The 72,089-nt window shown below is 39.9% G+C and overlaps 4 protein-coding genes and 1 long non-coding RNA gene across 5 annotated transcripts; 2 read left to right on the plus strand and 3 right to left on the minus strand.

The window, feature by feature from the left end:
* Nucleotides 1-10,770: 10,770 nt before the first annotated feature.
* On the minus strand, nucleotides 10,771-15,780 carry LOC138877173 (uncharacterized). Its single transcript, XR_011402509.1, has 2 exons — nucleotides 14,878-15,780; nucleotides 10,771-11,171 (listed from the first exon to the last, which is right to left on the minus strand). It is a non-coding gene; the product is annotated as an uncharacterized lncRNA (long non-coding RNA).
* Nucleotides 15,781-17,458: 1,678 nt separating this feature from the next.
* On the minus strand, nucleotides 17,459-18,319 carry LOC104229280 (cell wall protein TIR4-like). The gene has a single exon (XM_009781900.1). It carries the CDS (start codon nucleotides 18,317-18,319, stop codon nucleotides 17,459-17,461), a length of 861 nt encoding a protein of 286 aa, XP_009780202.1.
* A 1,012-nt stretch (nucleotides 18,320-19,331) lies between these two features.
* Nucleotides 19,332-22,235, minus strand: LOC104229279 (universal stress protein PHOS32). The gene is made up of 4 exons (XM_009781898.2): nucleotides 21,875-22,235; nucleotides 20,132-20,241; nucleotides 19,923-20,041; nucleotides 19,332-19,617 (listed from the first exon to the last, which is right to left on the minus strand). Exons 1-4 carry the CDS (start codon nucleotides 22,050-22,052, stop codon nucleotides 19,536-19,538), a joined length of 489 nt encoding a protein of 162 aa, XP_009780200.1. The 5' UTR covers nucleotides 22,053-22,235; the 3' UTR covers nucleotides 19,332-19,535.
* A 7,133-nt stretch (nucleotides 22,236-29,368) lies between these two features.
* Nucleotides 29,369-30,594, plus strand: LOC138878171 (uncharacterized). The gene is made up of 2 exons (XM_070157837.1): nucleotides 29,369-29,682; nucleotides 29,778-30,594. Exons 1-2 carry the CDS (start codon nucleotides 29,369-29,371, stop codon nucleotides 30,592-30,594), a joined length of 1,131 nt encoding a protein of 376 aa, XP_070013938.1.
* Nucleotides 30,595-33,889: 3,295 nt separating this feature from the next.
* On the plus strand, nucleotides 33,890-34,279 carry LOC138878172 (secreted RxLR effector protein 161-like). Its single transcript, XM_070157838.1, has 2 exons — nucleotides 33,890-34,056; nucleotides 34,132-34,279. Exons 1-2 carry the CDS (start codon nucleotides 33,890-33,892, stop codon nucleotides 34,277-34,279), a joined length of 315 nt encoding a protein of 104 aa, XP_070013939.1.
* Nucleotides 34,280-72,089: the final 37,810 nt, after the last annotated feature.

Below are 72,089 nucleotides of genomic sequence, written 5' to 3' on the forward strand. Positions count from 1 at the left end.
TCGCGTAAAGTTAAGTGGACCAGGGGTCTTGGCTTGAGGTTGTTCATTGCGAACGCGGTAGACAGTCTGCGATCGCGTAGTGTTAGATGCCTGAGCATCGTGTTCGCATGGGATGTTACGCGATCGCATAGGGTTAATTTTGGGAGCTGAGAATTTGTGCTTCGCGATCGCGATGAAGGAATTTAGGCCTGGGCAGAAGGTTTAAAAGGTCGTCTTGTCCGCGAATGTGGGGTTTATTTCTTCCATTGTTGGTCGTTTTTGGAGTTATATGAAGGAGATCGAAGAGGGATTCAAGGGGAATCGCTTGGAGGTAAGGATTTTGGACTTAAAACTCGATTCTATTGTGAAATCTACCTAATAAATCATAGAATCTAAGCCTAAAATTGAAGAATTAGGGCTTGAGATTAAGAGACTTTAAAATGACAATTTGAGGGGTCATTTGGACTCCGATTTCAGTGTTCTTGGTATGTATGGACTCGTGGGAGGATAAGGATTCCGTTGACGTAATTTTTATCGAGTTTCGAGACGTGGGACCGGGGGTCGGGTTTGGCCAATTTCGGGATTTTTGGTATTATTTGATTGTTTTCACTTGGGCTTCGTTCCCTTAGCATATTTTGATGTCGTGATTCTGATTTTGGATAGATTTGACATAAGTGGAGGCTGATTTGAGGGGAAAAGGCATCACGGAGTAGTATTTTCACTGGTTTGAGGTAAGTAACCATTGTAAATCAGGAATCGAGTGTACAAAACCCCGATATTTGACTTGTTTTGATAAATGCGGTGACGCACATGCTAGGTGACGAGCGTGTGGGCGTGCACCGATAGGGATTGTTACTTGGTCCTTCTCGTAGTGACTATTGAGCCGCGTACTTGATTTGAAACCTTATGATATTCTGTATTTTAGTCATTTATACTGTATTATGGGTTGTATGTCATGTTTGGGGCCTTGTGCCGACCTGTTGAGACCCTTAGGGGCATTTTTACTATTTTTCCTCACTTTATTATTTGAAAGCATATCCTCAGTCATGTTTTACCTGTTTAAATGTTTAAAACTAGTTTTATCACTCCACTTCTAATTATGAGGATTTTTTGGGCTGAGTTCCCTAATTTCTATTATTGTGCCCGAGAGGCTATGAGGTTAATGACTGATAGAGGTTGAGAACCTAATAGTGAGGATATTATATGTATATATTATGGATCGGGTTGCACGTCGCAGCGATACTTATATGGGTCGGGCTGCATGCCGCAGCGATAATTATATGGATCGGGCTGCACGCCGCAGCGATATATATATTGGATTGGGTTGCACACTGCAGCGATATATATTAGATCGGGATGTGCGCTGCAGCGATATGACGATTGGGCTGTAGGAACCCCTCCGGAGTCTGTACACCCCCCAGTGAGCGTAGTCGACTATAAATTACGGATCGGGTCGCACGCCGCAGCGGTTACTATGATTTCTATTATTTTGAGATATAAATGAGCCTGAGTGTTGGGAGTGAGTACTGAGTGACAAGAATGAGTCACGAGCGACTGAGAGGCAGCCCGAGAGTCCATATTCTGAGTGATACCTTGCCCGAGGGGCCCAATTATGATATTTTCACTAATTTTGCTCTTCTTTTAAAAACAGCCTTTGTTGGAAACATTGCTAAGTATATGATTTCAAGTGTTTAAACTGAAATATATGATTTTACAAAGAAACTGGTTTTAAACTGTGAAGTTGACCTGTTATCCTGTTGTTTATTCAGTTATATGATTTTTAACTTCTCCTCACTACTTTCAGACCTTATTTACTTTAGTTACTTACTGAGTTGGCGTACTCACGTTACTCCCTGCACCTTGCACGCAGATCCAGGTGTCTGAGTGGTAGAGTGAGGGTCCTCAGCTGATCCAGAGGTTGCCGAAGATTTCAAGGTAGCTGTATGGCATCCGCAGCCCTGTTTTCTCCTTCTTATCTTGTTCTTTTCCACATTTTCTAGACTTATGTTGTATCAGACAGTCAGTTATGTAGTAGAGGATCTAGACTCGTGACACCAGATAGTTGGGGCTGTGTAGTTCATGTTTATTTGACTTCCGCTTATATTTTGTTATTTTAAACACTTATTTTGGAAATTTGGTATCTAAACCTGTGTTAGAAAATGGTTTTATAAAAGGAACTTGTTGTGGTTAATGGTTTGGGTTGGCTTGCCTAGTAATGTGATAGGCGCCATCACGACCGGGTATTTGGGGTCATGACAAGTTGGTATCAGAGCCTAGGTTACATAGGTCTCGCGAGTCATGATCCGGTTTAGTAGAGTCTCGCGGATTGGTACGGAGACGTTTGTATTTATCCTTGAGAGGTTGTAGAACCTTTAGGAAAAACTTCATATTCTTGAAATTCTTGTCGTGTGAATCTGTTGATCCGAGTACTAAACTTCTATTATTCCATTCTCTCATAGATGGTGAGGATATGTGCTACTGGGTAGGTGGACGACCGCCAGTACCACCAGCTGGGGCTACCAGAGGTCGAGGACACGGTCAAGGCCATGGTAGGGGCAAAGCAGTTAGGGCAGCACCTGCAGATCCACCAGCTGTCCCAGCTCAGGATCAGGTCCCAGTTGTGGACGCTACAGCAGCACCAGCTCAGGCACCAACAGTGCCCATTATGATTCCAGGCCTTCAGGAGGCTTTAGCTCAAATCTTATTAGTGTGTACCGGTTTGGCTCAGGCGATTTCAGTTATTACGGCCGCAGCTACTTCTCAGGCCGGGGGAGGCACCCAGACTCCCGTTGCTCGCGCACCTGAGAAGGTTGTGCAGGGACTCCAGACACCGAGGGCACCTCCAGCCCAGCCAGTTGCACCAGTTCAGGAGTTTGTGGTACCAGTTATGCCAGACGACGAGCAGCGTAGACTAGAGAGGTTTGGTAGACTCAAGCCTCCAACTTTTAGCGGTGCAGAGGGCGACGATGCCAGGGGTTCTTGGATAAGTGCCAGAGGATGCTTCGTACAACGGGTATTCTAGAGACTAGTGGTGTGGCTTTTACCACCTTTCAGTTTTCTAGGGTTGCCTTCACTTGGTGGGAGGAATATGAGAGGCGTAGGCCTATTGGTGCAGCGCCCCTTACTTGGAAACAATTCTCTTTTCTCTTTATGGAGAAGTATGTGCCACAGTCTCGCCGAGAGGAGTTGCATAGGCAGTTTGAGCAATTGTGTCAGGGAGAGATGACTATGACGCAGTATGAGATGCAGGTCTTCGAGTTAGCTTGTTATGCAGTTTAATTGGTTCCCACAAATCAAGAGAGGATTATGAGGTTTGTTGATGGTCTCACATATCAGCTTCGATGGTCATGACTAGGGAGAGGGTTACAGGTTCTACTTTCGAGGAGGTTGTTGACATTGCCCGTGAGATTGAGTCGGTTCGCCGCCAAGAGTGAGAGGAGAGGGAGGCCAAGAGGCCTCGGGGATCTTGTAGCTTTAGTAGTGCTCCTTCGAGCGATCAGTTCTAGCAGGGCAGAGGCCGCCCATTTAGACAGGCTCATTCAGCTCGCCCAGGTTATCACGGGGCATCATCGGGTCATGGTTCTCACAGTTCTCATCAAGGCCACTCATCACGTAGTGCCCTTCTAGCCCAGATTTCATCCCGTGCTCCATCAGTTCAGGGTTCTTCCATGCCAGGTCCTTCTACTAGTCATTCCGGTGCCAAGGGTTCCCTTCAGTCCCCATCTCTAACACCGGGGAGTTGTTATGAGTGTGGAGAGTTTGGGAACATGACGAGGCAGTGTCCTCATCTTCATGATGGTCAGTCTCAATAGAGGGGTCAGCCCTTGACTTCTGCTCCAGTTACTTCACCATCCGCCCAGCCAGCTAGGGGTGGAGGTCAGTCAGCCAGGGCTCGCCCTAGAGGGGGAGGTCGATCAGGTGGTGGTTAGGCCCGTTTCTATGCTCTTCCGGGTAGACCAGATGGTGTTGCTTCGATGCCGTGATTTCAGGTATTGTTTTGGTCTGCCACAAAGATGCATCTGTATTATTTGATCCTGGTTCCACCTTTTCTTATGTGTCATCATACTTTGCCCGTTATCTGGATATGCCCCGTGAGTCTCTTGTTTCACCTGTTCATGTATCTACTCTAGTGGGCGATACCGTTGTTGTAGACCATGTGTATCGGTCGTGTGTGGTGACTATTAGGGGTCTGGAGACTCGAGTGGACCTTTTATTGCTGTGTATGGTGGATTTCGATATCATTTTGGGCATGGACTGGTTATCTCCGTGTCGTAATATTCTGGACTATCATGCCAAAAAACAGTCACATTGGCTATACCGGGTGTTCCACGGATTGAGTGATGAGGTTTGACTAATTATGTTCCTGTTAGAGTGATCTCATTCTTGAAGGCCCAACGTATGGTTGGGAAGGGATATCTTTCATATCTAGCCTTCGTGAAGGATGTCGGTGTTGAGACTCCCAGTATTGATTATGTTCCAGTTGTGAGGGATTTTCCCGATGTGTTTCCTGTAGACCTGCCAGGCATGCCATCGGACAGGGACATTAATTTTGGTATTGACCTGGTGTCGGGCACTCAGCCCATTTCTATTCCGCCGTATCGTATGGAACAAGCGGAGTTGAAGGAATTAAAAGAACAGCTTCAGGAACTCCTTAATAAGGGGTTCATTCGGCCTAGTATGTCACCTTGGGGTGTGCCGGTTCTTTTTGTGAAGAAGAAGGATGGCACTATGAGGATGTGCATTGATTATAGGCAATTAAACAAAGTAACAATTAAAAACAAGTATCATTTGCCTCACATTGATGATTTATTCGACCAGCTTCAGGAAGCGAGAGTGTTCTCCAAGATTGATCTCTGTTCGGATTATCACCAGTTGAAGATCAGGGACTCGAATATTCTTAAGACAGCTTTCACGACCCGATATGGTCATTATGAGTTCTTGGTGATGTCTTTTCGGCTGACCAATGCCCCAGCAGCGTTCATGCATTTGATGAATAGCGTGTTCCGACCTTATCTTAATTTGTTTGTCATAGTCTTCATTGATGATATTCTGGTGTATTCGCGTAGTCAAGAGGAGCACGCAAAGCATTTGAGAGTTGTGTTGCAGATATTCAGGGAGGAGAAGCTTTATGCAAAATTCTAGAAGTGTCAGTTTTGGTTTAGTTCAGTAGCTTTCTTGGGGCACGTGGTGTCCAGCGAGGGTATTCAGGTTGATTCAAAGAAGATAGAGGCGGTTCAGGGTTGGCCCAGACCGTCTTCAGCCATAGAGATTTGTAGTTTTCTTAGTTTGGCAGGCTATTATCGCGGGTTTGTTCAGGGGTTCTCATCTATCGCATCGCCCTTGACCAAGTTGACTCAGAAGGGTGCTTCATTTGTATGGTCGGACGAGTGTGAGGAGAGCTTTCAGAAGCTCAAGACAGCTTTGGCCACAGCTCTAGTGTTAGTTTTGCCATCAGCTTAAGGTTCATATACTGTGTATTGTGATGATTCTAGAGTTGGTATTGGTTGTGTGTTGATGCAGGAGGGTAGAGTTATTGCTTATGCTTCTCTTCAGTTGAAGCCTTATGAGAAGAACTACCTCGTTCATGATTTGGAGTTGGCTGCCATAGTTCACGCGTTGAAGATTTGGAGGCATTACTTGTATGGTGTGTCTTGTGAGATGTTTACTGATCATCATAGCCTCCAGCACTTGTTCAAATAGAAGGATCTCAATTTGAGGCAACGGAGGTGATTGAAGTTGCTTAAGGATTATAATATCACTATATTGTACCATCCGGGGAAGACCAATGTGGTGGCCGATGCTTTGAGCCAAAAGGCAGTGAGTATGGGGAGTTTGGCATGTATTCCAGTTGGGGAGAGACCTCTTGCAGTTGATGTCCAGGCCTTGGCCAATCGGTTCGTGAGGTTAGATGTTTCGGAGCCCAGTTGGATTTTGGCTTGTGTGGTTTCTCGGTCTTCCTTATATGATCATATCAGAGAGCACCAATATGATGATCCGCATTTGCTTGTCCTTAAGGACAGAGTTCAGCATGATGATGCCAGGTATGTGACTATAGGTGATGATGGGGTGTTGAGGATGCAGGGCCGGATTTAAGTGCCCAATGTAGATAGGCTTCTGGAGTTGATTTTGGAGGAGGCCCATAGCTCGCAGTATTCCATTCATCCGGGTGCCACGAAGATGTATCAAGATTTGAGGCAGCATTATTGGTGGAGAAGAATGAAGAAAGACGTTGTGGGATTTGTAGCTCGGTGTCTCAATTATCAGCAGGTGAAATATGAGCTTTAGAGACCGGGTGGCTTGATTCAGCAGATGGATATTCCCGAGTGGGAGTGGGAGAGGATCACTATGGACTTTGTTGTTAGACTTCCACAGACTCTGAGAAAGTTTGATGCTATTTGGGTGATTATGGATCAGCTGACCAAGTCCGCGCACTTCATTCCTGTGTGTGCTACTTATTCTTCAGAGCGGTTAGAAGAGATCTATATCCGGAAGATTATTCGGTTGCATGGTGTCCTAGTTTCCATCATTTCAGATAGGGGCACTCAGTTTACTTCGCAGTTTTGGAGGTCTGTGCAGCAAGAGCTAGGTACTCAGGTTGAGTTGAGCATAGCTTTTCACCCTCAGATGGACAGGCATTCCGAGCACACTATCAAGATATTGGAGGACATGTTGTGTGCTTATGTCAATGATTTTGGAGGGTCATGGGATCAGTTCCAACCGCTTGCAGAGTTTGCTTATAACAACAGCTACCAGTCGAGTATTCAAATGGCTCCATATGAGGCTTTGTATGAGAGGCGGTGTAGATCTCTAGTTGGTTGGTTCGAGCCCGATGAGGCTAGGCTATTGGGGACAAACTTGGTGTAGGATGCTTTAGAAAAGGTGAAGGTGATTCAGGAGAGGCTTCGTACAGCGCAGTCAAGACAGAAGAGCTATGCTGATAGGAAGGTTCGGGATGTGTCCTACATGGTTGGCGAGAAGGTTCTGTTGAAGGTTTCACCCATGAAGGGTGTTATGAGATTTGGGAAGAAAGGCAAATTTAGTCCTCGGTTCATTGGACCTTTTGAGGTGCTTCGAAGGATTGGGGAGGTGGCTTATGAGCTTGCTTTGCCACCCAGCTTGTCGAATGTGCATCCAGTATTTCATGTTTCTATGCTCCAGAAGTATATTGGGGATCTGTCTCATGTTCTGGATTCCAGCATGTTCCAGTTGGATGATGATTTGACTTATGATGTGGAGCCAATAGCTATTTTGGGTCGTCAGGTTCGAAAGTTGAGGTCAAAGGATATAGCTTCAGTGAAAGTGCAGTGGAGAGTTGGCCCGTGGAGGAGGCTACCTAAGAGACCGAACGGGATATGCGGAGCAGATATCCTCATTTATTTGAGCCTTCAGGTATGTTTCTTGACTCGTTCGAGGACGAATGTTTGTTTATGTTGGGGAGGATGTGACGACCCGGCTAGTCGTCTCATGAATTACCGCTCTGATTTCCCCATTTCTGCTTCTTTATGCTTTGTTTATCCGTGTTATGTGGTATCGGGTGGGTCGGATCGAGTTCGGAAAGGATTTGGTAAGGATTGAGACACTTAGTCTCTTTAGAGTGAGTTTAAGTTTGAAAAAGTCAATCGGATGTCGACTTGTGTGTTAGAGGCCTTGTAGATGAGTTCTGATGATTCGGTTAGTTTCGGGAAGTGATTTGGGACTTAGGAGCATGATTGGAATGAGTTTTGGAGGTTCGGAGTATATTTAGGCTTGAATTGGCGAAATCGGATTTTTGACGATTTCTGGTTGATAGGTGAGATTTTGATATAGGGGTCGGAATAGAATTCTGAGAGTTGTAGTAGTTTCGTTGTGTTATTTGGGATGTGTGTGCAAAATTTCAGGTCATTCAGACGTGGTTTGGTCGGGTTTTTGATCAAAAGCGGAATTTAAAAGATTTTGGAAACTTAGGCTTGGATCCGATGTGTTTTTGGTCGATTTGATGTTGTTTGAGGCATTTTTAAGATTGGTACAAATTTGAACAAGGTTTTGGGATATGTTGGTGCATTGGGTGAGGTCCCGGGGGCCTCGGGTGAGTTTCAGATGGTTAATCAGACCATTTCATGCCTTGGAGAGTTGTAGATTTTGGAGTTCAGCTGTTGCAGAGTTTTTACTCTTCACGATCGCGTAGAGCTGTTGTAGGGGCAGTCCAGTTTGCCAGTGCGTTCGCGAAGATAGGGATGCGATCGCATAAGGTGAAGGCATTGTTGATCGCGAACGGGTGGAGTGGGTCGCGTTCGCGTAGAGTTAAGTGGACTAGGGGTCTTAGCTTGAGGTTGTTCATTGCGAACGCGGTAGACAGCCCGCAATCGCATAGTGTTAGATGCCTGAGCATCGCGTTCGCATGGGATGTTACGCGTTCGCATAGGGTTAATATTGGGAGCTGAGAATTTGTGCTTCGCGATCGCGAAGGATGTCCCGCGATCGCGATGAAGGAATTTAGGCCTGGGCAAAAGGTTTAAAAGGTCGTCTTGTCCGCGAATGTGGGGTTTATTTCTTCCATTGTTGGTCGTTTTTGGAGCTATTTGAAGGAGATTAAAGAGGTATTCAAGCGGAATCACTTGGAGGTAAGGATTTTGAACTTAAAACTCGATTCTATTGTGAAATCTACTTAATAAATAATAGAATCAAGCCTAAAATTGAGGAATTAGGGCTTGAGATTAAGAGACTTTAAAATGAGAATTTGAGGGGTCATTTGGACTCCGATTTCAGTGTTCTTGGTATATATGGACTCGTGGGAGGATACGGATTACGTTGATGTGATTTTTATCGAGTTTTGAGATGTGAGTCCGGAAGTCGGGTTTGGCCAATTTCGGGATTTTTGGTATTATTTGATTGTTTTCGCTTGGGCTTTGTTCCCTTAGCGTATTTTGATGCCGTAATTCTGATTTTGGATAGTTCGACGTGAGTGGAGGCCGATTCGAGAGGCAAAGGTATCGCGGAGTAGTATTTTCACCGGTTTGAGGTAAGTAACCATTGTAAATCTGGAACTGAGGGTACAAAACCTCAGTATTTGACTTGTTTTGATAAATGCGGTGACGCACATGCTAGGTGACGAGCGTGTGGGCATGCATTGATAGGGATTGTGACTTGATCCTTCTCGTAGCGACTATTGAGCCGCGTACTTGATTTAAAACCTTATGATATTCCGTACTTTAGTCATTTGTACTGTATTATGGGTTGTATGTCATGTTTGGGGCCTTGTGCCGATCTGTTGAGACCCTTAGGGGCATTTTTACTGTTTTTCCTCACTTTATTTGTTGAAAGCATATCCTCAGTCATGTTTTACCTGTTTATGTTTAAAACTGGTTTTGTCACTCTACTTCTAAATGTGAGGACTGTTTGGGCTGAGTTCCCTAGTTTCTATTATTGTGCCCGAGAGGCTGTGAGGTTAATGACTGAGAGAGATTGAGAACCTAATAGTGAGGATATTATATGTATATATCATGGATCGGGCTGCACACCGCAGCGATACTTATATGGATCGGGTTGCACGCTGCAACGATATATATTGGATCGGGCTGCACGATGCAGCGATATATATATATATATATTGGATGAGGCTGCACGCCGCAGCGATATGACGCTTGGGTTGTAAGAGCCCCTCCGGAGTCTGTACACCCCCAAAGTGAGCGTAGTCGACTATAAATTACGGATCGGGCAGCACGCCGCAGCGGTTACTATGATTTCTATTATTTTGAGATATTAATGAGCCTGAGTGCTGGGAGTGAGTACTGAGTCACGAGAGTGAGTCACGAGAGACTAAGAGGCTGCCCGAGAGTCCATATTCTGAGTGATACCTTGCTCGAGGGGCCCAGTTATGATATTTTCACTGATTTCGCTCTTCTTTTAAAAACAGCCTCTGTTGGAAACATTGCTAAGTATATGATTTCAAGTGTTTAAACTGAAATTGATGATTTTACAAAGAAACTGGTTTTAAACTGTGAAGTTGACCTGTTATCCTGTTGTTTATTCAGTTATATGATTTTTAACTGCTCCTCACTACTTTCAGACCTTATTTACTTTAGTTACTTACTGAGTTGGCGTACTCACGTTACTCCCTACACCTTGCGTGCAGATCCAGGTGTCTGAGTGGTAGAGTGAGGGTCCTCAGCTGATCCAGAGGTTGCTGGAGATTTCAAGGTATGGCGTCCGCAGCCCTATTTTCTCCTTCTTATCTTGTCCTTTTCCACATTTTCTAGACTTATGTTGTATCAGACAGTCAGTTATGTAGTAGAGGATCTAGACTCGTGACACCATCTAGTTGGGGCTGTGTAGTTCATGTTTATTTGACTTCCGCTTATATTTTGTTGTTTTAAACACTTTTTTGGAAATTTGGTATCTAAACCTGTGTTAGAAAATGATTTTATAAAAGGAACTTGTTGTGGTTAATGGTTTGGGTTGGCTTGCCTAGTAATGTGATAGGCGCCATCACGATCGGGTATTTAGGGTCGTGACATTCGCCTATTTAGCCACTATTCACATTCACATATTATACATTGTTTACCTCGAAAAATGTGAGTAACAATTAAATATGATTTGTGGTTTTAAAGATATGTGATTTATTCTAATACTAATGAATATACAAGTAATATTAAGTTTAAGTAATAAGAATTGATGAACCAAACCAGTATTATTAGAGCAATAGGGGCTTCGAGCTCGATTGTCTCATGGGCCTCGAGGTGAGCTAAGAACAATAAAGTATGAACACTAAAGCAAAAATGATAAAGATGAAGAACAATTGTGGAGCATGGTAAATGAGAAAGCAGAGTAGAATATTCTATTACAGTAAATAATAATGTGTTTTTTACAAATGATTGGGGTCCCCTTTATATAGGAGGAGAAAATCCCAATATAATACATTCCTAATTGCGATAAAGAATTCTATTGGTACAGGTGTATAACAACCTAGTACGGACCTGTACCATTTCATACAAATCTTATCCTTTAATTTATGCCCTGATCCGCGTGTCCTTGAGAAATTCCTGCTCTTTGTTGAGTGTCTTCAAGATTGTACTGCCCTCGATGTAGGTAGTGTTAGGCCTTCGATCTGCTTCCTCGAGGTGTGTGTCCTTCAGTCGGGTCCGACCCTCACTTCAAGTCGCCCGGACGCGAACTTATAGCCCCAATTTAAGACTTCGAAATCGGGCTACTCGATTCTGGCCGTATACATACATATTGTTGGGCTAAGTTAATCATTGGTTTTCACATTATTTTTTTATTTTTTTTTTTGGAAACAAACTTTTATTTGATAAATGCTATATTTTCCTTAGAGATTTAACATTGTATGAATACATTTATTTTATACTCTTTAATAGGTTGTTTGGATTACTTGGTCACACAATTAGTAATATTTATACAACAACAACAACAACCCAGTATAATCCCACAAGTGGGGTCTGGGGAGGGTAATATGTACGCAGACCTTACCCCTACCCCGAAGGGTAGAGAGGCTGTTTCCAGGAGACCCTCGGCTCAAAAAGCAACAGAAGCCGATATATTAGTACCATAAAAATGCATAATAAAATAACAGCAATACAATACAATAGATATGAAGTACCGAATATGAAATACGAAAAAGATGGCTGGTATAGTAAAAACTAGCAGGTAAAGCCCTGCATCACTAGACGACCAATGACATTCTTATTCTAACTCCTAACTGGCTAGTCTCACTCTATTGTGCTGTAGAAATATTCACAACTCTCCCCTAACCTACAACCTTAATACTCGACCTCCATAATTCCCTGTCAAGGGTCATGTCCTCAGTAATCCTAAGTCTCGCCATGTCCTGTCTGATCACCTCACCCCAATACTTCTTAGGTCGTCCTCTACCTCTCCGCGTGCCCACTACCGCCAGTCGCTCACACCTCCTCACCGGTGCATCAGTGCTCCTCCTCTGAATGTGCCCGAACCATCTGAGTCTTACTTCCCGCATCTTGTCCTCCATGGGGGCCACGCCCACCTTCTCTCGAATATCTTCATTCCTAATCTTATCCATCCTTGTATGCCCGCACATCCACCTCAACATCCTCATCTCTGCTACTTTCATCTTCTGGATGTGTGAGTTCTTTACCGGCCAACATTCAGTTCCATATAACATGGCAGGCCTAACCACTGCTCTATAAAACTTACCTTTTAGTAACGGTGGCACTTTCTTGTCACACAAAACTCCCGACGCTAACCTCCACTTCATCCACCCCACCCCTATACGGTGTGTGACATCCTCGTCAATCTCCCCGATCCCCTGAATAACCGATCCAAGGTACTTGAAACTACCCCTCTTGGGAATGACTTGAGAGTCAAGCCTCACTTCAACTCCCGCTTCCGTCGGCTCAACTCCAAATTTGCACTCGAGGTATTCCGTCTTCGTCCTGCTCAACTTGAAACCTTTAGACTCAAGAGCATGTCTCCAAATCTCTAGCCTCTCGTTGACGCCGCCTCGTGTCTCGTCAATTAGAATAATGTCATCAGCAAATAGCATGCACCATGGCACCTCCCCTTGAATATGATGAGTCAGTGCATCCATCACCAGGGCAAATAGGAATGGGCTGAGCGCAGACCCTTGGTGCAACCCCGTAATAACTGGAAAATGTTCAGAGTCGCCTCCTACTGTCCTAACCCGAGTCCTAGCTTCATCATACATGTCTTTAATCACCCTAATATAGTCAATCGGGACCCCTTTATCCTCTAAGCAGCTCCATAAGACCTCCCTAGGAACCTTATCGTACGCTTTCTCCAAATCAATAAACACCATGTGAAGATCCTTCTTCCTATCCCTGTACTGTTCCACCATCCTCCTAATAAGGTGGATAGCTTCTGTGGTAGATCGCCCCGGCATGAACCCGAACTGGTTGTCTGAAATAGACACCGTCCTTCGCACTCTCATTTCTACCACTCTCTCCCAAACTTTCATGGTATGACTTAGTAATTTGATGCCCCTATAGTTGTTACAGCTCTGGACATCACCTTTGTTCTTATACAACGGGACCATTGTACTCCACCTCCACTCTTCAGGCATCCTATTAGTCTTGAATATAACACTAAACAATGCAGTAAGCCATTCCAAGCCTGCTCTACCCACACACCTCCACAGTTCAACCGGAATTTCGTCTGGCCCGGTAGCTCTGCCCCTTCTCATCTTACGCATTGCCTCCATGACTTCATCGATCTCAATGTCCCTACAATTACTTAATTCATGGTGACTGTCGGCATTCCTCGATTCCCCAGGTCTAATATCTTGATCTCCTTCTTCACTTAGCAGTTTAGGAAAGTAGGTCTGCCACCTCCTCTTAATCTGGTCATCTCCCATCAAAACTTTGTCGTCGTCATCTTTTATGCACCTCACCTGATCTAGATCTCGAGTTATCCTCTCTCTCACCTTAGCGAGTCGGAATAACTTCTTCTCCCCGCCTTTGTTTCTTAGTTCTTCATACAGACGAGCAAAAGCTGTCGTCTTAGCCTCTGTCACTGCCCTCTTTGCCTCCTTCCTAGATACCTTATACCTTTGACTGTTCTCTCTCTTCTCCTCCTCGTTAGTGCTCCCTACTAATCGCAGGTAAGCCGCCTTCTTCGCTTCCACTTTACCTTGGACAACTGCATTCCACCACCAATCTCCTTTGTGACCACCATTGTGGCCCGTAGATATCCCTAACACCTCTCTCGCCGCCTCTCTTATACAGTTCGCCGTCGTCGACCACATTGTGTTTGCGTCCCCACCACTTCTCCAAGCTCTTATTGCCGATAACCTTCCTTCCAACTCCTTAGCTTTATCCTTAGTTAAAGCGCCCCACCTAATCCTGGGGCGTCCTTGTACTGACCTCTTCTTCCTCCTTATCCTAATAAAATGTCCATCACCAAAAGCCTATGCTGCGTTGAGAGGGTCTCACCTGGGATAACCTTGCAGTCCTCGCACAGCCTTCTGTCGCATCTCCTGAGGAGGAGATAGTCAATCTGAGTCTTCGCCACTAAACTTTGGTAAGTAACCAAATGTTCATCCTACTTCGTAAAACTCGAGTTCGCAATGACTAGATCGAAAGCCTTGGCAAAGTCCAACAACGCAATGCCCCCTCCGTTCCGCTCTCCGAAACTAAAGTCGCCATGCACCTCAGTGTACCCACCTACAGATGACCCAATATGACCATTGAAATCTCCTCCTATGAATAACCTCTCAGAAGGCGGTATACTACGAACAATCTCATCCAACCCCTCCCAAAAGCGTCTCTTAATATCCTCATCCAAGCCTGCTTGCGGTGCGTACGCGCTAACAACATTTAAAGTACCCTCACCTACCACCAACTTAATAGTCATTAGTCTATCATTCACCCGCCTGACATCTACCACGGACTCTCTAAGATGGCTATCTACCAGGATACCCACTCCATTCTTACCCCTCAGGATACCAGAGTACCACAACTTATACTCATCCACGTTTTTCGCCCTCGATCCGACCCACCTAGTCTCCTGGACACACGCTATATTAATCTTCCTCTTCTGCAGGATTTTCGCCAACTCTATGGATTTACTCGTTAGTGAACCTATGTTCCATGACCCGATTCTCAACCTATAGGCTCCCTTGCCCCCTCTACCTCCCCTGCTACCCGACCCACCCCCTAACCCCAGCCCCCCACTCTGCCCCACCCGAGGACATGCCCTTATTCTATCATCCCAGACTGCAGTCACTACACCTACAACAATCTAGAGAAGACTCGCTATTGCACAACGTACGCAAATCAAACAAGAAGGAAACAAGTGGTAACTAGTATCCTAGTTGAAAGGTTTAACTAATGCGAAGTAAAGTAACAGTAATTCAGCTAACACCAAAAGGGAAACAGTAAAACATGAGGTACCAACTCCCGATAACAAAACCTGTGGCTGATTTGTTGTACTCGATGTCGTTGTACGCTCACGCACCACTTCCTACCACCCTTGCTGACACTCGCCCAGGTTGCTCTCCTTTGCCAGTGCTCGTGCGCCCAACTTGTCTCCAATACTCCGAGAATTCCTGAAAACACAGAAAATACCACGACCCAAAAACCAGAAGGAGCTATCACCGCTACCACTGGTATAGCCCCAACAATATAAAATGTACCAAGAAAGGAGAAGAAGAAAATTGAAGAAAATGATGACGCGAAGCAAGATAGAACAAGTGCCCTTCTCAGCTGAAAATCCAGCTGATAATCCCAAAATCTCAGTAGTGAAGAAAAATCAGTGGGTCAGTTTGATAATTTCTAAAAAATCAATAGTGAACAAACATAACCAAGAATAAGTTTTTAGTGAAATGAGTGTCTAAAACGTGAGTTGGATCTGATTTTTGTTAGGGTTTTTCAAGTGGGTCAGTTTGATAATTTTTGAGAGACTGAGAGAGGAGAAAACTGGAAATGGGTGTGAAATAAAGAAAGCCCCAAAAGCAAAGTACTACACAACAAAGAAAAAATGAATAAAATCTGCAGCTATAATCAGAACAATGGGAACATGAAAAGGCAAATAGATAAAACTATCAAATGGAAAAGGGAAACGGGAAAAGGGGAAGAAGAAGCAGTAGCAAGGATAACTTAAAATACATCGATGAACAAAATGCTATGCCCGATCAGACTTACAAGCTGGGTATAACCCGGTTCGCTGATCTGACAAACGAGGAGTACCGGTCCATGTACCAAGGTACTAAGATCGATGGTCCACGTAAGTTGTCTAAGAACCAAAAGTGACCGTTATGCTCCTAAGGCCGGAGATAGCTTGCCGGAGTCAGTTGATTGGAGAGAGAAATCTAAGACTACTTTAAACCTGGAAGTTCTCTAAGACTACTTTCAACAATTAGTAATATTTATACTCTTTACTAATTAAAATTATTTCAATATACTCACTGATATAATAATAATAATAATAATAATAATAATAATAATAATAATAATAATAGCAGTAGTAGTAATAATAATAATAGCTACTGGTCGTGCAAGATATTAAAGTTTTTACAATTGCCTTAAATTGTTGTCTAAAAAACAATAATCGTCATAAAAAGTACATAACCTGATCTTATGTTATTACTATTATACTATTTTTGTTCAGTCCATCTAACCATCTTTGGTTTAGTCAAAATGATAAACCAAAATTAGAATCAATCCCCGATGTTGGATTGCCGCAACATAGTTTCTCATGTGCTAACTTTACATAGCACTTTTCATGAAAGAGTAACCGAAACAAATGAAAGGAGTATACATCAAAAATATCATCTATAGTGAAGTATTAGGCGATATAGGCTTCATTACATGTTTGTACCTCATAAAATCAAAATAAGCAAAGCACATGTATCTAATTAAACTTTGATTGTTCATCTTTGTAGGTTCAAATGGTATTCAATCATCTTGACATCAACTAACAAGTCACCATACAATGATCTATATTAAATATTCACAAAAACTTGTACTTTATTCTTTCATGTATAATTATTTATTCAAAATTTTCTACTAGTATTAATGTTAAAAGTGGGCAGTTTAAAACTTAAAAGTTGAATTATTAAAATGCCCTTCTAAATAACTTTAATATCCTATCTAAAAATAAAATAAAAAGAGAAATAAATTATTATTTCTAAAGTGTCTTTTTAGAAAAAGTTGTCCCCTTTAATTCGCTCTCTCCAATTTGCTTCTAGTGGCATCAGTATAGTATAAATTAAATTTATTTCTTAAATGAAGAATTAATGTTCCACGTCAGCAAATTAAAAATTTCCTATAAAAATATTTTAAATAATAAAAAACAACTAGAGTAGTGGTCTTTAATTCACTCTTGCGAGGCACTGACGAGGGGAACAAAAAGCTAGAGCTAAGTGTGATGAGAAGTTCTATTATTTTCGGGTACTGGGTATTTGTCTGAAATAACTTTATCACGCATGTGTTTTTTTCCTTATGTGATCGTTATATATTGCTTTACATTTAAAATTAAGTAATTTGAGATGCAATATTCCCACAATAATGGGACTCGTTGACTCTTTACATTGCTTCCTCAAATATAATATCTTCTTATTCTGTTAGACTTTATGTAATATCTCTAATGTTGTGTAACTTGTGTTGCTTAATTTGTATATCACTAACTAAATTAGAGCATAAAAAGTGCAATCGAACTCATGTACAAAATGTTTAGATACACAAATGAATTAAAACGATTGAATTCCTATACGGAAGTATGATATGATCATATGGAATGTTATTATGGAGCTAAAGTTACATAAAGCACTAACTTGTGTTGTTATGGCGCACAAACTAATGCAACAATAGGGGAAGTGTTGCCTGTATTCAGCCTATTTCCCTTATATTTTAGCAAAGCGGCTGTTCCTATGTATGTATATCCTACTACTCATACATAATAAAATTAAGACCAACAAAATACAAAAATATTAGGTGATCGAGGTGATCAAGGATCAATTTTGTGTTGTGAAAAAATAAGAAAATTTTGTGATCTAACTCACGATTTGTGAAACAATGGCTAGGCAAATACTAGTCATTTTGATCATCTTTTCACCATACTCAATCAAAGGAGAAATCACACCTTCAAAGGCATCTTCACAATCTGAAATATCAGTAATAGCAGCACTGAGCATAGTGCTCGTACGTCCACTGTCATGAATACGCAGAGCCTCAATAGCTTGCTCGTAATTGTACAAAACAGTATCCCAACTATCCAAGCAAGTTTTAAGCATTTTCTTAGTGTTAGGGGGAGTAGCAGGGGATTCGGAAGCTCTTTTCACAGCTGCAAATCCCAATTTCGCAAACTGATCGCTTGCCTTCATAGCTACTTCAAGTGCTTTTTGTACATTGACAGCACCTCCACGCATAAATGGACCAACAGTTGCGGTGCAAAGATCAGGGTAGTCTGTATTGTCGCATATTTTCTTTATAGTAGTATCATGATGAGCACTTGCACCATCGTCGTTTTGAGTATTGGACATAAGAGAAGAAGATAGACCGGAGGCGGCTGCTTGATCACTAGAGGAAATAGAATCAGTGGAAATAAAAGAAAATTCTGATGGTTCAAAGGAAGACGATTCTGATTCTGATTCTGATTCCGATTCTGATTTAGATGGTGAGGGTGAAGGAGCATCTGAAGGAGGAAAAGAGATGCCAGAATTAACTGATTCTGTTTCTGATGACGGAGATATTGCTGAGTGTTCATATCCAGGAGGGTATGAAGAATGAGTAATTATTGAGTTTACTTTTGGTTTTGGAGAAGAAGCTGCAGGCTGCATGTTTAGTGATGAATCAATGGATTGTGATGAAGTGAGGGTGAAGAGAAAGAAGAAACAAAGGAACATAGGCTCCATTTTTTTGATGTTTTGAGATCAGATAATGGTAAAGGGGAGGAATGAATGAAGCTTTACATACAAAAATAGAAAGGAACAAGAAGAATAGGATGAGGAAGTAATTAAGGGAGGGAGGAGAGTTGAGTTACCGTAGAAAATAGGTTGTTGTCAAAGAAAATAGGAGGACCTTTAAAATGTTAACCAATTAAGCAACCAGTGGCAGATCTACAATGGCGGCACTGTGTGCATTATTAGCACACTTTTGGCTCATATTACATAGTACTTCTCGGTTTCAAATTAGACGAGATACTTTTCTTTTTAATCTGTTCCAAAATAAATGACATATTTCTAAATTTGAAAATAATTCAACTTTAAACTCTTTATTTTACCCATTTTACACTTAATGAGAAACTTTTATGACCATACAAATATCATGGCCCCACAAAGCTTTTACCCCTTAAGCTTTTAAGAATACAAGTTTCAAAAGTCCTCTTTTTTTTCTTAAACTTCGTGCCGAGTCAAACTACCTCATCTAAATTGAAACAGAGGAAGTATATGAAAACTTTTTTGTATAACTTATTAAATCCATACTAATCTTTATATAGGATTAATGGATTAATTACACATGCATTGACTTGGAAAACTACTTATATAGCCTATATTAAATAAGTAGCAAGAGGCTGTAAAAATGCAGGGTAATGCTGCGTACAATAAATTTTGGTGGTCCGGTCTTTCGTCGGACCTCGTACATAACGGGAGCTTAGGGCGTCGGACCGCTTTTTTTTTAAAGGGAGGTTTATCTTGAACATCACCTTCTTATAGTTGTAAAATAAAGACGATAAACATCAGAAAATAGAATGAGAGCTACCAAAAAACAAGTGAGAGATGCTCACTCATATTAGACTGAAATGTTTGTTAGTTATCATTTGATATGCTCTTATCCAAGTGTTGTTAATATGTGGTGACGCCACCTTATAAAAGTAAGACATAAGCATACAAATAGCATATCAATGCTTTACAATGAAGCCACAGATTGAAGAGTTCCAAAATGTTTATTTACTGCAGCAACTCATGGTGATAGGAATTACAGAGGTTCAACATGAGGGTACATAATACACACATAGCATCGACATGTTCAAAGTACACATTAATATAGAAGCTTGATCCAACATCAAGCTTAGAAAACAAACAAGATTTTAATATAAGCTTACATTTCAATGACAAAATAAACCCGCAATTAGTCATCTGCATGCTTCACAACAGTAACAGGACACGTAGCGTTATTCACAACATAGTTGCTAACGCTGCCCATGATAGCCCTGTAATAAAAAGGAGGAAAAACTAAACGTTAGAATATTCCCATTATTTCAAACAGTGGGTAGTAATGCCAATTGCTAAATGATCATGAGATTTTTGCTGAAATCCTAATGGATAGACAGTTTCCAAGTTTATTCAATCTATGCAAATACATTTGGAAGTTGGTAGCATGAGAAAAGTGGAATCTTTCTCAACCAAAGCTCCGCGGTTGTTGCAAAAGAAAAGGCAATGAAGCGACTAATTTCCATTTTGACATAATACACAACATGACATTCAATCACAAAAGAAATTATAGAAAGGATTAGACCTCTTGAGCTTTCCAAGCCCTCTGTTCCCTATGACCAGACAGCTCAAGGGAGTTTTGTCAATTGCTTCACATAACTTCTCTCGAGCATCTCCCCAGTAAATTTTCAGGACTACCATTATCTGCTAACAAAAGAAAAAAATGTAAGAATACTTAATCTAGGTATGCCTACTGAGAAACACCGGATCTCGTAAAAGAAGAGAAAATATCACCTCCTTCTGTCTAGCAGCAAGGGTTACCATATCCAATGTTTCTGGGTCAGGGTTAACCCCATACTTCTTCATTGTGTGGGCATCGCAAAACTCGGATAAAGGAATTAAAGCTGCAAAAAGCTCCCAAAAAATGTATCAGATATTCAACCAATAACAAGCCCAAGGTGGCAATTTTTCTACCTTCTCAAGGTAGGGGTAAGGTCTGCGTACATACTGCCCTCCCTAGACCCCAGTTGTGGGACTACACTGGGTATTTTGTTGTTGGTTCTCAGGAAGCTAGTATAACTCTTTGCAGCTAGACATGTAAAAAAAGCTATTCATAAATAAAAGGTGCAAGCATGAACTTGATGATTCCGGACATGCAACGCTTTACCCAGTAAAAGATTTAAACACTTTGCTGAAGGTATATTAATATTCGTAATTATTGAGACTTCACAACTATATGTACTCTAATGCAATCTTGTTTCCTATCCCCATAATGACCAAGACTTCTTCTTTTTTTTTTTTGGGTTGGGGGGGGGGGGGTGTTTAAATTATCCATCTCTACTGCTTAGAGCATGGATGTAATATATTGGTTAACCACAAAATTATAAAACAGAGGAGATATAACTCTTGCACCGACGTATATCTCTCTGTTATGTAATTTTGTGGTTAGTAATATATTACATCCATACTCTAAGCAGCAGAGATAGATGCTTTAACCAAAAACAAAGTCTTGGTGAATGAAAACACTCCGAAAGCACATCAAAAATCTGTTTTTTAATGAAATCAAGAAAATCCTACACATGGACATGCAATTTAACCCTATCCAATTCTCCAGAATTCGCAAGTCCATGACATCCAACCAACAAGGGCAAAAGGCAGATATTTTTCTAGGTACATCCAGGATTTCTCATAAGTGGTATCGATATTTAAAGAAATAGATGAACAATCCAATATAATGAAATCATATAGTAAAAAATACAGTTCAAAACCGATTAATAAAGTATATTACCACAACTTTCCTCAGCGAGTTTTTATTTACTCTTTTGAAATGGACATAGCACTTAGTACTTCTTTTTGTACGTATGAACCAAACATAATCACCAAAAGACTTCTCATTTTTCGATTTTGCAATTAATTCTTGATCAATTTGCGAGTAGCACACAAAAATCCCCAAATTTGCAAATTGCAAGGAATGAGTGATTTTATTTTTGTAGTTGGGGTCTTACGTTTGATGAAATAATCAAGTTCGAGAAGACATTGAAACTATATTTGCCGCTGAATTAAACCAAACTCATATTTGGCCCCTTGATGTGGTTTTCCCTTGAAGCTAAGAGGTCAATAATTAGGGCTTTGCTTTTGTTCGACACCTAGACCCAACGATGCTCAAAACTTCAAAAAACACATAAATGTAAGTGTAACTATTGAGGTTTGAACCCGTGACATTCCACAAAAATATTAGGTGTGTAACCGCGAGAGATGAGACTTACCATGAGTTAACAATGTCATTTTAATCTATTTTATTGTTATTTAATGTCCTACAGCAACTATGAACTATTAGCTCTGGCCAAAGCTACAAACGCCATCAAATACTTCAATCTAGACAAAAGAAAGCAGGATCTCTTGCAAAAGCACCAGTATTTGCAACAAAGATTGTAAGGTACAGTATTTGAGTTAGTTATTTCACCCAAACACACAAAAAAGGCTTAGACGACGACCAACATATAAATCGATCATAGAAGAGGAGAAATGAGAACATACGAGAACCAGTGGCCTCCCAGAGCTGCATCTCGCCTTCTTCATAGTGACCTTCAGGACGAACAGTGACCAGAATAAGGTGATCCCCTTTACGAAGGATGTTGTCAATGGCCCATTTCAGAGCTTTCTTGCTGCATGCTGAGAAATCCACTGCCACCCCTACAAATCTACCTCCTTCCATCCTCTCTATTCAACAATCTGAAGATGGCCTGGAGTTTTCGTTTTCTTTTTCTTTTTCGGTCTTGATTGATATATCGTTGTAAGAATGAGCTAGTGAAGACTTTGAACAATATAAAATAGGAAAGGCAACTGGGACACGACCATTGAAGAAACAACTGAGGTGGTAGTGCGATGTTGATTTGGCAATTAAGTTGTCGCATATTTGCCACCACACATAAGAGCCAAAAATGTTGTGTTGGGGCCCACTTTTTATGGCTGATGATATTTCTTCTTCTCTGTCTTTCTAAAGAACAGGGCGGGTGTACCTGTTCAAAGTTTTAGTGGGCTTGGGCATAAGAATTGTGAAATTTGAGAAAATAAAATATAAACATTAAGTAAAGATAGTATTTAAAAGTTAGAGTTATCATGGAATACAAATATTATTTGGGGCTGTTTTTAAAGTTTTGTGAGTACTTTGAAGTAAAAAAAGAGTTAAAAAATATTTTTTTTTTTGGAGTTTTTAAAATTTTAAAAAAATACCAAATTCAAGTGAAATTTGAAATTTTCATGACCAAACATTAATTCCGAAAAAAGTAAAAAATTTCCGGAAAAAGTAAAAAAAATGGCCAAACGGGCCCTAAATTAGTACAAATCGGAAAGTTTTTTTTTTTTTTTGCTTAAAGACGAGATATTATTATTATGCATGAAATTAAAGAGAGTTATTACAGTCCGGGACTGATCTTAACGAAGCAGTCTCTAGTAAGTCTTTGCGAAAAGTAGAGAAAGCAAATAAAGGTGGTTTACTTCACAAGTGATATTCACACTCAGCGTTAGTAGGTGAGTTACAGTTGCTCTCATATTGCGCTAGTGCGTGCGCCACTTAGCTTCCTTTGAGGTAGACATTCTTACATCCGGCTGGCCTACTGCATCGAGCAGGAACCTGCAATCATAAAGAATATGAACATTAGCTTTGTTGTGAAGTTTGTCCTGTAATTGTAGAGTAATATCTGACAATTTGTTTCCATTATAATCAATATTTGATTGTTTGTGAAAGCAAGTTCCAATCTCTTTAGTAGGGCAAGAATTTATCTTTGGATTGCTAATGAGACCATTATGTGACTGGAGAATCCATCAATAGGAAAGGCATTGCCTCTGCTGAGATTGAACTTCAATCTTTCAGATTTATCATTCTGAAGAATCTTCAACTGTTAGGCCATCTCTATCAAGTGGCGATTGCAACACTTATATTTGATAATTTAATATTTGAGTTCTTAACATTAAATTTATTGTATTTTAGAATTATAAATTCAAATTTAATGTAGCGACACATAAGATTTCACCAGCTTTAAATACATCTTTATATTTGATTGGTTCCATTTAATAACCAAGTTGTTGTATCCTCCAATATGATCAGCCACTTAATGATACATTTGAGTTCTACTTACCTTGATACAAGTCACGCTCATTAACTTAGAGAATCCATAAGTGACGGCATTCAACAGAAGAATTATACTTGAGGCTTTATATAAATTAGTTTTTGGAAAGTGCGTGTACCCATATGAATGAGTATACAATTTTTAAACATTACGTAAATGTATTAAACAATGTGTATGAGTTAAAAGAAAAATTAAAGAAAAAAGTATAAGTTCCAAAAAATGATTAATGTCGTTTATATTTATAAGCTAGCTCAATAGCAAGAGAATTTAAACCCACTGAAGTTCCCGGATGCCTTGTTGTGATTTCTTCGAAATTATTTTATCTTCCTTCTTCTTCTCTGAAATTAGATTATCTAAACTTACATGGAAATAAAAAGATTATATAAATTTGATATTCGATCATTAGGTGTCATATCATGATAAGTATTTACAGAATTTAATATTGAGTTAAAGAGTATAATAGTGGTGGATTATCTAGTTATAATTTATTAGAATATGTACTAACATTCTGTACAAAAATGTAGATAACGATTATATTTTATTGAAGGGTAATCATAATATGAAAAATTGACAGCTATAAATTAAGAGCTTGTTTGGCCAAACTTCTAGCAGGTCAAAAAAACTTCTTCTTTTTTTTGTTTGTTGAAAAGTACTTTTTTAGAAATTCAAGGTGTTTGGCCAAGGTAGAGAAGTGCTTTTGAGCAGCAGCAAAAGCATTTTTTCTGTTTTTGGGAAAAAACTACAAATTTTAGCTTCTTCCTAGAAGCAAAAGCAAAAAATTAATTTTTTCAAGACAAAAATATTCTCACCATAAATTTATATTTCTCAAATTATCCCTCATCAATTTAATCTTCCTTTTAAATTTTATTGCAATTTAAGCAGTAAATTATTAATTTATACTAATTTAATAATGCATTTTTATATATTAAATTTATCATGTAAATAATAAATAATAATACTAGAGGCCCAATATTACTTTGGACAACTATATTGATGAAATATTTAATATATATTTTTACTTTACATTTTATATTTTAATTAGATAAAAATAAAAACTAATTAAAATATTTAAATTTATTTCTCTATTTAAATAATACTGATTGTAAAGGAAACTTTTACTATCCTTTTCAGTAATTTGGCATTCAAAAGTATTTTTTTAAAAAGATTGGTCAAATACTATTTATTTATTAAATATTGCAAAAAGTACCTTTCGAATTGAATAGCCAAACATAAATAGTTTTTTTTTTCCAAAAATACTTTTTCAAAAAACAATTTAAACAAAAGCACTTTTTAAAATAAATAATTTTTTATAGTTTGGCCAAACATGATAGTGCATGTTGATATGCTAAATCACTCCTACGAGATACATATACTTTATGATGACCACTAAATCACTCCTACGAGATGCATATACTTTAGCGGCAAAGAGAACCATGTTTGCAACATTAGAGCAACTCTCTCTCGCTTCTAGCAAAGCTTTTCCTCTCTTCCTGCAACCAAATTAATTGACTCAATTTACACTTTCTATTCTACTAAGAAGAAACAAATGATCAACAATTTAATATATATTAGAAAAGAAAGATTGAGAAAAGAAAAATGGCTTGTCTTATACGTTAATTAGAAGAAGCAGAAAAAAACCATCAAAATATTTGGCATCCCAACAACTATTTATATACTCCTTTTTTTGTCAATTGTAAACTGATATGAATTCTCCAGCTTTCAGAATCAAGACCGTGAAAACATCACATATGAGATACCGAAATATTATATTTATAAGCTAGGAACATTATACAACTTGCTCTAAATATTTCAAATTGTGAAGATTTACGCTTGTTCATCAAATGATTCTGAAATACTATATTTATAAGCTAGAAATATTAAACGTTTTGACACGTTTGTTATACTTACAGAAATTTCAAAAGGTTGGTTTTAAAAAGCGTAAAGAGATTATTTACCGGTGCTGAATTTGGTTATGGGCATCTATTGTGGTCAGAGTTGTTGTTATGGGCATATGTGTAATATCTTACGTCGTGTGGTTATATCTTATGGGTATATGTATGAGCTATGGCAGCTGGTTAAGGTTGATACAGTGTGTATATGTGGAAATCGGGTCTTCGGGGAATGATCAAATGGTGAAAATTTTGGTTCTAAGACTTATCAGTGTGGGTTGAAGGAATACTCTTAAGTTGAGAGGGTGTTGTCAAGCTTATGTGGATTGGGGTGACGTGGGATCACCCACGAATATATGTATGGTGAGTTCATTCAGTGATTTCGTGGCTTCGGAACGGTTTTTGGCACGTTCGAGGACGAACGTTTGTTTAAAAGAAGGAGAATATAACGACCCAACCGGTCATTTTGAAAATTAGCGTTATATATATTCGGTAGCTTAAGGTCTCGAGCAGCTTCGTATTATGTGTTATGACTTGCGTGTGTGGTCGATTTTAGTTTTCGAAAGATTCGGGATTGATTTAGAAGAACAATTATTGTTTTAAAAGTTTAAGTGAAAAGAGTTGACCGGAGTTTGACTTTTGTGTAGAGAACTCCGGAATGGTATTTTGATTATTCCAATAACTTCTTGTGGTAATATTTGACTTGGGCATATGCCCGATTTGCATTTGGATGTTTCGGTACTATTTGGCGAAAGTTGGAAATTGGAAGGTTTGGAAAGTTCATAGGTTTGACCGGGAGTTGACTTCGATGTTATTAGGTTCGAATTATTGTTCTGAGAGTTGTAATAGGTTCGATATGTCATTTGAAACTTGGATGCAAAATTTCGGTTCATTTCGAAATGGTTAGGCTTGAACAAAACGCTTGGTTCGAAGTCTGAAGTTTATGAACTTATGAGATTTATCTTGATCGATGATTCGTGGTTTTGATGTTGTTATGTGGGATTTAAGGCCTCGAGCAGGTCTATATTATGTTTTGGGACTTATTGATATGTTCGAACGGGGTCCCGAGTGGTTCGGCTGAGTTTCAGATAGGTTTGCTCTTGTTTTTTATATTTTGACGTCGTTTTTTCAAGCATAAATGGCACAACATTAAGCAAATGAGTCGTAGCAAAAAGAATCATCGAATTTGAATAACGTATCAGGGAGTTGTGCTCATTTTAGCATGGGAGAAGAGAGCTGGAGCTGGTGCTTCGCAGATGCAAAGTTGGGTCCGCATCTGCGACCACGCAGGTGCGAAAAATTGTCTGCAAAAGCGGAAATGACAGTTGGAAATGCGCAGGTATGCCTTTTTGGGCGCAAAAGCGAAAATGCATGTGTATGAAAAAAATCAAATTGCGCTCTTTTGGTATTTTGAGTATATCATTAGTTCTAGAGCTCCGATTGAGGTGATTTTTGCGGCGTTCTTCTTGTATTTTTATGGGGGTCAGTATCTAATCTCAGTTTTTATATTTTAACATGATTCCAATAGTTCATTTGTGAATTAATCCATATTTTAATTGGAGAATTGGGGGTTTCTATCAAAAAAATTTGTAAAGAGAACAATTGGGTTTTGAACATCGATTCAGAGTCGGAATTGGATAAAATTAGTATGGTTGGACTAGTAATTGAATGAGAGTTCACATTTTATAAATTTTATCAGGTTTCGAGGTGCGAGTCCGGGGTTGATTTTTTGTTTTCATTAAAGATCGAAACTTTATTATCCGGAATTGTTTTCTATGATTTTCTTTTATGATATTGAGTTATTTTGCATAGATTTGAGTCGTTCAAGGGTTGTTTCACACGAGAAGGCCAATTAGAGTATTGATTTGGCTTCCTTGAGGTAAGTATCTTGCCTAACTTTGTGTAGGGGAATTACCCCTTAAGATTTGAGTCGATCGTGCTATTTTGTGTCATGTGAAAGTCATGTACCTAAGGTGATAAGTACGTACTCGGGCTTATATGTAAAAATTGATCGATTTAGACTCTTAGGCTTATTTCATGTATTTATTTGGAATTGTTAGCACATGTTATATCTTTTAATTGTCTTGTTTACTTGCGCATGCTTTATTTGAAGTTGTTGTTACATGTCACATCCTTTACTTGTCAAGTTTACTTTTATATGTTTTATTTGAAGTTGTTACCTTTATTATTATGTGACTTCCTTTATTAGTGAGTTACTCTTAACTGAAATTGTTGTTACATGATATCCTTTTTGTTGTCGGGTTATTCTCATGCATTTTGACGTAGTTGCTAATTCGTGCCATCTCTTTTATTGTTTGCCTATTTCATACTCTAGAATCCAAAGTTTGCATTGAAAATAACTTCATTATCGAGTTTACCTTTAAGAAATTAATTGAAGTTGAAGTTATTAAAAGTCATTAATCCAATTTAATTGAAGTTGTGTTTAAAGGGAGTGTTGTTCATAGTTGAGTTACTTTCTCGTTCATTTTGTTGTTATTAAGATTCTATACCCATTGTGTTTGAGTCATGGGCTATTTATTGTGGAAATATTGATATTGTTGGTTCTTTTGGAAAGGTTATGGCCTATTGGCACTTTTGGAACGAGTTGATATGTCGTGTTGTTGTAATATAGCACATGTGAATTGTTATGTGGATTGGTTATTGTTATAAAAGTATAAGGGTGGCATTTTACCGTTGTTGTTATGCGGGGCATATCTCATTGTTGTTGATTGTGCAGACTGATACGGGCGGCTATTGTATTACTGTCCGGACAGAACGATAAGGGTGGTTATTATGCGGAGTGGTATGGGTGGCTATCGGAGTGATACGGGTGGCTAATGATATTTTCAGGGCGGAGTGATACAGGTGGCTATCAGAGAAATAAGGGTGGCAATATCAGGGATGATATGTGATGGCTTGGGGCATGTTGTTGGTGATATTCGTGTGATGGTGTGGTTTTCCTTGTATATGTGATGGGTTTACAATGTCTTAGCTTTATGTTTTGATGATCTAACAAACTTAACTGTCAAAGAACCAGTTAAGGAACCTGACATACTTGGTACACATCGCAAATCAATGGACTCCAGCTAATCTGAATTGGTACAACTTCAGAAGATAGAGAATCAACACACAAACCTGATACCCTTTGTGTTGCCCTGACAACAGTACAAAGTCAACTGTGTACAGCTGGAAAGTGACTGCCTGCACTATACACAGAAACAGTGCAGCACAGTTCTGCATTCACTTATCCCTTGACCAACCAAGTGATTACATCATTCAAGTAATGTCATCCAAGTTGTATTAACAGGAGTATTACAACAAAACATCACTTGAACACTTGAGAATTCATTCCAAGCATTGAAGCCATCTGATATTCGAGCATTCAATTCTCAAGTGCATCAAGAATAAAGTTTAACACTACTATGGACCAGTTCCTAAATCTAGTATCTTGTTGTCCTTAGTTGAGTTGTAACTTTGTAATTGCTCTTCATTGTAATTCCTACTTTGCTTATCTAGAAGCGTTGCTTAGGAACCCCTTGTAAAACCATAAACCCTTAGTATTTGTGTCCTGCCTAAAGTTAGTCATGAGTTGAAGTCTTTGTAATAGGTGTATTGCAAAGTGGCTTGTAATAGGTGTATTGCAAGTTAGTGAGGGATTAAGAGTTTAATTCCTAGATTGCATAGGTTGTAATCTAAAAGTTGCTCATAGTGAAGTTGAAATCCTACCAGTGTAGGTCGTGGTTTTTTTATCCCCTTGAGCAGGGATTTTTCCACGTAAAACTCCCTGTCTTACTTACTGTTTCATTAGCATTCTCAAAGGAAACTCATAAGAGGACCTGGCCTCTCTATAATTTGGTGGACTCATATAAACTATCAATTGGTATCAGAGCGGGTTCCTATCATGCTAACACCTACAAAGGATCCATGGTTGTTCCACTAAATTTCGAAGAAGGTCAGTCTACGTATAGACCCCCAGGTTCAATGGGCAGTACTATAGATGGTGGAAGACAAGAATGCATGATTTTATCATGGCTGAAGATTTTGAGTTGTGGGATGTTATATGTGATGTTCCTTATGTCCCAACAAAGAGTGTCGGAGATCTTCCATTGATGATTCCAAAGACCAAGAAAGAATACACTGATGCAGATAGGAAAGTTGTGGAGAAATATTTTCGTGCCAAGAACATTTTGGTATGTGCCATAGGACCTGATAAATACAAGAGGATCTCAGCATGTCAATCCGCCAAGGAGATATGGGAAGTTTTGCAAACAGCACATGAGGGAACCACTCAAGTAAAGCAATCTAAGATTGATATGCTTACCACTGAGTATGAGCTCTTTTTGATGAATCTATTCAAGACATGTACACAAGATTTACTTCCATCATAAATGAGTTACACTCACTTGGTAAAGTCATTCCTAGGAACAAGCTCGTGAGGAAAATTCTTAGTATCCTGCCTAGTTCATGGGAGAGTAAAGTGAATGATATTATTGAAGCAAAGGACTTGCAAGAGCTAACCATAGACGAGCTAGTTGGAAATCTGAAAACCTACGAAATGAAGAGGAAGATAGATAGTAAAAGAAAAGAACCGAAGAAGGAAAAGAACCTAGTACTCAAAGATGAAAGCAACGACTCAAGTGAGGAGGACAGTGACATGGCTTACTTAACCAAAAAAATTCAGAAGATGGTCAGAAGAAATGGAGGAATACTAGAAAAGGGCAACTCCAGTAGACCAAAGAACTATAACCTCTGTCATAAATGTGGAAAGCCAGGGAATTTCATCAAAGATTGCCTTCTCATGAAGCAAGAACACTTCAAATACAACCCTGATAAAGCAGCAAAGAGGAACGTGGTTCCTGACAAACACTTCAAAAGGAAGAGATTTGCTGACAATGTGGTGAAGCAAGATCTTGCAGCATGGGGAGATTCCTCCAGTGAGTCTGAAGAAGAAACTGATGCAGGTGATAGCTCCATGATGGAAGTTGAAAGTGAAGGAAATGAATCTGATTCTATATTTGCTTTGATGGCTCAATCAAACGATAATGAAGAAGATGACAATGATGAGGTAAACTTCAGGAATGTTCAGAGAAATATGAAATCCTATTCCCTTAAGAAACTCTTGTCATTAGCAAATATATTAATTGATGCCTATCATAGTCTTGTAGATGATAAAGATGCCTTGACCATAAAACTAGGAGAAGCTGAACAAACTAGAGATGATTTGGTAGTGTGTGTGTAGATGATATGAAGGAAAGCATAAGTAATCTTGAGAATGAAAAGGTGGTTCTAACTGAAAAAACTGCTAGTGTAGAACATGAAAAAGATGATTTGGTGGTTGTAGTTGTTGACTTAAAGGAAACCATTAAGAATTTCAGTAAAGAAAAAGAGGCCTTAGTGGAGAAAGTGAATGTTATTGATAAGGAGAGAGATGATCTTTTAATAGTGATTATAGACTTAAAGGAAACAATAGAGGAACTTGGAGATGAGTGTAGGCCTGGAAACTCTGAAAAAAGGGAAAGAGACAGCTAGTGAGGCACACATTAAGCTTGAAAAAGAGTTAACTGCTGTGAGAACTAGTTTGTGTGTTAAACTTGAGAAAAATAGGCAGCTTCATGCAGAACTGGAAAGAGTAAAGAATGATCTTGAGAAGTCCCTTAAATGGACCTAGTCCTCGAAAGCTATTATTGCTATGTATGTTAATAATGGTGGTAACAGGTAGGGAATAAGGTTTCAAAAGGAGAGAACTCCTTATAGCCCTCACAACAAATATGTTACTGTACCCGATAATTAGTTGTGTACCCATTGTGGGAACAATGGACATTTCAAGGAAATTGCCAAGCCAGGGTTCAATCTCTGCAGAAAAACAAAGTTTTTGCTACGAAAGTAACTACTGAAAAGGGACCAGGTGCCACTCATAAGAAATGCATTTTACCTGCATGGACTAAAAGAGCACTTATTCATCCTCTTGCTTATTACAAGGGACCCAAACTTGCTTGGGTTCCTAAATCTAACCTGTGATCTCCTTGTGTAGGGAACAGTGAAAGGAAGCAGTCAACAATGGTTCATGGACAGTTGTTGCTCAAAGCACATGACTGGAAATACTATGGACTTTCTTTCACTAAAAGCCATGTAAGGAGGGAGTGTATCCTTTGAAAATGGGGAAAAGGGGTACATTCTTGGTGTTGGAAAAGTTGGAAAGTCACTCACTCACTCAGTTGAGAATATGTACTATGTCAATGGTCTTAAGTACAGTCTCTTGAGTGTTTATTAGATTTGTGATAAAGGAAACAAGGTGGAGTTCTTGTCCAAAATATGCACAGATACAAATCTAGTAACTAGTGAAGTGGTACTTGTGGCTAAAAGATACAAGAACATCTATGTTGCTGATTTCGAGTCTCTACAAAGTGGTGATCTAAGTTTCTTGAAAGCTATTGAAGATAATGCTGAACTATGGCACAGAAGACTGGGGCACGCAAGTTTCTCTCTTCTGAATAAACTAATTCAGAAGGGCCTGGTTCATGGTGTGCCCATGTCAAAGTTCAAAGAACACAAAGTTTGATACATGTGCTAGAGGGAAGCATGTGAAGTCCTCATTCAAGTCAAAGAAAGTTGTCAGCACCTCAAAACCACTTGATCTTCTTTATATGGATCTGTGTGGACTTATAAGAGTGCAAAACAGGGGAGGAAAAAGATACATCTTTGTGATAGTGGATGACTACTCCATATTCACTTTAACTCTGTTTCTTAGAATAAAATATAAAACCTTTGAAGTATTTGTAGCCTTTGTGAAGAAAATCCAAGTGAAGATGGGATGGAGAGTAGCATGTATTAGATCAGATAATGGAACAGAGTTTGACAATGCAAAGTTTGATGAATTCTGTACCGAGAATGGCATTACTCACAACTTCTCAGCCCCAAGAACTCCCCAGCAAAATGGAGTTGTGGAAAGGAAGAACAGAACTCTTGAGGAAATGGCAAGAATAATGCTGATCGACAGTGGGATTGCAAAGAACTTCTAGGCTGAAGCTGTCAACACTGCCTGCTACTTGGTGAACAGGTGCATGATCAGATCTCTCCTAGACAAAACCCCCCTATGAGTTGCTAAATAGAAGGAAGCCCAAGCTGATTCACCTAAGAACATTTGGGTGCAAATGTTATGTTCTCAACAATAGAAAGGATCAGCTTAGAAAATTTGATGCCAAGAGTGATGAATGAATCTTTTTGGGGTACTCTTCTTAAAGCAAAGCTTACAAGATATACAACAAGCAGACTCAGTGTGTTGAGGAAAGTGTTCACATAATTTTTGACGAGTCTTATCCCTTCTGTAAAAAAATCAACAAGGATGATCAAGATGGGGAGCCCCTATTGGTTCCAGGTGAAGTCATTGACATGACAATCGGAAAGGCAGACATGATGAGTCAAGTGGAGACAATGCAGCTTTTTCCTCAAGGGAACCAAGTACCATAATTACAACCACTAAAGCTGAAGAAAGAGTGGTTGATGCAGTGCAAAGTACTCCACGGGTAGCTGAGAGAAGAATACATGGTAACCAGTTAGATCTACCCAGCTCCTCTACAGATGAGGTTCAAGTGCCCAACTGGAAACATAAAATCTCCCATCCTCTTGACAACATAATTACCCATATAGATTCAGTTGTCCAAACCTGATCAAAAGCCATAAATTCACTTACCTTCTCAGCCTTTCTTTCCCAAATAGAACCCAAAAATATCAAAGAAGCCTTAAAAGATGCAAACTGGATCACTGCCATGCAAGATGAATTGCATCAGTTCGAAAGGAACAATGTATGGCACCTAGTACCTAGACCCTCAAATCAAACCATCATAGGAACCAGGTGGGTATTCAGGAATAAGCTTGATGAACATGGAAACACTACAAGGAACAAGGCTAGGCTAGTAGTTCAAGACTACAATCATGAGGAAGGAATCGATTATGATATTGCTTTTGCATCACATATGGAATTCACTCTATTCCAAATGGATGTCAAAAGTGCATTTTTGAATGGATTTCTTAAGGAAGAAGTCTATGTAAAGCAACCTCCAGGGTTTGAATATCATGAATACCCTGAATATGTGTTCAAATTGGATAAGGCATTGTATGGGTTGAAGCAGGATCCTCGAGCTTGGTATGAAAGGCTGTCAAAGTTCCTCTTAGAAAATGGTTTTACAAGAGGGAAAATTGACAACACCTTGTTCCTGAAGAAGCGGGGGAGAAACCTGCTCATTGCTCAGGTATATGTTGATGATATCATTTTTGGGGTAACAGTTGATTCACTGTGTGAAGAATTTGCAAAACTCATGGGAAGTGAGTTTGAAATGAGTATGATGGGTGAGTTGAATTTCTTCTTGGGTCTTCAAGTGAAGTAGTCCATAAAAGGTGCATTCATCTGCCAGCAGAAATACATCAAGGAGCTTCTAAAGAGGTTTGATATGGAAGCATCAAAAGTGATAGACACTCCCATTGCCACTGCTACTCGAATGGGCATGGATGAGTCTGGATCTCCTATAAATTAAACCATGTACAGAGGCATTATTGGGTCTCTTCTCTCCCTCACTGCCAGCAGACCTGATATTGTCTTTAGTATGGGGCTATGTGCAAGGTTTCAATCAAATCCCAAGGAATCTAATCTGAAGGCTGCCAAAAGAATTTTGAGATATATTAAGGGAACACAGGAGTTGGTCTTGTACTACCCCTAAGGTGACAATGTTAATCTTATTGGGTATGTTGATGCTGACTATGCTGGTTATGTTGTGGACAGGAAAAGTACTTCTGGAATGTCTCACTTTCTAGGTTCATGTCTCATCTCATGGGGCACAAGGAAGCAAAACTCAGTGGCTCTTTCAACAGCCGAAGCAGAATATGTAGCTGCAGCTTCTTGTTGTGCTCAACTCATATGGATTAAATAGCAATTGGAAGATTTTGGTGTGTACATTAACTGTGTGCCTCTTCTATGTGATAACACCAGTGCATTCAACATGGCCAAGAATCTAGTTCAAAACAAAAGAACCAAGCACATTGATGTGAGACATCATTTTCTGAGGGACAATGTAGAGAAAGGGCTTATCTGTATGAAGTTCTGCAGTACAGAAGACCAAATTACAGATATCTTCACCAAAGCATTAAGCAGAGAACACTCAGGTAACATTAGCTAAAGTGTTTTCCGGCCAAGTCTAACTCACTTCTATACTGTTGCTGATAGACACGCATGATGATTATAGAAGCTGTAGATACACTGCATGGGTGGTAAAAGAGGATTGTAATTTTTCAAAGACGGGTCAAGAACCTAGTTCTTGTACTATAGGTTAGTAGTCCTGTGTAGTTATTTTTATACATATCTTAAAAAGGTGCAAAAATCAAGTGCCATGTCATCAACCTTTTTAGACTCTACTGTCACGTCTTTTCATTTCAAATCCTTTCCATCTCCCTCTGAAATGTTGGAACTCCCCCCACACTACCGCCGTTTCAGAACTGATTTCTCTCTCCCTCATAATTATCTTCTCCTATTAAAACCCTCTCTTCTTCTTGAACAATCATACTCCTTTCTTCAATTTTTCTCCAAAATTTCTCAACTATATCCCTGCAATGGCTGAAAATCACCCGATAATCTCTTCTTTAGTTGAGAACCCCCCAGAGAAAACCCTTGATCCTTCCGTCCCTGGTGAACCCTCTTTTACCATTCCAATCTCAACCACTGAAAACACCCCCACAATAGATTCCCACACATTCTGTAGTTCTCATGCGACTCTCTCAGACCTCTCTCTCACTCCAAATGATGGGAACTCAAAACCCCAAAATTTGATAATCCTTCATCTCTATCGACTGAGATTCTCACCAACCAAAGTAAGGGTGGAGAACAGGGTAAAGTTCCGCAGATTGTAGAGGTCTCAAAGGTTAGTGTTGATCAACATCCAGTTGTTCTTACTCCTGAATTTGTGGTAGCCATGGAGTCTCTAGAGAAAGAGGTTGTCGCAAACATACTGGTCGTATCTGCAGATAGAATAGTATATAAGGTAATCTCTGGTGTGCCCGAGTCTCAGAGGATATGCAGAAGGTGGCGACTTTCAAGGATGGAAACCATGGTTTTTCATATGGGTTTCTTTTTACGCACGTTTTTAAGTTCTTCAAAGTGCCATTGGGACAGTGCAAAGTAGGAACCAAGAAGCAGACCCTCTCTCAAACAACTTTGGAGGAATGTGAGTGTATCGAAAAGAATGGAGGGGTAGGTAGCACTTCGGCAATCTCTCAGCTCATCAATGCTCAAAACCTTGCAACTGAGGAGATTCGAAAGTTGAAGGCAAGGAATTCCATACTAGAAGGTGAGAAGGTTCAAGGGGGTCCAGTGTCAAATGAGGAGATAACTCGTCTGACCAAAGAAAATGTTGATCTCAGGACACAAGTGTAGAACCTGAAGGAGAAACTGCTCACCGAGCAAATGTCAGAAAATGCCTGAATAGATCTTGTTCTCAACACCCTTGCTGCAGCATCCAAGCCATCTCCTCCTAGTGTCCATAGGGAACCCTTCAATGACCAGTTTCTGGATTTTATGTTCTTGTTTTGATGACTTGGCAGTTGTTTTTGTGGTACGAGTTGATATTTCGTATTGTTGTAATGTAGAACATGTGAATTCTTATTTGGATTGGTTGTTGTTATGAAAGTATAAGGGTGGTATTTCACCGTTGTTGTTATGCGAGGCATATCTCATTGTTGCTGATTGTGCAGAATGATACGGGTGGCTATTGTATTACTGTCTGGATAGAATAATAAGGGTGGCTATTATGCAGAGTGATATAGGTGGCTATCGGAGTGATACGGGTGGCTAATGATATTGGCAGGGCAGAGTGATACGGGTGGCTATCGGAGAAATAAGGGTGGCATTATCAGGGATTGTTGGCCTGGGTTCATGTTGTTGGTGATATTCGTGTGATGGTGTGGTTTTCCTTGTGTATGTGATGGGTTTACAATATCTTAGCTTTATGTTTTGATGATCTAACAATCTTAACTGTCAAAGAACCGGATAAGAAACCTGACACACTTGGTACATATTGCAAATGAACGGACTCCAGCTAATGTGAACTGCTACAACTTCAGAAGATAGAGAATCAACATAGGGACCTAATTCCCCTTGTGTTTCCCTGACAGTAGTACAAAGTCAACTGTGTACAGCTGGAAAGTGACTGCATGCACTGTACACAGAAACAATGCAGCACAGTTCTGCAGTCACTTGTCCCTTGACCAACTAAGTGATTACATCATTCAAGTGATGTCATCCAACTTGTATTAACAAGACTATTACAACAAAACATCAGTTGAACACTTGAGAATTCATTCCAAGCATTGAATCCATCTGATATTTGAGCATTCAATTCTCAAGTGCATCAAGAACAAAGTTTAACACTACTACGGACCAGTTCCTAAATCTAGTATCTTATTGTCCTTACTTGAGTTGTAACTTTGTAATTGTTCTTCATTGTAATTCCTACTTTGCTTATCTATAAGCGTTGCTTAGGAACCCATTGTAAAACCATAAACCCTTAGTCTTTGTGTCGTGACTAGAGTTAGTCATGAGTTGAAGTCTTTGTAATAGGTGTATTCCAAAGTGGCTTATAATAGGTGTATTAAAAGTTAGTGAGGGATTAAGAGTTTAATTCCTAGATTGCATAGGTTGTAATCTAAAAGTGCTTATAGTGAAGCTGAAATCCTACCAGTGTAGGTCATGGTTTTTTTATCCCCTTGAGCAGGGATTTTTCCACGTAAAACTCATGTCTTACTTACTTACTGTTTCCTTAGCATTCTCAGAGGAAACTCATAAGAGGACCTGGTCTCTCTATAGTTTGGTGGACTCATATAAATTATCAGTATGTCATACTCCTTGGGTGACTTGTTGTGTTACTTCGATGAGCTACTCGATGTCTTTGATATTACTAGTTGACTTGGATTGTAATAGTACACTCGTACAAGCATACACCATAGCATGCTACTTATCCTAGTTTAGGAGTATGAAACTTGACATTTATTTATCATGCCTATGTATTCTTGTATTATCTTCTTTCATATTGATATTGAGCATGTGACCATGCCGAGCGGATTGTGATATTGAGTATGTGGCCATGCCAGGTGGATTGTGATATTGAGCATGTGACCATGCCTGGCAAAATGTGATATTGAGCCTATGGCCATGTCGGGCCAATTGTGATATTGAGCATGTGAGCATGTCGGGCGGATTGTGATTGTGTGCCTATGATCATGCCGGGCAGATTGAGATATCGGCATGTGAGTTGTCTGTGTGGTTGTGATTTGAAATGTGGGAACAAGGTGCCATGAGCATATGATTATGGGTTGAGACTCGTGACTTGTGACTATAAAATGAGGTATCTTGGAGTAATTTCATTGCGAAACTTGTGCTAGAACGGCTTGACTTAATTAGTTGTTATTTGTTTTCCTTATTTGGTTTCAGTGATACTTTCACGGTATTCGTATTACCTCACTGTTTCTATCATATGTTGATTGTTGTTTTCATTTACTGATTCATGCTTTCATTAATAGCTTTATACTTCTATACTACACAGGTTATTTTGACTAGCATGTGTCTTGACTTGTACCTCATCACTACTCCACTGAGGCTAGTATTGATACTTACTAGGTGTCGATCGTGGTGTACTCATACTACACTTCTACATATTTTTGTGCAGAGCTGGGCATTGGAGATATTAGACTCGGGCAGAGCTAGCTTTTGATTGCGAGGATTCAAGGCAGAGCTGTTTGGTCGTTGCAATCCCTTGGAGTCCTTTCCTTTCATTGTACTGTTAGCTTGTTGAACAGTATTGTATTTTGTTCCTTGAGATCTTTTCATGTATTCAGCTAGAGTTCGTGACTCTGTATTACCTAGTCTTTGGAGGTTGTGATGATTATTGCCGTATTAGACTTATTTCGCTTTTGTTTCAGTATTCATATTAAACTCTGTTTTAAATTATCATCATTAAAACTGGCTTAATCGTTGTAAGTAATCGGCTTACCTAGTCTTAGAGACTAGGTGACATCACCACACATGCGGTGGGATTTTGGATCGTGACAATAGTAGTGAGTTTTTCTCACCACGTCGTTTCCGATGCACTCACCAAAATTTGGCTCAATCGGAGTCCGTCAAGTTCACTGACCTAAAAAAAACACTAACAAATCGGTCAAAATTAGATTTTGCATTTTTCTAGGGTTTACTAAAAAAAATCCAGATCATCCCAATCAAATATCAATAAAAAAACTAATATCTCATGATTACAAGAATAATCCAAAAATTTTGCACAGTTAATTCACAAAATAGCAGTACAGTTTTTCAGAAAATAACATATATATGCAATTCAAAAAAATGCAAAACGTGATTGATAGAATATAAGAGTCCACCAAACTCTATAGAGAACCATGTTCTCTATCAGGATCAAAGTTACACACGCACACTGTAGCAAACATAATGACAAGAGGAATTTTATGTGAAAAATTACCAGCTCAACGAGATTAAAAACCACGACCTACCCTTGTAGGATTTCAACTTCACTATTGAGCAACTTTTAGATTATAACCTATGCAACCTAGGAATTAACCTCTTAATCCCTCACTAACTTGTAATACTCTATTACAAGCCACTTTGTAATAACTCCAATTACAAACACTTTACAACATGACTAACTCTAGCCAAGACTCAAACACACAGGTTCAAGGTTTACAAAAGGGTTCCTCTAGAATGCTTCTAAACAAGCTAAGTAGGAAATACAAGTGAAGAACTATTACAAAGTTACAACTCAACTAAGGACATATAATGACTTGATGTGGGAATTGGTCCGTAGTTATTTTGTTCTTTGTTCTTGAAGCACTTGAAACTTTCTTGCTAGATAGTCACGTAAGTGAGCTTGAATGAAAAATCTCTAAGTGTTCAAGTGAATTGTGTTTTACCTCCTTGATGTTAATAATACATGTATGACCTTACATACAATGATGTAAGCAAGTGTCACGACCCAAAAACCGACTCGGTCGTGATGGCACCTCTCGTGAAGACAAGGCCAGCCAACACAATTCCCAAATTCAATTTTACCAGTTTAATAAGCCAATTTAAGTCATTTATAAGGATAATCCCCAAATTTAGCGAAATAAAATAAGTGTGGAAATGAATACAACCCGACATCGGGGTGTCACAAGTCACAAGCATCTACTAAGGTCTAAAATACAATGGAATTTCTGTAAATGTACTAAATACAGTCTAATGAAATCAAGAGGGAGAAAAATAGTGATGTGAACAACGGCAGCTACATTGCTAAACTCCGATGACTCTGCCTCCGATCAACCAATACCCACTACCAGGTTCAAAAATACCTGAATCTGCATACAAAGTGCAGGGAGTAAAGTGAGTACTCCGACTCGGTGAGTAATAATCATAACAAAAGACTGAGTGATAGAAAATCACCAAAAGTGCATCAACATGCTGTATAGAGTAGTACAAAACTAGTAAGAAAGCAATGAAGCTGTGAAATCTCTTTAAGCACCTTAGCTCAGTTTAAACTTCTTTAAAAATGGCTTTTTAATAGTTAAGCAATTGAATGCAAAGCAATGAGAACAGATAAGCACAGGAAATCCGCCTCCTCGGGCACAAATACACAATTAAACAGGTAAATGACAGACAAATAAGACAGATAAACACATAAAGGATTGCCCCTTGGGCACAATGTCAACAATACCAGCCCTTCGGGCTATATCTCACATCACAATGGGTACCCACACTCACTGGGGGTGTGCAGACTCCTAGAGGGGCCCTTTTCGGCCCAAGCGCAATATCAAGCCATCCCGTGGCATCATCACTAGGCTCTCGGCCTCATATCATCAAGCCACCCTGTGGCATACATATCTTAGGCCCTCGGCCTCATAATTATAATCAGTGTATCACCGATGCGATGTGCATCCCAACCCAAAAGTATCCTCACAGCACAGGCCCTCGGCCTTACTCAGTCAAAATCACGTAAGCCACTCGGGCAACAGTAAAACATGATGCTCAGCCCGAAATATTATTTGAAATATCATTTGATGTATTAAAGTAGAGTAAACATGGCTGAGTTATGAAAACAGTGAAATATAGCATGACTGAGTTCAAGTATAAACTAAAAACAGTGAGGAAATATCAATAATCCATGAAGGGTTCAAATAGTTGGCACGAGGCCCAAATATGGCATTCATCCCAAAACATATGATAGCAAATAGTTTTCAATCAAATACGCAGTAAAACAGTCATTCGGGATGGACTAAGTCACAATCCCCAATAGTGCACGACCCCACGCTCATCATCTAGCGTGTGAGTCACCTCAATATAGCACAACGATGTGCAATCCGGGGTTTCATACCCTTAGAACATCATTTACAATCATTACTCACCTCGATCTGGTCCAAACTCTAGCCCGTGATACCTTTGCATGCACGAATCGACCTCCGAATGCTCCAAATCTAGCCACAATTAGTACATAATCATTAAAATATGCTAAGGGAACGAAGCCCACTCAAAAATATCCAATTTACATCAAAAATCCCGAAATTGCTCAAACGCGGCCCCCGGGCCCACATCTCGGATTCCGATAAATTTTACATCAATAGATTCCTTATCCTCTCACGAGTCTATACATACCAAGAACATCAAAATCGGACCTCAATTGCCCCCTCAAATTCCCAATTTACACTCTCCAAATTCAAGCCCTAATTCCCCAATTTTTAGGCTTTAATTTCCACATATTTCATGATTAAACAAGTAAGAATCAACATACGATCGAGTATAGAGTTCAAAAATCTTACCTCCAAGTGTTTCCCTTCGATTCCCTCTTAAATCTTTCTCAAAAGCTCCAAAAATCATTCAACAATGGAGAAAATAGACCAAAGCTCGCGAAACTCACTTTTAAACATTCTGCCCCAGGTAAAATTACCTTCTTCGCGAACACGACCGGTCTCTCGCGTTCGCGTAGACCAAATTCACTACCTCTCCATTTTTCCCTTTGCAAACGCAGACAATTTCCATGCGAACGCGATGCTTCGCCTTACTAGGCTTTTGCGAATGCGGTCCAACTCTCGCGAACGCATAGCACATGGGCCTGGGGTGCCAAACGACCTTACTCCTCTTCGCGAACGCGACCCTAGTCTCGCGTCTGCGATTTACATGAAGCCTCCAACTTCACATTCGCATCCCCTTCCTCGCGAACGCGTAGAACAAAATATCAACATATAAAACACCCGTCACGAATGCGAGTCCCTGACCGCGAACGCGAAGAACAATTTGTCTGCAACACAAAACCAGCAAAAACTGCCAAGTCCAAAATCCAAAATTGATCTGTTTAACCATCCGAAACTCACCCGAGGCCCTCAGGACCTCAAACAAACATGCCAAAACATCCCATAACCTTATTCAAACTTGTTCCAACCTTTGGAATGCTCAAAACAACATAAAAACACCAAAATCACATCGGATTCACGCTTAAGGATTTCAAGAACTTCCAAATTACGCTTTTGATCAAAAACCTAACCATACCACGTCCGAATGACCTAAAATTTTGCACACATGTCACAAATGATAGAACGGAGCTACTGCAACTTTTGAAATTCCATTCCGACCCCTATATCAAAATCTCACTTATCAACCGGAAAACGCCAAAATCTCAATTTCGCCAATTTAAGCGTAAACCTTCCACGGACTTCCAAAATGCATTCCGATCATGCTCCTAAGTCTCAAATCACCTAACGGAGCTAACCAAGTCATAAAAAGTCTGATCCGATATCATATACAAACAAGTCAAATCTCGGTCAAACCTTTCAAATTTCAAGCTTCAAACTGAGAACTGTTCTTCCAAATTCATTATGATTACCCTGAAAACCAAAACCAACAATTTACATAAGTCATAATACATCACGCGGAGCAAGTCATTCTAAAGAACTGGCGAGCAAAGTGCAAAAGCTCAAAAGATCGATCGGGTCGTTAGAGCAAGGTAGGTAAAAAGCTTTCCATAGAAAGTTGACTGTTGCACTGTTCATGTGCTATAGTGTGTGCAGGCAACAACTTTCTAGATGGAGAGTTGACTTCGTACAGTCTCCTCGAGAACTGGTAGGGACCTGTTTCCTCAACTATTCCTTCCATTATGAAGAGTTGAATCATATCCCACACTGGATTCCAACCAGGAACCTTGTGATCTTAAGATCTTGTAAATGTGTGACGGGTTCCTTATCTGGTTCGGGATAGTAAGTTTGTTATATCATCAAAACATGAAGCAAAGTTCTTATGACCAAAGTACTTGTAACCTATCAATTTCTCCCTTTTTGATGATGACAAACTCATAATTGAAAATTCCAGAAAGAGCCACATAGAACCAGACTGCGAACCAGAAAGACTTAAGTTTCCCCCTAAATCTCTGCATTCCCCCTTAATCAATGCAATTATTTTTTCCCTTTTTGACATCATAAAAAGATCGGTAACAGGCAATTAAGTAAGAAAGAATTCTAGTTTTAAGTTAACTTATGTCATTATGTGCACACAGTCATGATTAAGAACAAAGCATAAAAGCAAGGTATAAATAGCAACAAGGCAAAAACTTGCATTAACATAATTTGAATTTTACAACAGGAGCAGAGTCAATGTTACTACCACATCCACAAATTAGAACAATCAAAAAAAATGCCACAAGTTATCATCATAAGAACTGACACTGAGAGACGAGAGCAGAAACTAGATAATAGACAGGACACTAAGGAGACAGAATTTAAGAAGCACTGGGAGGAGAAGGTTTGGAAGCAGAGGAAATTGTTTGGAGGACTAAATCCATTCGAGCATTTGCTGACGTTTGTTCATTGAGCAGTCTCTCTTTTAGGTCCTCCATTTGTTTCCCGAGCTCAACGTTCTCCTTTGTCATGCGAGCAACCTCTTCGCTTTGAGAGTAATTGGAACTAGGTGCCTCTTGTAGCTGACTTATCTGAGTCTAAGCATAGAATTCATTGCTTTCAATTGCCTAATCTCAGTAGTAGCACTGTTTTGAGCATTTATTAACTGAGATATGATAGAAGTGCTTGATATACACTCACATTCTTCAAGAGTGACTTTTGAAAATGTTTGCTTCTTGGCGCCCACTTTAATTGGCTCGAGAGGAACCTTGAAGTGCTCAAAGACCTTGGTAAGAAGGAAGCTATACGACAGCCCATAATTACCATCTTTAAAGTCTGCTACTTTATTCATGTGCTCTATCATGATTCCAGGCAGATTGATGGTCATGAAGTTGTCAAGTGCTTCCATGAGGAACAGGTCTGTACGAGAGGTGATGGATCTTCGGTCAGCTCAAGGCAGCAAGACTTTGTTTACCATCTCAAATAGCAGTTGGTAAACAGAAAGGAGGGCCATCTTCTGAACCCTTCCCCCTGCTGAACTGCTCTATCCCTCAAGATTGCATTTCTGAAGTTCTGAGTACAAGCTCCCTAAACAAGAGATAGCCCTTCAGTAGGCATTGTTGATACCCAATTTTTTCCTATATATTTTTAATATGCAAAATACTTTCAAAATAGCAAGTGTATGCATATATAAGTGTGTCCAAATGTTTTTAGTATTTTTTCTAATACTTTAAAAGTTTTTTAAATCTATTTATTGCCCTATTTTATCAAGAAAAACCCAATAACTATCCCCAAAATTATCATTTTGGGTGATTAACTTATTGGATTCTCATATCTATATTAAAATATAGCTGGAATAAGTTTTGCATATTTTTACAAATTTGTTTAGTATTTTTAAAGTTAAATTGCATATAATTGCAATTTTAGCCTATTTTAAGATTTAATTATTTTTATAATTATAAAATTGACTCCAGTATTTTTAATTTGATAATTACGTATTATTAATCATTTTAGTGCCATTAGTTTATTTCCAGAAATTATTTTACTCTATTTTATAAAATAAATAAGGAAAAAGTGGCTATTTAAATACTAGCCCTATTTCATTTCAATTGTAGCCCAAATCAACACCCCAATTGAACCCAATCCCAATCTCAATTCCCCAACTCAATTTTAATTTAAACCCGCCCCTGACCCGATTAAATCCTACCCGACCCAGACCCATCTCATCTTGGCCGTTGATCTCTAAGATCAGCGGCCCCTATTCACTCTTGCCTTTTTTAATCCAAACGACCACCCTAACCTTCTAATTTCTTACCTACCATCCACCTCTAAACTCTCAAACTCTCTTGAACATTCCCAAACCCTAACCGCCTCTTACCATCACTTCTACCTTGAAACCCACCGGAATCCATGGATTCTCAAGCTATGGGAGTCTTATACTCACCTTCTCTTACTCCCACGCGCCTGATACCTGAAGATTCGAGGCCTAAACTCGAAGGTTTGCACCCAGAACTCTGTCGATTCAAGGTTCCATGGCCATCTCCGGCTTTACTCCGACGTACCATAGTGGTTTGAGCCTGATTCCGATCTCTCCGACTCAGATCGGTGACCTTCCAAAGCCTATCTCACTTCTAGGGTTCTTTTGAAACCCTAACCCTTTGAGGTTTTTTCCGATTTCCATAGATCCGTTGTGTATCTGTGCTCTCCTTGAGTTTTCAAAAGATTTCCCTAACTTTTCTTTCAAAAATTACTTTCAAAACCGCTTCGTTTCTTATCTAGGATTTTCTGGAAATGCTTAAGTGTTTCTCTGACTTTCTTTTCCTTTTCTTTTGTGTGTATTTGCCTCTACTTTGTTCTATGTTTTCCTTCTACCTTGTATGTTCTTCTACTGAGTTTTCACACTCCGTTCTTGTATGTTCTTCTACTGAGTTTTTACACTCTGTTCTTGTATGTTCTTCTACTGAGTTTTATATACACCATGCTTGTATGTTCTTCTACCATGTTTTCCATACTATGCTCTCATATGCTTTTCTACTTTTTTCTTATATTTTTTGTCTTCTACTATGTTCCAACATGTTTCTCCTACTGTATTTTCTGCTAAGTTCTTAAGTTTCCTTATTTTTCTTCTATTAAGCCCTGTTTAAGTTTCTTCTGAAAAATCTCTTAAGCATGTTTCTTTTACTATTCCTATTAGTGTTTTTCTTTTGAGTGCTTCTACTGTGTTCCGTATGTTACTTTGCTATTATGTTTTTCTCATGAGTTTTTGTTGATGAAAGAAGCATGCAAGTTGAAACCTCTGAGCCTGTTTCAACTACTTGCCTTCTCATCTCTGTACTTGATTCAATGTGGAAACCCTAGAATCTGGGGTTACGCCAAGCTTGATTATGTGATTTGATTGAACTTAGGGTTTATTTCAAAACCCCTAACTCTTTTAGACCCATTCCTTGCTTTCATATGACTCTGACCTTTTGCTAAACTTTTCTATACTGGATTCTCTACTGACTTTACAATGACACTACAGTCTTCGTTCATGCTTAACATGTTCGTATGCTCCTTATATATGATAGATTTCCCTTTAAAGTAGCTTTTGAATTTGCAATTAGTGCAAACTTCCTTTTGAATATAGCTTGATTGATTTCTTTCCATCTTTTTACTGATTTCCTTTGTTACTCGACTTAAGTAAAACCCTTCTTCATATTTTTTGACTTGGTTTATTCATACCAAATCTCAGACCTTGTGATTTAATGGCCGTTAATTGATCCTCTTACCTTATTTGCACAAATCGTGTATTTTAAAACCCTGTCTTTAAATAACTTTTATGTATTCACCCCTAATTGCCTACTTTGCACACATTGTTTGATTAATTTCTTTCCTTAATTGGTTTATACCCGTTTGAATCTGAATCCCTTAATTAAGGTAAGCCTTGTGTAATTGATTGACAATCAGTTTTCAAAATATTTTTCTTACCTTGTTTCCTCATGACTTCACACTATAAAAGGCACGACCTTTCTTCACTACACTTCAGACTACACAACATCAGAATCTCTTCTGAATTATCACTCTCACATAATAGAATTCTTCCTTCTTGTCTGCATTCTGACATTCACAATGCTACTGCTTTTCCCTGTTTGTTTCTTTGAAACTGGTATGTCCTAATTTAACTTCAGCATCACCACAATGTGTTTACTTATAGTTTTCTGCATCTATGTCTACTTTACTATTTCTGCAGAGTTGAATACTTAAACTAGCATGTTGATTTCCTTTTGCTTGTTTATGCTATGAATCCCTATTCCCCATTTCCCTTTATGTGTTTTGAGTTACAGTTTAAAACATGGCAATATGCAAGTTATTGTCTATGGTTTGAACTTGATCCCTTAGGGGATCCTAACCTCTAAACAATGTGTTCCAGTAGGCTTATGGGTATGCCAGCATCTCCCATTGTTGGGTTATGCCCACTAACCTGCTTTTTACCTATTGCAACTCCACATTCCCTATATCCCTATGTGTATTGTTTTCCTTCCGCTTTCTCCCTTTCAGAATTATGCACTTGCACTCTCTCTTAGTTCCTAAATTCTGCCTCCCTCTTGTGAGCCTTGCCTTAGGACTTTGAGTTCCCTCTGAACTTGGACACCTGAGGGATGGCCCTTCCACACTGCACTTTGTCTTAATATGGTGATACATTTGGGTGTAAGCACTGCCCGGAGTTCTTATGAAACTCTTAGGGAACTCTGACACACCTAAATGGGAGAAAGGCTTTGAAACATGATCTTTGGAGTTGGTTTACTTCATACTTCAGACAGGAAGTCTGAATCAGGCTCTCCTTAGTTGTAATTTTCAACTTCTGATGTATTTTCTTTACTTTATTTTTCTGAACTGTAATAACTTTGTAATAAACTATTGGGGATGGCTAGTGAAAAAAGGAGGAATAACTATGTATGTAAAAGGGGTAGATATCCTGCTCATAGGGAATTTCTGATTTCTGCATATCACATAGAGATCCTACTCATAGGGAATTTCTGATTTCTGCATATCACATAGATATCCTGCCTACATGAGTTTCTGATTTCTGCATATCACATAGATATCCTTCCTATAGGAATTCTGCACTTTCATATGTAGATACTATGCCTATAGTAATTTTTGATTTCTGCATATCACATAGATATCCTACCTATAGGGATTCTGCACTTTCATATGTAGATACTATGCCTATAAGGAATTCTGCACTCATATAGATATCATGTCTATAGGTTTCTAAAATTCTTCATTCATATGGATATCCTGCCTATAGTTAAATTTCTACATCTCTCATATAGATACCATGCTCATAGTTAACTGGAAATCTGAATCCTGCATATGCATCTGTCACTAGGCAAACCTGTTTATAGGGCTTAAATTACTAATTTCATTTAGATATCATGTTCATAGGCTTAAATGAAGTACAACATTTAGATGTCATGCCTATAGGATTTCTGCACTCTTGCTATGTCTGTGAAAGTGTTTAAAGTCAACAACGCCTAGAAAGCATGCCTATAGGAATTAATAACCAAGTCTGAAACGTCTCACTCGCCTACAAATCTAAAATCATTTTCTAACGTCTGCAGAACTTATGATCTTTTATCAAAACTCGTCTTTCCTGAATAACTAACAACCTTTTCTAAAATCAGTATACTTCATCTTTTCTGAAATTAATAGATATCATGCCTATAGGTTTCCATCCAACACTTAGGCAAGCCATAGGACAGTTTATGAACTGAACCGGATTTTATTAACTACAACCAGCAGGTAGGCCTGATTCGGGCTTCTTATCTGAAATAAGCAATAAATCAGTCTGCCCCAACTTTTAAGTTTAATTAGACCCTAATCAGTACGTGTAAGACATGCTAAACTATATGCTTTTCTTTGATTTAAGGAGGTTTGTTTGAGCCTTATTTGTTTTATGTGCTTCCCCATAGTTGCTATATATATGTTTTTGCTTGTCACCTTAGTATTTTTACCTTTTGAAACCACAAATAAGCCCAATACCTCCTCCCTTAGGATTAGTAGTCCCAAGTGCCTCTAGGGCTGATAAGATGGGGACGGGTAATAGCATGCAATAAGTAAACGAGACCATTTTGCGCTTTAATACCTCAACAGGGTGGGAAAGGGTAGATATGGATATGATGACCATGCGATAACATCACGTGTAACCCCTCACTGAGGAGTGATTACCGGATGTTGTGTGGGGTGATCCATCTTATTAATAAACCTAGGACCCCCTTTCCCTTTGTTTTCTTTGTTTCTTTTAAATCTCTTTTTTTATCATTTCTTTTAAGAAAATCAACTCTTTTAGTTCTTTTTTCTTACTTTTGTTTATTTGTAACCATTACGTGAAAATCTCCTCTTATTTGAAGCCTTTATTTGCCTATGTGTTATTTGCATTTAAGTCACAACAATAGTTTGGTCGGGAACCACACTAGTGGATCCCGAGGGATGCCTAACACCTTCCCCTTGGGATAATTTCAAGCCCTTACCCAATCTCTGGTTACTCAAAACAAACCCATCCTAGTGTCCTAATGCACTTAAATCATTAGGTGGCGACTCTTCAATTCAAACCCAATCCCAAAAGGGAATGAGTTTCCTCCCAAATGTCACAAACCCGATTTCGCGAGAAACAGGGGGCATGACAGCGTGGCGACTCTTCTGGGGATATCTTTTAGGCTTCTACCATTTCAAGCTATTAATGTGACTTTACATTTCTTATGTGCTTTATTTTTTAATACCTTTAAGCATTTAATTCCCTCTTCTACTGCAAAAACTAACTTGTCTCTTGTTTCTTTCACTGTTTTCCTTTACTACACTCCTTTATTACTGTTTTAAATCATTGTAATTATTACTTTATGAACGTGAAAATACGTGATAACTTGTTTTAATTATTGCATAAGCATGTTTTCAACATCATATTCCACTCGTGCCAAACAAATACCATAGCAACGCTTATAATGAGTGGTTGCGCTCTTCTGATATTATCACCCTTTAAATCCGGCAAAGGTGTATTTGCGGTAAAACCAGTCGATCAACGGTGTAGTCGATGGTTCCGTGCCTTTCCCTCTTGAGTTGTCTGCTCAAGGGTACCAGTCTAAAATCCCATAGAAACCTTACTCTGTTTAAATTGTCAAACCTAGCTGAGTCAGTTATGTTGTCCGCATAATGACTCTTTAAGATAGCCTTGTCCAAAGTCCACCGGGTTTCCCAAAAACCCAAACGGACACTATCACGTTTTGTGCATTTATTTGGAGAACTAAATGCTTTTATGTCAATTATTGATATTTCATAGTCGTGTCTGGTGGGGGTAAGGGCCTAACCCTTTTGTCTTGCAGAAATATGAGGCACGAAGTCCCCAGATTCGGCATGATCACAAACATCCACCCAAGGTTGCTCTGGTAGGGGGATCTTCATTCCAGTGATCAGACTCTTGTCCAGAAATACCTAGGAAATCTACCTTCCTTCTTGGAGGTCCAACCCAATAACAAAATCATAGAAGCAGCTACTCTGTTCTGGGATTGTGATAGGTCTGTGTTTCGCTTCAGAGAGATTGAGATGGCACCACTACTAGAGGAAATATGAGGATTTGCTGGTATACCATGGGAGACCCCGGGTTTGTTAATGCCAGAAAATCGCAAGGGTAGAGGTTTTCTCAAAATGATGGGCCTGAAGAAGAATCCAGACTTGACATGTTTGAAGGAGTCCTACATTCCCTTTGATCATTTGTACGAGAGATACGGTCACAGCAAATCCTACCGTACATATCCGAATGAGTTCACCCTTACATCGTTGGGGCATATTCACCAAAGGGTTTTTGTCTTCATGTTCTGCTTCTTGGGGATGATAGTGTTTCCAATAAAGAAAGCAAGGATCCACACTAGGCTAGCCATGGTCACCAAAACTTTGATGGAGAGAATTGGTGGACAACCATTTAGCATAGTGCCCATGATCATCGCAGAGATATATCGAGCCTTGGAAAAGTGTCAACAAGGAGCCCCACACTTCGAGGGCTACAACTTGCTACTCCAGCTCTGGCTCATGGAGCATCTTCAGAAGGGTGAATATCGGCAAGAGATTTAGCGTAGAGACTGGGACGATCATATAGCCTTCCATCAACCAAGGCGAATGAACTACATGCCCGACATGTTTTCTCAGCTAGAAGATGCCAAGGGGTGGGTGGAGCTGTTTGAAAATCTAACTGAGGATCAAATACAATGGATGTTCGAGTGGTTCCCTACTGAAGAGTTCATCGCCCGATCCAGGGATGCACCATTTCTGATATTGATCGGTTTGAGAGGAACCTACTCTTATATCCCTCTCTGAGTTATGAGACAGGCTGATAGGAAGCAGGTTATACCAAGGGTCGACAAGATGAGTCACTTCCGTGCTGATTTCCAGCTGATGATAGTCCTTATAAGTGCCAAGCTCAGCATATGTGGCATTGCAAGATCATCATGGGAAGAGATATTATCGAACCAGACAGATACCATGTTGGCTGCACCCTATACTATTCAGGCTGGCTGGAGGATAATCACAATGGTTTGGGCCAACTCGGGTTTGTTCGAGGTCACAGAATCATCGATGAAAGGGCTGAAGCGCAGGTCAAATACAACCAACTGCGCAAGAGGATTCGAAAATGTGAAAGCGAGCACTGTGAGATTCAAGAATCCCACCAAAAACTGATTGAAGAGTGGAAAGACATGGTTGTCAGTGCCAACAAGCGACTGGGATACTTGGAACAAGGTTTAGTGGAGCTGGAAAGGAAGTTTCTCAAGAGGATCGAGGACTACCAGAATGCTGAAGGAAATGAGGGTGGACACCTGGACAGAGCCTACCTGCTGCTGGGACTACGCGAGCTGGTGAAGCTGTTCTATGGAGCCAAAGATGCCGAGTCTGGGGAAGGTCCTTTTGGGACCAAATAGATAGGAGTTTTCTTTTACTTTATGAAATGTAATAAGGCCAATGGCCACTAGTGACATTTTATTTAGTGTCGTTTTGGGATTCATCTACTTGTTATCAATAAAATGAGGCATTTAACATTCTAAGTTCTCCATATCAATTTGTCGCTAGGCCTATCTCGGGCACAACGAGGCTCCCAAATTAGGACGCGATTTACATTCTTGCACTATGTGTTTAAATATCGCAACACTTTCTTATAATCCCCACTGACTTGTTACCTTTTTGTTTATTTACTCCCCTCCCCAAAGGTTAGTTCGTGCACTCTGGCATCGTCATTATATTCCACAAGATCAAAGGGCCCTCCACCCACTCCTCCTCCTAGTCCTATCAGAAGCAGGAACAAAGGAAAGATGGAATATTTGAACAACACCAGAAAGGAAAACTCAATTGAATGGGTAGAGGTCACTCATGGTGCTCAGGTCTCCAAAGAAAGTGCATCCCAATTCGAGCAGAAACTAGTGAAATTTCAGGAGGAACTTGATCAAGTTCGGAATCTAGCAAACTTGTCATTTTCCCTCACCACTCCATATATCAATTTTCCTAATGCTCAGAACCCCACGCCTCCACAAAACATCCCAAAACCACAAAACCATCCCGCTCCTCACCACCACTGCAATACTTGCCACACTTCACTACTCATCCCAGAACCTTTGAATTCCATAAATGACCATTTCCACGCCCACCATAACACCCCTATATATGTGGAAACCATGCCACACTCCACCCAACCTATCTCCAGCACACCCGAGTCTGATGATAAAGACTCACTCATCAGGAACCTGGCTGCGAAACTCAAGAAATTGACTAGTCGAATTCAGGGTGTCGAAGAATTAAAGGGATTGAAGGATTGAACTACGAAGATCTTTGCATACAACCAGATGTCGAACTGCCCGAAGGGTACAAACCTCCTAAGTTCGAAATGTTTGATGGTACAGGGGATCCGAGAGTCCACTTGAGAACATACTGCAACAAGCTGGTCGGAGTAGGGAAAGACGAAAGGATTCGCATGAAGCTTTTCATGGGGAGTATGAAAGGAGATGCTCTATCTTGGTACATTAGCCAAGACCCGAAGAAATGGTCGAACTGGGTGAGTATGGCGTCCAACTTTATGGATAGGTTCAAGTTCAACATAGAAAATGCGCTAGATGTGTTCTACATTCAGAACATAAAGAAGAAACCCACGAAAACATTCTGTGAGTATGCCACTCGCTGGAGATCAGAAGTTGCTAAGGTCAGACCTGCTTTAGAAGAAGAACAAATGAACAAGTTTTTTGTCCGAGCTCAAGACCCGCAGTACTTTGAAAGGCTGATGTTGATTGAGAGTAGGAAATTTTTCGACATCATCAAGCTAGGGGAAATGATCGATGAAGGCATCAAAAGTGGTATGGTTACAAACTTTGAAGCTTTGCAAGCTACCCATAAGGCTTTACAGTCTGGTGGTACGTCCAAGAAAAGGGATGTAGGTGTCGTAATGGTTGCACAAAGAGCCAAATCCCCTATCAAATACCAAGCCTATCTGATACCTCCAGTCACATATCAGCCTACCCAGAATTACCAAGCACCCTCACACTCTTACCAAGATCCATCACCTACTTACCAATCACCCCCACCTCCTATATATCAACCTACTTTACCTAGATATTCCCAACCTGCACATGTCTACAATGCTCAGCCATCCCACTATCAATCACCTCCCACATGTCAAAACTTTCCAAGACCTCGACCAAATTTTGACCGCAGACCCCCCAAACATTATACCGCCATTGCTGAACCGATTGACCAGCTGTACGAAAGGCTCAAAGCTGTTGGTTATGTCACCCTTATCCCTACTATAACCCCTGAAAACCCTTCTTAGTGGGTCAATCCAAATAAATCTTGTGCATACCATTCCGGCATGAAGGGACATACTATTGATGAATGTCGCTCTCTAAAAGATAAGATCCAGACTCTGGTCGATAACAAGATCATTGTAGCAAAGAGCCTACTCTGAATGTTCGCAACAACCCTCTGCCGGACCATAAGGGTGGAGGTGTTCACATGATTGAAATAGAGGATGATTGGGATCACAAAGGATCGATCGATTTAATCACAGAAGGTGACGAACCAAAGAAGTCGATAGTCACCCTCAATCCGAACGTAGTCCAGACTCAGCCTTCTAGGGATGCCGAGGTAAACATGTTTGTACCACTTGAATTTGAAGCACCACCCCCTACAAAGACACCAACACCAATTGAAGTCGAGTTTGGGTCTCCAACAAACGCACCCACACCGTTTGAAGTTGCGGTTTTACCCTCCAAAATACATGCTCTGTTCGGAGTAAAGGTGCCCATCCCAGTAACAATGTCAGCCATAACACCGTTCCATGCAAATACCATACCTTGGGATTACACAGCCGAGGCGAGAAGGAAAGCGAAAGCTAAATTCGGGGAAACAGTTGCGGCACAGGGTATGACAAGAACCAGCAGGGTTTATACTCCGGAGCATTTAGCTGAGTCGAGTAAGCAGGCCTCTGGTCGGCCAACCATCACTGAAACCGGGCCCGATGATCTCTGGAGAAAGATACAAGCCAAGGAATACTCAGTCATTGATCAGCTGAACAAAACACTGGCACAAATTTCTATCTTAGCTTTGCTGCAAAGTTCCGACGTACATAAGAAAATCCTTGTTGAAGGTGCTAAGTGAGGCATATGTACCAAGCGACATCACTAGAGGAGAAATGGAAAACATGGTAGGGCAGGTATTGGAAAGTCACAAGATCACTTTTCATGAAGATGAGTTGCCACCGGAAGGGTTGAGTCACAACAAAGCGTTGCACATCACCGTACAATGCGAAGATCATTTTATCACTAGGGTCCTGATTGATGGAGGGTCCAGCCTCAATATTTGTCCGTTGGTAACACTCGGAACATTGGGAAAGGGCCTGAATGAGATCAAGGACGGGGCCATCAACATCAAAGCTTTTGACGGTTCCCAAAGATCCACCATTGGGGAAATCAGCCTGTGTTTGCAAATGGGGCCTACTTGGTTTGACATTGATTTTCAGGTTATAGACGTGTCGACATCTTACAACTTGCTGTTGGGACGACCATGGATTCATGTCGCTGGGGATATAGCATCAACACTACATCAGGCAGTAAAGTTTGAGTGGAATCACCAAGAGGTGATCATTTACGGCGACGGTAGCAATCCCATATACAGTCGCCAAACCATCCCAGCGATTGGAGGAAGAAGAAAGATAGGCGGGGAAACTTATCACCACATCGAGCGAGTCAACCTTGTTGACAAAGACAAATGGTGGGACAACAAAATTGAAAGCATGTTGAACTGGAGCATATATGAGCCTGGCAAGGAACTTGGCAAGAACCTCCAAGGAATTGCCAAGCCTATCAAGCTGAAGAAACATGGCACTACCTTTGGTCTGGGATATGAGTACACTTGGGAAGAATTCAACAACTGGTTGCCACCATGGCGCGGACCATACTACCCGCTGGAGCAGCCAATACCACATTTGGAGCAGACTTTCTAGCTGGCCGATGTTATCTATGGGTCGGAAGAAGAGGAAGCACTGGCAGCAGTGAGAAATTTGTTCCTAGAAGAAGATGACATGGATTGTTGTGTCATTTTCGAGTAGGAGGGGGAGGAAGGCCCTTCCATATAGGCCGTAAGCCAAGGAGCACGCCTCAACAATTGGACCATCAGAACCACCAGAGCTCGGAAAGCCTTGGGGTAGCAAGGCTGAACAAAGAATCATGCACTATCTTTTATTTTTACTAGTTGATTTTCCTTTCGCATTTTTGAATTTTCGCAATAAGATCTTCCAATGTTCAAAATAGTTATGAAATTTATCAAAGCATTCCGGTTACCTTACAAATCTTATTCTTATTATTTTCTCTCATTACTTTACTTATACAACATTACTATTACCTATCTTGATGAACCAATAGATGTGACATACAACGAGACAACACAATAAACGGACATAGATTCAGAGGAAGATGATATACCGGAAGAGATTGTTAAAGAGGTTGAAAATTTTGAGAACAGACCTAAGTCCAACCTGGATGAGACCAAGATTGTTAACCTGGGAGATGCAGAAAATATCAAAGAAACTCGGATCAGCATTCATTTGTCACTATCAGAAAAGGAAGAATATATAGAATTTTTGAAGGAATATAAGGACATATTCGCCTGGTCATATGATGACATGACTGGTTTGAGCACATCTATTATGGCCCACAAACTGCCAACTGATCCGACATGTCCCCTGGTAAAACAGAAGCTCAGAAAGTTTAAACCCGACATAAGTCTGAAAATCAAGGAAGAAGTCACTAAGCAGGTCAAAGCTAAGGTCCTCAGAGTAGTAGAATATCCAACATGGTTAGCCAATATTTTGTCATTGCTGAAGAAGGATGGGAAGGTCAGAGTCTGTGTCGACTACCGGGATCTCAATCGGGTCAGTCCAAAGAACGACTTCCCCTTACCGAACATACATATCCTGATCGACAATTGCGCGAAGCATGAGTTGCAATCATTTGTAGATTGCTTTGCTGGATATCATCATATCTGGATGGATGAAGAAGATGCTGAGAAAATGGCTTTCATTACACTGTGGGGGATGTACTACTACAATATGATGCCATTCGGGTTAAAGAATGCAGGGGCCACCTACATGAGGGCCATGACTACTATCTTCCCGCAAAATGTGCATTTGGGGTTCCTGCCAGAAAACTACTTGGGTTCATTGTGAGTCGCCGAGGAATAGAACTGGATCCATCTAAGGTCAAAGCTATTCAAGAACTGCCACTGCCAAAGAACAAAAAGGACGTAATGAGCTTCCTGGGAAGACTTAACTATATCAGCTGGTTCATAGCATAATCTACGGTCATCTGTGAGCCGATCTTTAAGATATTGAAGAAGGACGCCACTACCACATGGACTGATGATTGCCAAAAAGCTTTCGACAGAATCAAGGAATACCTATCAACACCACCAGTCTTAGTACCGCCCGAGTCGGGTAGACCTCTATTACTCTACCTTGCAGTATTGGATGGAGCATTCGGTTATGTTTTGGGGCAGCATGATGAAACGGGGAGGAAAGAGCAGGCCATCTATTACCTCAGTAAGAAGTTTACCCCGTACGAGACTCGGAATTCTCTGTTAGAGCGCACTTGTTATGCTTTGACTTGGGTAGCTCAGAAGTTGATGCACTACTTCTGCGCCTATACTACATATCTCATATCAAGGATGGATACCTTGAAGTACATCTTTCAGAAGCCCATGCCCACTGGCAAGCTGGCTAAGTGGCAAATCTTGTTGAGTGAATTTGACATTGTCTACGTGACTTAAAAAGCAATCAAAGGACAGGCACTAGCAGATCACCTTGCGGAAAATCTCGTGGACAGAGAATATGAACCCCTGAAAACATATTTTCCTGATGAAGAGGTATCATTCATAGGAGAAGACATTGCAGAATCCTATGACGGTTGGAGAATGTTTTTCGATGGAGCAGCAAATTTCAAAGGAGTTGGCATAGGAGTGGTCCTAGCATCAGAAACCGGTCAGCATTATCTAGTCTCTGCCAAACTCAGGTTCCCTTGCACCAACAATATGGCTGAGTATGAAGCCTGCATCCTAGGGCTCAAGATGGCCATTGACATAAACATCCAAGAGTTGCTAGTAATTGGGGATTTAGACTTGCTTATACATCAGGTCCGAGAAGAATGGGTGACCAAGAACTCTAAGATACTCCCTTATCTGCAATATGTGCAAAAGTTGAGAAAGAGGTTCACAAAGACAGAATTCCAGCATGTTCCCAGGGTCCATAATGAATTTGCCGATGCACTGGCTACCCTATCATCCATGATACAACATCCAGACAAGAATTTCATTGATCCCATTCCGGTAAAGATCCATGATCAGCCCGCTTACTGTGCTCATGTCGAAGAAGAAGCAGATGAAAAGCCTTGGTTTCATGATATCAAGGAATACCTAGCAAAGGGAGAATACCCAGAGCTCGCAAACGCTATTCATAAGCGCACGCTTCATAGGTTATCTAACAATTTCTTTCACAGTGGAGGTATCCTGTACATGAGGACTCCTGATTTGGGATTATTAAGGTGTGTCGACGCAAAGGAGGCATCCAAGCTATTAGAGGAAATTCATACAGGGACTTACGGTCCACATATGAATGGCTTTGTTTTAGCAAAGAAAATACTCCGAGCTGGTTACTTTTGGATGACTATGGAAATAGACTGCATCCAGTATGTCCGAAAGTGTCACCGCTGCCAAATACATGCAGACATGATAAAGGTGCCTCCAAATGAGCTCAATGCAACAAGCTCACTGTGGTCGTTCGCCGCCTGGGGAATGGATGTTATCAGACCAATCGAACCCGCCGCATCAAATGGGCATAGGTTTATCCTAGTAGCAATTGATTATTTCACCAAATAGGTTAAAGCAGCATCTTACATGACAGTGACTAAGAAAGTCGTGGCGGATTTTGTCCATGACCGTATCATGTGTCGGTTCGGAATTCCAGAGTCAATCATTACTGATAATGGCTCCAACCTCAATAGTGATTTGATGAAAGCCATGTCTGAAACCTTCAAGATCAAACACAAGAATTCTACAGCTTACAAATCTTAGATGAACGGAGCCGTAGAGGCCGCCAACAAGAATATCAAGAAGATACTAAGGAGAATGATAGAGAAGCATAAGCAGTGGCACGAGAAGCAATAGTTTGATTTATTAGGATACCGCACCATAGTCCGCACATCGACAGGAGCAACCACCTATATGCTGGTCTATAGTACAGAGGCAGTCATTCCCGCCGAGGTGGAAATTATCTCATTAAGAATCTTACAGGAAGCAAAGCTAGACGATGCAGAATGGGTGAAGAATCGTTACGAGCAGCTAGCTCTTATAGATGGAAAGAGAATGAATGCAGCTTTCCATGGTCAGCTCTACCAGAATAGAATGTACAGAGCCTTCAACAAAAGAGTCAAACCGAGACAATTCACACCGGGCCAGCTGGTGTTAAAGAAAAATTTTCCGCATCAAGATGAAGCCAAAGGGAAATTCTCTCCCAAATGGCAGGTTCCATACATGGTTCACTAAGTTCTGACATGAGTAGCCCTCATACTTGCCGAAATGGACAGAGAAGTTTGGCCAAAGCCGATCAATTCAGACGCAGTCAAGCGATACTATGTGTAACCTTTATGCTTTCTTTTATGATGTAACTTGAACTATGCCTGACCTGATTCCCATTTAATAGGGGATACGTAGGCAGCCCTATGGGTTCGGTCACAATTCAATAAAATTTCAATTTCCCCCGCTATTGGAAACTGGGGTAGAATTTTGAGGAGGACTCTCAAAATTCCGAAGTCGGTTCCAGCCATTTATCATTAACAGCCGTCAGAAGCAACAGCCTAGTAAACTGGGACAGAATTTTGAGGAGGAACTTCAAAATTCCGGAGCAAGAGAAGTTGCAATGTCTTGAACCACGTCGCAGTCGTTGGTTCATCTAAAGAGAACTATTCTTAATTATGTACTTATGTTATGATTTTACTAAATCATGCATATTTATTACTAAAATTGCCTTGTTTAGCAACGCTACCCCAGTGATATATACGGTATCACCGGATCAAAGCCGAGAAGGTCAAGCAAAGCCAGCGGGGATACGAACTAACCTTTTCCCCTATACAAACTCACGATTTTTCTTTGGATGCAGGCACTTGAGTTGCAAAATCATCAAATATACTATACGCTCACTCACAAAGTTCAAAAATACAACTCTCCGAACCGTTGCAGTTGCTCGCAACTGCTATCCACACAAAAGTGTCCCCAACAGGCACAATATCCCCAGCAATCACGATACCGCAATCCGCTATCAGCTAAGAAAACTCTATTGCAATTTGCCATTTTTACTTCCTGCATAAGGCTAACATTCTGCCTTCCGAGACTAAGCTCTGTCTCCATCTACATTCTCTGCATTGCATAAGGCTACCATTCTGCCTTCCGAGGTTAAGCTCTACCTCTATCTACATTCTTTGCATTGCATAAGGCTACCATTCTGCCTTCCAAGGTTAAGCTCTACCTCCATCTGCATTCTCCGCATTGCATAAGGCTACCATTCTGCCTTCCGAGACTAAGATCTGTCTCCATCTGCCTTTTCTGCATTGCATAAGGCTACCATTCTGCCTTCCGAGGTTAAGCTCTACCTCCATCTGCATTCTCTGCATAACATAAGGCTACCATTCTGCCTTCCAAGACTAAGCTCTGTCTCCATCTGCATTCTCTGCATTGCATAAAGCTACCATTCTGCCTTCCGAGGTTAAGCTCTACCTCCATCTGCATTCTTTGTATTGCATAAGGCTACAATTCTGCCTTCCGAGACTAAGCTCTGTCTCCATCTGCATTCTCTACATTGCATAAGGCTACCTTTCTGCCTTCCGAGGTTAAGCTCTATCTCTATCTTGCATGGCTGAAAGATCGCCACTTGATTTACATCTTGCATGGCTGAAAGATCGCCACTTCATTTACATCTTGCATGGCTGAAAGATCGCCACTTCATTTACATCTTGCATCGGCTGAAAGATCGCCACTTTATTTACATCTTGCATCGGCTGAAAGATCGCCACTTTATTTACATTTTGCATTGGCTGAAAGATCGCCACCTACTGCACCTCATAGGCTGAAAGATCGCCAAATAATCCGAAGGCGTCATTGTTCGGAGGCACCATTTTCATAGCCCGAGAATGTCATGCCATGGCCTGAGGACCCCTTTTATCTTTTGCATATCATTATTCAAAGGCATCATAGTTCGGAGGCATCATTATCATAGCCTGAGGGCACCACTTCATGGCCTACGAATCCTTATCATACGCTTCATGGCCCAGGACATCATGGTCTGAGGACGTCATCCTAACCGTCCAAATACAACATTTCATGGTCCGACGAGAACTTGCATCATGTTTAAATTTTCGCACAACATATTGTTCATTTGCAGGTTAACCGATGAGCAATGGCCGTCTCAGCAGGAGCAATCCCGCTCCAGTTCCTGCAGCCCTATTAGACTTTAACCATCCATCCTAACCCAAATATCGCGTCCATCTTGGAAAATTTCCATCGGCATACTCCGTCGACGGATCCTGAACTAATATGATCTGATCCCTGTAAGACCAGGGATATGTAGGCATCTTAGGAGCCAGGGTACAGTCAACCTTTTCAAACTATTTCGTTCGGTCAAAATTGGCCATCATATCTTTACCCAACAACTCTTTCATCCTTCCCGAGTAAAGAGGGACAGCTGTTGATACCCAATTTTTTCCTATATATTTTTCATATGCAAAATACTTTCCAAATAGTAGGTATATGCATATATAAGTGTGTTCAAATGTTTTAGTATTTTTTCTAATATTTTAAAAGATTTTTAAATCTATTTATTGCCCTATTTTATCAAGAAAACTCCAATAACTATCCCCAAAATTATTATTTTGGGTGATTAACTTATTGGATTCTCATATCTGTATTACAATATACCTGGCATAATTTTTGCATATTTTTACAAATTTGTTTAGTATTTTTAAAGTTAAATTGCATATAATTACAATTTTAGCCTATTTTAAGATTTAATTATTTTCATAATTATAAAATTGACTCCAGTATTTTTAATTTGATAGTTACGTATTATTAATCATTTTAGTACCTTTAATTTATTTCCAGAAATTATTTTACTATTTTTTATAAAATAAATAAGGGAAAAGTGGCTATTTAAATACTAGCCTTATTTCTTTTCAATTGTAGCCCAAATCAACCCCCCAATTGAACCCAATCCCAATCTCAATTCCCCAACTCAATTTTAATTTAAACCCGCCCCTGACCCGATTAAATCCTACCCAACCTAGACCCTTCTCATCCTGGCCGTTGATCTATGAGATCAACGGCCCCTATTCACTCTTACCTTTTTTAACCCAAACGATCACCCCAACCTTCTCATTTCTCACCTACCATCCGCCTCTAAACTCTCAAACTCTCTCGAACATTCCCAAACCCTAACCGCCTTTTACCATCACTTCTACCATGAAACCCACCAGAATCCATGGCTTCTCAGGCTATGGGAGTCTTATACTCACCTTCTCTTGCTCCCACGCGCTTGATACCTGAAGATTCGAGGCCTGACCTTGAAGGTTTACATCTAGACCTCTGTCGATTCAAGGTTCCACGGCCGTCTCCGGCTTTACTCCGGCGTACCATGGTGGTTTGAGCCTGATTCCGACCTCTCCAACTTAGATCGGTGACCTTTCAAAGCCTATCTCACTTCTAGGGTTATTTTGAAACCCTAAACCTTTGAGGTTTTCTCCGATTTCCTTAGATCTGTTGTGTATTTGTGCTCTCCTTGAGTTTTCAAAAGATTTCTCTAACTTTTCTTTCAAAAATTACTTTCAAAACCGCTTCGTTTCTGATCTAGGGTTTTTTGGAAATGCTTAAGTATTTCTCTGACTTTCTTTTCCATTTCTTTTGTGTGTATTTTCCTCTACTTTGTTCTATGTTTTCCTTCTACCTTGTATGTTCTTCTACTGAGTTTTTACACTCCGTTCTTGTATGTTCTTCTACTGAGTTTTTACACTCCGTTCTTGTATGTTCTTTTACTGAGTTTATATACTCCATGCTTGTATGTTCTTCTACCATGTTTTCCATACTATGCTCTCATATGCTTTTCTACTGTGTTCTTATTGTCTTCTACTATGTTCCAGCATGTTTCTCCTACTATATTTTCTGCTAAGTTCTTAAGTTTCCTTATTTTCCTTCTATTAAGCCATGTTTATGTTTCTTCTGAAAAATGTCTTAAGCATGTTTCTTTTACTGTTCCTATCAGTGTTTTTCTTTTGATTTCTTCTACTATGTTCCGCATGTTACTTTGCTATCATGTTTTTCTCATGAGTTTCTGTTGATGAAAGAAGCATGCAAGAGGTTTCAACTCTGAAACCTCTGAGCCTGTTTTAACTACTTGCCTTCTCATCTTTATACTTGATTCAATTTGGAAACCCTAGAATCTGGGGATCCGCCAAGCTTGATTATGTGATTTGATTGAACTTAGGGTTTATTTCAAAACTCCTAACTCTTTTAGACCCATTCCTTGCTTTCATATGACTCTGACCTTTTGCTAAACCTTTCTATACTGGATTCTCTACTGACTTTACAATGACACTACAGTCTTCCTTCATGCTTAACATGTTCGTATGCTCCTTATATATGATAGACTTCCCTTTAAAGTAGCTTTTGAATTTGCAATTAGTTCAAACTTCCTTTTGAATATAGCTTGATTGATTTCTTTCCATCTTTTTACTGATTTCCTCTGTTACTCGACTTAAGTAAAACCCTTCTTCATCTTTTTTGACTTGGTTCATTCATACCAAATCTCAGACCTTGTGATTTACTGGCCGTTAATTGATCCCCATACCTTATTTGCATAAACCGTGTATTTTAAAACCCTGTCTTTAAATAACTTTTATGTATTCACCCCTAATTGCCTACTTTGCAAAAAGTGTTTGATTAATTTCTTTCCTTAATTGGTTTATACCCGTTTGAATCTGAATCCCTTAAATAAGGTAAGCCTTGTGTAATTGATTGACAATCAGTTTTCAAAATATTTTTCTTACCTTGTTTCCTCATGACATTCACAATATAAAAGGCACGACCTTTCTTCACTACACTTCAAACTACACAACATCAGAATCTCTTATGAATTCTCACTCTCACATAATAGAATTCTTCCTTCTTGTCTGCATTCTGACTTTCACAAGACTACTGCTTTTCCCTGTTTGTTTCTTTGAAACTGGTATGTCCTAATTTAACTTCAGCATCACCACAATGTGTTTACTTACAGTTTTCTGCATCTATGTCTACTTTACTATTTTTGTAGAGTTAAATACTTAAACTAGCATGTTGATTTCTATTTTCTTGTTTCTGCTATGAATCCCTATTCCCCATTTCCCTTTATGTGCTTTGAGTTACAGTTTAAAACATGGCAATATGCAAGTTATTGTCTATGGTTTGAACTTGATCCCTTAGGTGATCCTAACCTCTAAACAATGTGTTCTAGCAGGCTTATGGGTGTGCCAGTATCTCCCATTGTTGGGTTATGCCCACTAACCTACTTTTTACCTCTTTCAACTCCCCATTCCCTATATCCCTATGTGTATTGTTTTCCTTCCGCTTTCTCCCTTTCAGAATTCTGCACTTGCACTCTCTCTTAGTTCCTATGTTCTGCCCCCCTCTTGTGAGCCTTGCCTTGGGACCTTGAGTTCCCTCTGATCTTGGACACTTGAGGACTGGCTCTTCCACACTGCACTTTGGCTTAATATGGTGATACATTTGGGTGTAAGCACTGCCCGGAGTTCTTATGAAACTCTTAGGGAACTCTAACACACCCAAATGGGAAAAAGGCTTTGAAACATGATCTTTGGAGTTGGTTTACTTCATACTTCAGACAGGAAGTCTGCATCAGGCTCTCCTTGATTGTAAATTTCAACTTCTGATGTATTTTCTTTACTTTATTTTTCTGAACTGTAATAACTTTGTAATAAACTATTGGGGATGGATAGTGAATAAAGGAGGGAATAACTATGTATGTAAAAGGGGTAGATATCCTGCTCATAGGGAATTTCTAATTTCTGCATATCACATAGATATCCTGCTCATAGGGAATTTCTGATTTCTACATATCACATAGATATCCTGCCCACAGGAGTTTCTGATTTCTGGATATCACATAGATATCCTGCCTATAGGAATTCTGCACTTTCATATGTAGATACTATGGCTATAGGAATTTCTAATTTCTGCATATCACATATATATCCTGCCTGTAGGAATTCTGCACTTTCATATGTAGATATATGCCTATAAGGAATTCTGCACTCATATAGATATCCTGCCTATAGGTTTCTGAAATTCTGTCGTCATATGGATATCCTGCCTATAGTTAAATTTTTGCATCTCTCATATAGATACCATGCACATAGTTAACTGGAAAACCGAATCATGCATATGCATTTGTCATTAGTCAAACCTATTTATAGGGCTTAAACAACTAATTGTATTTAGATATCATGTTCATAGGCTTAAACGAAGTACAACATTTAGATGTCATGCCTATAGGATTTATACACTCTTGTTATGTCTGTGAAAGTGTTTAAAGTCAACAAAGCCTAGAAAGCATGCCTATAGGAATTAATAACCAAGTCTGAAACGTCTCACTCGCCTACAAATCTAAAATCAGTGTCTAGCGTCTGCAGAACTTATGATCTTTTGTCAAAACTCGTCTTTCCTGAATAACTGACAACCTTTTCTAAAATTAGTATACTTCATACTTTCTAAAATCAGTAGATATCATGCCTATAGGTTTCCGTCTAACACTTAGGCAAGCCATAGGACAGTTTATGAACTGAACCAGATTTTATTAACTACAACCAGCAAGCAGGCCTGATTCGGGCTTCTTATCTGAAATAAGCAATAAATCAGTCTGCCCCAACTTTTAAGTTTAATCAGACCCTAATCAGTACGTGTAGACATGCTAAACTATATGTTTTTCTTTGATTTAAGGAGGTCTGTTTGAGCCTTATTTGTTTTATGTGCTTCCCCAAACTTGCTATATATATATTTTTGCTTGTCGCCTTAGTATTTTTACCTTTTGAAACCATAAATAAGCCCAATACCTCCCCCCTTTAGTATTAGTAGTCTCAAGTGCCTCAAGGGCTGATAAGATGGGGACGGGTAATAGCATGCAATAAGTAAACGAGACCATTCCACGCGTTAATACCTCAACGGGGTGGGAAAGGGTATATATGGATATGATGACCACGCGATAACATCACGTGTAGCCCCTCACTAAGGAGTGATTACCGGATGTTGTGTGGGGTGATCCATATTATTAATAAACCTAGGACCCTCTTTCCTTTTGTTTTCTTTGTTTCTTTTAAATCTTTTTTTTATCATTTCTTTTAAGAAAATCAACTCTTTTAGTTCCTTTTTCTTACCTTTGTTTATTTGTAACCATAACGTGAAAATCCCCTCTTATTTGAAGCCTTTATTTGCCTATGTGTTATTTGCATTTAAGTCACAACAATAGTTTGGTCGGGAACCACACTAGTGGATCCTGAGGGGTGTCTAACACTTTCCCCTTGGTATAATTTCAAGCTCTTACCCAATCTCTGGTTACTCAAAACAAACCCCTCCTAGTGTCCTAATGCACTTAAATCATTAGGTGGCGACTCTTCAATTCAAACCCAATTCCCAAAAGGGAACGAGTTGTCCTCCCAAATGTCACAAACCCGATTTCGCGAGAAAAAGGGGGCGCGACAGGCATACCAAGAATATATCCCAACAAGGTAGAGTCCATTACCATATCAACTCAATTCACCAAGGCAAAATGTGACCATCTTCAACATTGAACAAGTCAGCATAAAAACTTTGAACTTCCTCCTCATATACCCTAGCAACATAACTTGTGAACAAGTGTGTCCATTGTTGGAAATCATAAATCTCAACCAACTGTCTCATACCAGCCTTCTCCAAGACATCAGAGGCAAATGTGCATCCCCATAGTACCTTTTGACTTCTCAATCTCTCTCTCCCAGCACTCCCCGGATCACCAACTCTGGCTTTCTTTGAGGAACTAGGTTCCTCATCAGTATCAACCTTTCTCTTAGCAGTCTTGCGAACACTCTTCTTCTTTTTATCAGACTTTACAGATTTTTCACCTAATTCTTTCACCATATTTTTAGTAGGAACAGCATCATCGGACTTAGTCAGACTTTTAGCAGACACAAAAGATCCCCCATTTTGCTTGAAAAGACCATGATTTTGTGATAACTTCCTAGTCAACGTACTAGGTTCCTCCATTTCTTTTTCATCCACATTCACAACATGCAGTATTTTCTCATTTACAACTTTGCCATATTTCACTAATTTTCTTCTCCTCAACTTAGCTTGACTGTTCTTAAGCGCAGACTCAAGAGCTTCCTTCTTCTGCAACCTTGTTGTGGTTCGCTTAGGAGTTGGATCTTCACCAATAGCTACTCTACGCCTAGGTAGACTGGCAATTGGTAAATCATCTGAATCTTCTTCACTATCCTCATTTTGTTCTTCAGACACAGGGCTTGTCTCAGGAATAATAACACTTAGAGGCTCAACATCTAAATGAGGAGAGGGAGCAGGGTCAGTACTGACTTGGGGTTCCTGAGAGACCCGAAGGTGGATCAGGTCCTCCAGCAGGTTCCCTAGTAGCACCTTCCTGTGCCGAAGGTTCAACAGGCACAAGCTCATTATCCTCTCCAACAAGCTCAGATGCTTCCCCCTAAGTCTTAAGACCATCCTCGCTTCCTCCAACAAAAACCCATTCATTGGCTATGGACAACATATTTTCTATGGCTTCCTTTTCCTGTAGATCCATGAGAAAATTAGGAGAAATAGGAGCGGTACCTGTGGACAAAAGATCAGGAGTAGTTTTTATTGAGTCAACGATTTCAGTTCCCTCAGTCTGGCCTACCTTTGACCCTTCTTCTGTAGGAGAACTTGAAATTTCCTGATTTTCTTCATTCTCAGTAATACTTGTTTCGTCCCTCATTTCTGGCGAGGTAAGAGAAGAGATATGGTCAACACCTCTTGTGGGAGTTAATGCTTTGTTACCCTTTTGAGGACTAGAACTCGAATGGGTAGGAGAGGAGATGGAGTGTGGCAGTGACTCTATTCTAGGGTTTTGGTTATCAGTAGTGTGAGGAGGGGAGTCTGGCATTGGTGTTTCAACTGGTGAGGACTAGGTGATACTAGAAATTATTTGATTTTTAGCCCTGGTGAGAAGAAGAGAGAAGATTTGGTGAACTGAAGAGAGAACGAATAGGAAACATGTCACACCCTAACCTCGGGAGGCGCGACCGGCGCTCAATCGAGTGAACCCAACTGAGCAAGCCTTTTGGACACTTTCTACCCAACTCACTATGATCAAGAAACATGCTTTCATTTATTTAGACAGTAGGAAAGATCGTACATATAACATTGCTAGTTCATTTTATATTACAACCCTTAAACTATAGTTAAGTTTCCAAAATCTCATATAGTTACAGTTTAGAAGAACAGGAGTTTAGAATTACAACATAGTCCAGTGACCCATCCAACAACCCCGTACATAACCCACACGAATGTCTACAGAGCCTCTAAAGATACAAAAGACAGTTATAATAATGTCGGCTATCTGCGGTCGACACTGTCTACTACGGAACCACCTACATCCATTCAAAGATATAGCACCCCCGGCAAAAGGGACATTAGCACCATGGAATAGTACTAGTATGTATAACTAAACACCATCTCATTAGAAAGAACAACCACACAAGAATAAGGAAATCATAGGATCAACAAAAGTTTTAAACAATCACCACATCATCAAATAAAAGGGATCACATAGCTTTCACATAATTTTCATAGTTTTACGTTGGGACATTTAATGCTGTTGCATCATTATTCACAATACCACCAGTTTCTTACGCGGAGTCCGATCACGAACCGATCGGCTGAGTTGCCTCATTTGAGACATATACATCAATCACAATTTCATTCTCACTTCCCGGTTTCAATATCATCACAATACTACCATGTGTGCAGCATGGCGTCTCATCACGGCCCGATCGGCTAAGCCGTCTTACCAAGACGTTTTCCTTTTCCATCATTCATCTCACTTCAATTTTTGTTTCACATATATCAGTTCATCGGCACTTGGGGCCACAATTATCACATCATACTTGGCACTAGGCCACATTTCATAACTCAAATCCTTTTCCCCCACATTTCACTTTTTTTTGGCAATCCGCTAGGCAACCACCTAGGGCTAGTTTTTTATTAATAACAGAAAAGAAAAATACAACAATTAGGAAAAGTACAAATAAGGGGGACAATAGCACCGGTATTGTTACCCATATGCCTTGGCTATATAATCACTCCTCTGCGCCTCACATTGCCTTAAGATGGCATCCTCATGTAGAGGATTCATGGTGTAGCTGCCGGCAAAGTCTCACGAGGGCATATAATCTCATAGCTGTGTGGATATTTTTCCAAAGGCATAGGACCAAGGCAACACAAACCAGGTTAAATCTTACCTTACTAATCCTATTGAGGCAAAGAAAAGGCCTCACCTACTAACAAGCATGTAAAAAAATAAGAACTTGAATGGACCAAATATTCAATGATCATTACAGAGTTTATAACATACTCTGTTATGATATTACAAATGAGTATACTTATAAAATGATAAAATAGAATGTAGTAGGAATTAAATTCTTGTCCCTTCTTTTCCAAACTTATAAAATCTTCAATTTGTAATTCTTTGTTGTTTTCCTCAACCGTGTTCAAAATGTATTCAAAAATCAGCATTTCTTTTTTGAACGGTTGGACCTCGTTGATGTAGTTGGGGCAGCCTGCTTTTGTTTGGCAACTCCCATTGGAGGTTGCCTAACATTTGAAAAATCACTAACCTTGCCGTCCCAACTATTTTTCCTTGTATGAGTCTTCTTACCTTTTCCGCTATTCATAGGTGATAAATCTCCTTTTCTTGCGGCCTCTGCTCTGCATTGTTGTATCATTGCATCTTCCTCTCCTTCTTCAAAAATTTCTCTCCCCACATTCACAGATTGTGGAGCATTTTGGACGATGTCTAGTGTCACCAATGCAGATTGTCCCTTTGTATTTGTCACCATTGCCTTGCTTTGATGTTGTTCTATTTTTTTTAGCTTATTCCTGCTCTTACTCACAGGACCAGTGCTATAAGCATTTGGATTTACAGGATTTAACGATGTAGAACTCACCATTGCATCCAAAAGCTTTCTCTCATCCTCTGAAATAACTGGGATAGTTGTAACAATTTGATTCTGTCCAGATTGCACTGTTGTGACTTCTCGATCACCTTTAGGACTAGCTGCTGGACTAACCTTCGTTGTAGGTGTTGTTGCGTGTGTACTGGTTATCACACCTTGGAGCTGCCCATTTTTTGGTTGCACTGTTGTAGTTTGATCACCTGTAGGATTAGTATTTGAGGAGTTGGGATCAATTTGCTGTTGTTGCACAGTAACTGTAGGTGCTCCTGTAGCTGCATTTTGCATACCAGAATTTGAGTAACTTCTGGGAACAAAAGCATGAGCATTGAGGTTCGGATTACTCTTGGCACTTGTTGCTCGTACTTGACCATGTTTTTTCATAGCCATTGAATCACTATCTTCCTCTGCACTATCATGATCAACCTCCTTATCAGCTCCTTCTTATGAATAACCAGCGAAACCATCGCCCCAATCCTCTTCATTGTCATCCTCACGCTGCTCTTGCCAAAGCTTGGATTTGATAGCCATCAACCTCAGATTTGACCGTATCACCTCGTTATTATTCCCCGTTGACAACATGAGCTGCCCAGATTCACCTTCAACATCCCCAAACGACTCCACTGATTAAGATGGAATGTCATACGCCGATGTATTCAAGGTTACCAACGGTTGCTTGAATATAGGATTGGCATATATCATCATTTCAATCTGTGATTCTTTGATAATTTTCAACACTTGTGGACTGGAACAAGAATCGTGGGAGTGCTGGACGTGGGTAGTAGCTCGCCCTTTGACACTTCTGCCACGTTGCTATTTATAGCATTTTGTCGATCTCCGGAAAACTTAGCCAAATTATTGCTGGTTCGGCCTCCCTTTTTACTGCTTGAAATTGGTATTATTTGCTGGTTAAAAGAACCATCAATTAAGGTTGTTGTGTTATCAATCTTCTCATGATAGTCATTCACGTTGGCTAGAGCATTGAAAGGATTTGAAAATTTTGTGGAATTCTGCTCAACCTGCATCATTTTTTTGCTGTTTGGAGTGCCTTTTTTGCTGGAAACCATTGTCCAGTTATCCTTAATAATATGATGCCCAGCTTCCTTTGTATCTTGTACAGCATCAGTAGGTTTTGAAGCAACTTCAGCTGGAACTAAAGCAGCGTTAGATACATCTACAGTAGTTGTACCTGCTGCTGCTGATTTCTCAACTGTTTCAACAAGTGCATCAACTCGATTAACAGTTGTTTTCAATGCAGTAGTAGACTCCAAATTTGTACCTACACCAGTTGCCTAAGCCTGAGTCCCCTGCTCAAATCCCTGCTCCTTATGAAAAATTGTAGCATCAGGGACATCAGCATCTCGATCAACTACTTGTGTATCAATCACAGCATGATCACTTTTTGAACCTGTAGCATCTTCCTCAGCCCGAGCAACAACACCCTTTAAACTTACACCAGTTGACAAAATAGCTGCAGCACTAGCAAGCTCGTCATAGGCTTGCACAATTGGATTAACAGCATTGGAAATCCTTGCCAAAACTATCCTAGCAGGCACATCTCGAGAGGGAGGATGTGGACCCTTATCAAGCTTTGAGACTTCACCTGCATTGTTATCCACCGCTGCTCGATTCATTACCACTTCATTGTTTTTGTTCACAATTTGTTTTCTTCCTTCAATTTGTGAAATCTGCTGCTCAACCAAACTTGCTTTTGCTACTTCATCTTCCAGCTGCCCAACCCTTTTTGCATTAAGAAAATCCCTGGCATCACCTTGCAATTTGTCCAGATTGCCCAGACCTTCATTTTCAGTCGCAACAACTACATCTTCCTTATTTTTCACAGTCTTCCAACGGCATGATCTTTCATCGTGCCCTTGATGCTTACAACAGGTACAATATAATGGAAGATTATCAAATACTATCTCCTGATAATGCTCAACAACTTTCCCAGAATTTTTATCCACAATATGAATTTTAATTCTCTTTGGATGTTTGTCCAATAAATCGAGCACGACCTTAACCCTTGCCGTACTTGGTTGCGTTCGATCTTGCGTTGCTTTATCCACTGCTAAAGGCCTTCCAACTGCTGAAGCGATGGACATTAACGACCTTTTTGCAAAGAAATTTGCAGGAAAGTCAGGTAAAGAGATCCATACGACTGCCCTGGATGTTTCTTCACGCGGATTAAAGCCTATTGTCCATGGGAATGTTCTAAAAAAGAACTCGTCACCCTTCGCCTTAATATAACCTGTCAATCTTGACAGAGCTTGAACAAAATCTTCAAACAAATCAAACCTAATCAGTATATGTCGATATTCCAGTTGTCCAATATTACAGTAGCCTTTGACATCAAATTATTTGGAAATAATCTGTCGTAGTTCCTGTAGATCAGGTTTCCCATACGAAAATTTGAGGATTACAACTTGATGTAAACCTTCTTCCATTGTGAAAGAATTTACCTCTTCAATGGTGAATTCCACAGTAGGTTCACCATGTTCAAACGTTACTGGACAAAGCTCCAGTTTGACGATTTTGCGGCAGATTGTTTTGACAGTAGATGCGAGGCATAAGACTGCTTGGTATTATGATTAGGAACTGATTCTTGATTGTTTTAGATTGCCTCTCCCACAGCCAAAGGCTGGGGAGAGGTCGCAGCAGCCATGAAGTTCTTCAAACCTCCATTGACGTGAAAAAGCAGATGAATTTAATAAAAAAAATTGCGTTCTACAGTAAACGTGAAATGAAAATTAAGATCTGGAAAAATTGACTATTGATTTGGGGATGAAACTAACTGGGTATTGTTCGCAATGAGAAGGGGGTTCTTTTGCGACCAATTTGGTGAATTTCCACTGCCAGAATATGGAGTTATGGCCGGTGAACTGTTGCATTGCTACTGTTCATCGCAGCTAGAGAGAGAAACTGCATGTAGGTCTTTAATCATACATTGCAGTGGTATATATCCCCCACATTTCACATCATTTCC

The sequence above is a fragment of the Nicotiana sylvestris genome, chromosome 9 (assembly GCF_000393655.2).
Source record: "Nicotiana sylvestris chromosome 9, ASM39365v2, whole genome shotgun sequence".
Classification (NCBI taxonomy): Eukaryota; Viridiplantae; Streptophyta; class Magnoliopsida; order Solanales; family Solanaceae; genus Nicotiana; species Nicotiana sylvestris.

Bases quoted from the DNA above. Each gene is read 5' to 3' on its own strand.
- LOC138878172 (XM_070157838.1), top strand. From the start codon at position 33,890: ATGTACAGAGGCATTATTGGGTCTCTTCTCTCCCTCACTGCCAGCAGA. The intron at 34,057-34,131 runs GTACTACCCCTA...TGTTGTGGACAG, and splicing joins GGAACACAGGAGTTGGTCTT to GAAAAGTACTTCTGGAATGT.
- LOC104229280 (XM_009781900.1), bottom strand. From the start codon at position 18,319: ATGGAGCCTATGTTCCTTTGTTTCTTCTTTCTCTTCACCCTCACTTCA.
- LOC138878171 (XM_070157837.1), top strand. From the start codon at position 29,369: ATGCATGATTTTATCATGGCTGAAGATTTTGAGTTGTGGGATGTTATA. The intron at 29,683-29,777 runs GTATGAGCTCTT...AGTCATTCCTAG, and splicing joins ATTGATATGCTTACCACTGA to GAACAAGCTCGTGAGGAAAA.
- LOC104229279 (XM_009781898.2), bottom strand. From the start codon at position 22,052: ATGGAAGGAGGTAGATTTGTAGGGGTGGCAGTGGATTTCTCAGCATGC. The intron at 20,242-21,874 runs GTATGTTCTCAT...AGCTTTTTGCAG, and splicing joins CTGGGAGGCCACTGGTTCTC to CTTTAATTCCTTTATCCGAG. The intron at 19,618-19,922 runs GTCTAATCCTTT...TTTTTATTACAG, and splicing joins GGGCTTGGAAAGCTCAAGAG to GGCTATCATGGGCAGCGTTA.